The following is a 72089-nucleotide window of genomic DNA, read 5'->3' as shown; positions in this document are numbered from 1 at the left end:
AATTTATTTAAAAAGTTGCAATTTATCACAATCGATGTTGCTACCTTTATGATATTTTGATACTTTTAAACAATGTTCTTTTATTGGTGGTGGTGGATTATGGGTGTAAACGGGTCGGGTTTGGTTCAAACCCAGGTGAAACTAGATTTGGCTTCGATTTTTGGGTATGGTATCTGTTCGGACCTGGACCTAATCGGACTCATCATAAGATAAGCCATACCCAGACCCGATAAAAACTACATGAACTAGACCGGGGCCATACTTGGTAAGATAATATTTTTATATTGTTTTTACATTGAAAAATTGCGGGTCTTAATTGGAACCATAGTGACAAACATTAAAAACAGCAAAATCTCGGCAATAAAAAATAAATATAAAAAATATTTTTTATAAGAAAATATTAATAAAAATGACTTAAAAATAAAGACACATGATTTTTTTCAAAATAAATAGCTGTTTAAAACGTAAATATCGCGTTTAAATAATGATATTTATGTTTTTTCATAAATCTTGCAATATTTTGAAAATCTTGCAAGAAATTGCGGTTTAAAACTTTTAGGCAATTTCTTGCGATATTATCGCGAGAATTTTCATAAATCTTGCAATATTTGTCACTATGATGGGAACTCGGGTTGGGTTCATATAAAATTTCACAAACTATACCGGATCCATGTATTAATCGGACCTTCGGGTCTTGACTCGAGTCTTAATAAGGTCTTCTTATTTATTACCATACCTGGACCCTATAGGGTTTGGTATGGGTCAAGTCCCGATAAACCCGACCCATTGACACCCCTATGTAGGATTAGAGATCCTCCGATCTCTGGTTCAAAAAGCTAGAATCTTAAATTCAAGGTAATTAAATGTACCATAAAAGATCCATATCATAGTTATGGAAAGCGCCTTCTTAGAAAAGGAAGAGTGAGTGGAGGAAACTCACTTTCCATTTGTGAGAAATGTACTTCCTATACTATAAGAAGCTAGCACGATTTTCACTGCATTCTTATCGCTTCTCACTTGCTTTTCCTTTGTTTTTACGTTTTTCATAATAAATTTATTATTTTTTTTTTTCGCTTCTCTTCATTTCTCCGTTTCTCACACGCTTCCAAAATGAATCTTGCTTCACACTTCATACTACATTTTAACACTGGCTTCTCGCTTTCGCTTTAAGCTTCGCTTCTTGCATCCATTTTGTATTCTAAATTAGTCAGAGAAACTCACTGTTAAGAGCCTGGGATTGTATGCAAGTACTAAATTAAACTTTCGGATCTTTAGGTTGGCTAATTATCTTGCACACAATGTTGTGAGTATCGATGCCAATCAGATGATTCACATGGAATCAGACGATCGATTCAATCCCAATTCACCTTGAACCGGGCAGAATCTACTAATTTAACTTGATTCGCTTCAAGTCTGAATCGGTCAATTCTCTAATTCAGGTTCGAAACCGATATTGGCAACATTGTTTTTTCTTTTTCTTTTTTTCTTTTTTTCGACAGAGAAAGCTGGGGTTAGGCGGACCGCTAACAGTTATACCACCATACCATGAGGTTCGAACTTGCAATGTCCCAACACAAGGTGACGTGCACTAACTGCTCCTGCCGGACAAGCAGAGCCCCGATCGGTCGGTCGATATCGGCAACATTGCTTGAACCTTAAGTGGGTACAAATACCATCTTGCAAACCATGAATTAAGATCACCCCTCTTGTATTATGCTTACTTTGAGCAGTTTACTCCCTTAATAAAAATTTAATTTTTTCAAGTGTGTGTGCTCTCTTGTATTATGCTATTGTGCTTGTGCGCTTAGTGGCCTACCTGTGCATGTGATAGTGACCTTGGTGCCAGTGGATTCATCATATTTGGTAACACTTTGTTACGAGAGCAGATCAGGTGATCTCCCGATTCATTTTAAGAAAAGTGACTTGGCATCCTCACGCTTCACAAATTGCATAAAGACCGTGGGGGTCTTGTGGGATGACGCAATGGACGCTGAAGATGTCAATTCACTTACTTAAAGTGATTAGATGGATCACCTGATCTGCTCTCCTTCGTTACACTATAACATGTGTTTGCATCGTACTGAAGTTATTTCATATCAGACCAACCAGTTAACAGCTTTTGAGTAGTCTAGGTTTTTAATTCCTTCAGGGCATGTTTGGAAGAGAAAAAAACTCTGATAGGGGAAAAAATTGTCTATGAGAATTTTGGATATGAGAAGTTCTCTAAAAGAAAGCTTTTCTCTTGTTTGTGTAGCATGAGAAAAACAAAGTTAGAAAATGAGAAAAAATAAGAGGGTGGTGGTGAGATGGTGGGTGATACCAGTGGTGGGGAGTGTAAATATATATAACTTGCCCATAACTCGGCCGGGTTTTGTAAAAAAATAGTTCTTGTTTTTTGACCCGTTGATTAGGCGATCCAGGTCCGAGTCAACCGAGTCATCGGGTCAACTCGGCGAGTTTTTAACATATAAAAAAGGTAGATATGCTTTTGACAGAAATATCCTCCTGTAAGATAGATATGCGTTGGATGAAAATGTTCTCTCATTCCTCGTAAATAGATTTGCACGTTTCACTTTTGATTTTAGCTTGTGTTACAACACATGGCCGCCTTCTCGTTCCTACCTGATGAGTTGTAGAGCCTGATTCATAGTGTTTTTGCCCTTGCAGGAAGGGTCTGGGGGCTCCCTCCGGCGCGAGTTCCGTTGCGCGGTCAGCGGGTAGGGGGTCGTGGGGGGCAGCGCCCCCCGAAAGTTTTTTTTTTTTTTGGCTTATGTTTGAGACTTGGTTTCTTATGGATCAGACCCAACTTGTTTAGGTTTAGGGTTGTCGCTCTTGCCTTGTATAAATTCTTTCTTTTCTTTCTCTCTTGTAACTATTGAAAAGAGCAATAAGATTTCTCTCTAACCAACTGTGGTTTTTTTATTCTCTCTCTATTGAAAAGAGCGATTTACAATAGAAATCAGATAAGAAAATAACAATTTACAATAAAAATCAGATAAGCGAATAACGATTTATAGTAGAAATCAAATCAGAGAGTAGTGATTTACAGTAGAAATCAAATAAAAGAGTAGCGATTTACAATAGAAATCAAAGAAGAGAGTAGCGATTTACAGTAGAAATTAAATCAGAGAATAACGATTTATAGTACAAATCAAATTTCTACTGTAAATCGCTACTCTCTTATTTGATTTCTACTTTAAATCACTACTCTCTTATTTGATTTGTACTGTAAATCGCTATTTTCTGATTTGATTTCTATTGTAAATCGCTATTTTCTGATTTGATTTATACTGTAAATCGCTACTCTCTTATCTGATTTCTACTGTAAATCGCTATTTTCTAATTTGATTTCTACTGTAAATCGCTACTCTCTTATTTATTTCTACTGTAAATCGCTACTCTCTGATTTGATTTCTATTGTAAATCGCTACTTTCTTATTTGATTTCTACTGTAAATCATTAATCTCTGATTTGATTTTTACTGTAAATCGCTTCTCTCTTATCTGATTTCTACTATAAATCACTACTCTCTTATCTGATTTGTACTGTAAATCGATATTCTCTTATCTGATTTGTACTGTAAATCGATATTCTCTTATCTGATTTGTACTGTAAATGACTACTCTTTGATCTGATTTCTACTGTAAATCGCTACTCTCTGATTTGATTTCTACTATAAATCGCTACTCTCTAATCTGATTTTTACTATAAATCCTTACTTTCTGATTTGATTAATACTGTAAATCGCTACTTTTTGATCTGATTTTTACTATAAATCGATATTATCTGATTTGATTTTTATTATAACTCGCTACTCTTTGATTTGATTTTTACTATAAATCGCTACTCTCTGATTTGATTTCTACTATAAATCACTACTTTCTGATTTAATTTCTACTGTAAATCGCTACTCTCTTATCTGATTTCTCATGTAAATCACTACTTTCTTATCTGATTTCTAATGTAAATCGCTACTTTCTTATCTGATTTCTATTGTAAATCACCACTCTACTCAGTTTGCTGTTGCCATCATTATCTCTGCTGTAATTGTTATTCTTTGTCTACTCAGTTCGACATTTACACCTTCGTATTATGATGAACAATAGACAAAATACTGATTTTTCTGGTAGTTCAACTATTTCTCACGAACAGATGGCGACAAAGGGTGCTTCAGCGATAATAGACGACGACGACAACAAAGGGTGCTCTGACGACAACAGAAAATGACAAAGGGTGCTCCGACGACAGCAGACAACAATAAAGGGTGCTCCGAGGGCAACAGACGACAACAAAGGGTGCATCGTCAATCGAAGCTCCTGTTATAACAGATGGTGCATCGCCAAAGAGTGATCTAGAACGTTTAGGGTGACATATTGCGAGAAGCTCCTGTTAAAGAAGATGACTTTACTCCTTAGGGCAAAAACGATGATGATTTTGACCCTTTATGGTGAGAAGACATTTTTATCTTTTACTCAAAACATCGTTTTATGGTGCTAATGGCGGGAAAGGGTACTTAAATCTTTGCAAATGCACCAGACTCCAATTCTAAGTGATGCTGACACACACGGAGAAATGAGCCCCATGTGCTTACATACGTGGTGCTCATTCAGACCCGAGAACACGCACCTGCGTGTTTCGGGGGGGAACATATAACCTGCTTCGGTAGGATGGGGGCGTGGGTCGCTAGGAAAAGCGGTCTAGGGTCAAATTAGATGAAGCATGGTGACTTTGTGTGGGCAAGAGGGTAAGCTCACAGAGTTTTAAAATGTCAGGATAGTGATCAGGTTGCAACTTATTGGGGGCTAGGTCTCTGAACCCTGGGGCAGTTTTTAAAAAAAAGATTTACTAAACATGTAAAATACAAAACTTTTCTTGCATTTATTTGTGAAAATGCTTCTTCGGGTATATCTAAAGTAGATGATAGATAGAATAATCCTTATTTATATTTAACAATTTTGGTGCTCTTCTATCCCCAATTGCTATGATTTTCAAAGGAGGAAATACAATTGATTTCTCCTTTTAGGCATTCTTGCTTCTCCTTGTCCTTGTTCCTAACTCCTCTTTTTGCTAGTTCTTAATGTTTGGCACTGAAGTTGAGTACTTTGTGCATTCCTATGCTATCTCGGCCGTCCGATCGCTCAATCTACTTGTTGATCGAATTTAGGCCACCTACTAGATTTTTTTCCCGACGCTCCCAGTTCTGATCATCATCAACATTCTTAGCTGCATTGATTGAGTTAGTTGATCAGTAGCTTCGCTGCCTTGCTTAAGGAGTTAGTTGTTTTGTTTTAATACTTTAGCAACAACAATCCTTTAGCAAAAACACTCGCTTTTGTTGCTCGCTTCGCGCCCTAAAGGAGTTGCTTTTTTGTTAACAAAACCAATGACGGTCGCTTAGCTAATAAATTCACTTGTGATCAAGTTACAACCTAAGATCTATGACCATATTATTATTATGTTAATTCATCATATTGCATATATTTCATGAGAATTCTCAGGCACTTGTCATTATGATTCATTTTCTGGAGCTCAGGGGTACCTGAAAACGACATTTGTCGTATCCTATATTATACAACAACAACAACAACAACAACAACTACGCCTTCATCCCAAAACAATTGGGGTCGGCGATATGAACCAACAAAGAAAATCATTCTGGGTCTTCCACATAAATCCTTCTCCTCTAATCATTTCTATCCAATGCCATGTCCTCGGTGAGGTTCAAAGCCTTCATATCCTTTCCTATTATCTCCATCTAAGTCTTCCTAGGCCTACCCCGACCTCTTTTAACTAATATATTTTCCCATTTCTCCATCCTTCTAACTGGAGCATCATTAGGCCTTCACCAAATATGTCCAAACCACTGTAAACGATTCTCTCTCATCTTATTTTCAATGGGTGCAACGCCTACCTTCTTACGTATCTCCTCATTCCGAATCTTATCTTTTATTGTATTTCCACACATCCATCTAAGCATACGCATCTCAACTACACTCATTTTTTGAATATGATGTCTCTTGACAGCCCAACATTTCGTACCATATAGTAAAGCGGGCCTAATAGTCATCCTATAAAACTTTTTCTTCAACCGCAATGGCATTCTACGATCGCACAACACTCCAGTTGCACTTTTCCATTTCATCCACCCAACCTTTATCCTATGATTTACATCTCCATCAATTTCTCCATACTTTTGAATGATAGATCCCAAATATTTGAAACAATCATCCACCGGTATTTCTTGCTCACCAAACTTCACTACACTCCTATCACTACTTCGTTGCTTACTAAACCAACATTCCATATATTTTGTCTTACTCTTACTTAACTTAAAACCTCTTGCTTCCAATGTCTTTCTTCATAATTCTAACTTAGCATTAACCCCAACTCTAGACTCATCAATAAAAATAATATCATCAGCAAACAACATACACCACGACACATTTTCTTGAATTGATCGTGTAAGCTCATCCATCACTATAGCAAATAGGAAAGGGTTTAAAGCAGATCCTTGATGTAACCCAACCGTTATAGGAAAATTGGTTGTCACCCCTCCACAAGTGCGGACATTGGTTACTACTCCTTCATACATATCCTTAATTATACTAATATACTTGAGAGAAACACCTTTCTTCATCATTGTCCACCGGAGAATGTCATAGGTACTATATCGTATGCATTCTCCAAATCAATAAAAACTATATGCAAATCTTTGTTCCTCTTTCTATTTCTCTCAAAAAGTTGTCTAAGAAGATGTATAGCTTTCATAGTTGATCTTCCAGGCATAAAACCAAATTGATTCTTCTATATCATGACAACCTTCCTCAACCTAGACTCAATCACCCTCTCCCAAAGTTTCATAATATGACTCATGAGTTTTATACCACGATAGTTTGTGCAATCTTGTATATCACCCTTATTCTTATATAGAGGCATCAAAGTACTCTTCCTCCGCTCATTAGGTATTTTATTTGTCCGCAAAATCTTGTTAAAAAGATTTGTCAACCATTCTAAACCTTTCTCTTAGAAGCATTTCCAAGCCTCGATAAGTATACCATTTGGGCCAATTGTCCTTCTTGATTTCATTTTGTTCAAAGCCTCTGCAATTTTTTTCTTTTGAATCTTGCGCATGAAGTCATGATTCATTTTCTTCATCACCCTTATCCTATATTATATATTTAATATATAATATATATTTTACATATATAATATATACTTTAAATATATAATATATATATATATATATATATATATATATATTAGTATATATTTAGTCAGGTCTACATACCCACATTTTTTAGAATTGCCGTGTCATACCCATTCCCAAACCCTGGTGACATAACTTGCTGATGAAACAATAAAAAAAAGGGAGATCAGAAGAGGGGCCCAAACAGAAGATGAAGGGGCCCATCAGGTACAGTGGCACACTAAAGCTTACAATGTGATCTGGTACATCCTCACTTGCTTGAGTGTTCCAAGTACTAGTTAAAACATTTATAGGCCTCTGTTTCTTGTTGGCAAAGTCTTCATAGCTCCGGGTAAGCCCCCGGCCGATATGGACGGAAACCGTAGTATGGCAGGGTGAGCTAGCGCGGCTAGGTCTCTACCTAGACCAGGGGAAGTTTCTTTGAGCAAAAATAAAAAAAAGTCTTCATAGCTCCAAAATAGCTTACAAGAGGATAGAGATTACAAAACTCAAGGTAGATGGATAACCGACCTACCTATCACCTCCTCCTTTCCCATAATCTGTTTTTTTTTGGAAAAATACTCACAAATATCAACTATTTGTTAGAAATCTCACAACTTTATCTTGAGAATTAAAAAAAAAATGATATGATCCAAATGTCACCTATTTTTTAAAAATATCACGTTTTTCTTAATGTGATATTGATATTTTTTGAAATATGTGTATATTTTTAATGTTTTTATATTGTATATAATTTATATATATTTTAAAATGTAGACATACCAATATTTTCTTAAGAAAAATACAATTTTATGATTTATATTGAGATTTTTTTTTGCAAAAAACCCCCCCCTAATAATATAGCGCTGTCAACGGGTTGGGTTTCTTTCTGATCAGGGTTTACCTGAACATGATCAAATAATGATAAACTGGTTTTGGGTACCCGACACGGATTATGTTGGGTCAACAAAATGAATCTCAAACTCAACCTACATAATATAAAGGTATTCAAAACATATATTTTCACTAAAAATACCTGTAAAATAATCGGGTTATCCGGATCAAGTCATGTATCCTAATTAATAAAATATCAGACTGATTGGGTATAAATATGAAAAAAATTATGTTCCAAATCCAATTTGCATTTTGGGTTGACCTGAATAATTTCGGGGTCACAAATTTTCTTGTCCTAAACTTGAGTACTGGACAAGGCCTAGCATTTTGGTCTTGGGAAGGGCTGGACAATGGGCAGGCCTGGTCAAGCCAAATCCAATGACCAACTGAGTTGAGCCTAGGCCTAGTTCGGGTTGGGCATGGGTCTAATACAAAACCCACAGCCCGCCTATTAGGCCCATAAGCCTAATTCAGACCGGGTAGCGTCAGGTAGCAAGGCCACAGTGTATTCACAACATTTGTAATTCATTTTCTTGAGTTCATAGGTTTTTTATTTGAAATTAAAAAAATGCAAAGTAATAGATGGGATCCAAGATGGATTCCATTTTTTGAATCACATACTTGACTCAATTTTTGAATATATATAAAAAAACCTTCAGGTAGCCTGTTAGCCCAAGGGCTGGCCCGACCCAGCTCGTGATTTTGTTGGGTCAGGTTTAAGCCCGGTTCAGGTCAGACTTTCTTGCAAAACTAGGCCTAAACCCCAATCGTTAAGGCCGGGCGATGGGCCATTCGCGGGCCACCCAGCCCGTTGTGCAGCCCTAGTTTTGGGTTTTGTCTCTCCTTTTGGGAAGCCTCTTTCCTTTGAAAGGGGCAAGCCACTTTGAAGGAAAGTTCTTCCCCATAATTAGGGGTGTCAACGGGTCAGGTTTACCTGGACCCAACCTGGACCAAATCCTATAGGGTCAGGGTATGGTGACAAATAAGAAGACCCGATTAAGATATGGGTTCGGATCTGAAGGTCCGATTAATACATAGAACCGGGTATAATTTGTGAAATTTTATACCAGACTCGGGCCCGACCCGAGTTTCGATTAAGACCCATAAATTTTCAATGTAAAAATGATAAAAAATATTATTTTACCAAGTATGGTTTGGGTTTGGTTCATGCAGTTCTTATTGGGTCCAGATATGGTTTCTCTTATAGTAAACCTGATTAGACCTGGGTCCAAACCTGATAGCATACCCGAAAATCTTGTCCAAGTCTGATTTCACCTGGGTCCGAACTAAACCCGACCTGTTGACACCCCCTACCCATAATACAAGTATGAACCCATTTTGATAGAAAAAATGCTCTTCCGCGCTCAGTGGCGGATCCATGATTTTGCTTAAAGGGGGGCAATTTTTTTTTATAATAAATAAAAAATAAAACTAAAATATCAGTGGCAGCAATATAAATTTTTATATTTTGCTTAAAAAGGGCAATTTTTTTATAATAAAATAAAATATAAAACTAAAATATAAAGGAGGGCAATACATTTTTTTATATTTTGCTTAAAGAAGGGCAAATTTTTTTTTTAATAAAATAAAATATAAACCTTCCTTCAATCGCCGACTGCATATTGGCTGGTCTCTAGTTGGTAAAACCCTTGAGGTACATCCATCTTCGACCTTGAGATAAGGAACACCACCGGTGGGGTTTCAAACTTGTGAGGTCCCGTCAACTTGATGACATTCACAAGTCACCCCTATCAGATGAGCAAAGCCCTTGAGGGTGGTGAGGTGCACAAGCTGTTCCTAGCTACTAGATGAGTGTAGTCCTTGTGAGTTACTATTTTACCATGGTATTTTTTTTTTTTTTTTGCTTTTCCTTATTTATGTGGGTGAAACTGCTGCAAGAGATCCATAATCCACCCCAACTTGGAAGTTCTCTATATCACTGCAATAGTTACCACAATAAAGAGTCAGAAGTAACTAGCAATTGACAAAAGAAGCATGGAAGTAGTAAAAGAGAAGTTGGTGACTTGGTGTCTATGGTGAAAGTTCACTTTTTATCACTTATTACTGTATATTAACTTCCAAGGGAAAAAGAAAATGCCTGAATATTTCCACATGAAGTTAGGCATAGAGGTATGTCAAAACTCTGTAAGGATTCTAACATTGTTCACGACACTGAACAGAAAAACATTCAATTTTAGCCATCTAAGATTAGAAAAGATGTGGCAGGCCATTAAGCCTTATGAAAGAACCCTAGATTTGGCCTAAAATTGGACCTTGATAGGAAAGTTGGAAAGAATAATATGGTTAGGGCAGGAGAATGATTAGGGGTAGGTCTGGTAAACGAGTCGAACGAACCAAACAGGGCATGTTCGGGCTCAGCTTGTTTACCAGTGAAATGAGCTCGTGGCTCGGTTTGTATTCATTTTTAGTCGAGATGAGCTTGAGCTTGATTGGCTGGTCCCTGAATGAGATGAGCCGAACACAAGCTGGCTCTGTGTAAAAACATTCCATCTTATTTATACATGGAATATATATAACACTTAATATATATATATATATATATATATATATATATATATATATATATATACACACACATGGGCTCCCCCAAGCCGAGCCAAGCCATGCCGAGCTGCAAGTGGCTTGGCTAGCCAGCTATATGAACCGTTGATGAAAACGAGCCAAATCGAGCTGAGTCCCAAGCTGCTCTATTTGTTTACCAGCCCTAATTTGGGGTGCCAACGGGTCAGGTGTGACTTGATCCCGACCCGTATCAGATCCATAGGTTAACGATTTGGGCCATCCAATTAGCATATGGAGCTTGATATGGCTCATGATACTTCGTACTAGAATTGGATCTAACCTCAGCTTCAATTAAGATCCATAAAATTTTTAATGTAAAATAAAAGGTTATTTTTTACTGGGTCTTATTTGTGTTATCCTTATAGAATGCAGGCATGGATTTGCATATGGTCAGTCTGGTCGGGCCCAGTATTAGCACCTTAGAGTCGGAACTAGGTTCAGACCTAAATGGGTCGGGGTGAATGAGCAACCTGTTGAGAAGTTTTTTTTTCCTTGAATTTCTCGGCAAAGGAAAATCTCGTGATTAAAAAATTATGTTTTTGAGAAAATAAGTGTTTTTCTGCATTTTAAAAATAAACAATATATATATATATATATATATATATATATATATATATATATATATATATATATATATATATATATATATATATATATATATCATGTTAACCTCACAATAGAAACACACATTTTTAAAAATAAAAAATATTTTGAAAACATCACTTTTTTCGAGATTATAAGTTTTCTAATTTCTCATGAGATTTTTCAAAAAATACCCATATTTCATCTAATGCTCTCTTTTTAATACGTGTTCAAACAAAACTTTCAAATTGTTTAAGGGTTAATTAAGTTTTTTTTTCATGAAGGATGGAGAAGCCACCCTTGGAATCAAAGACCTAGTCCCTCTGGCTATCGTATTAATGGTTGCTGCCTCTACAGTGTAAACCCGTGCCACAAACTTTTTTTAATGGCAAGCTGGGGTTAATCAGACCCTTACCCGTTACACAACATATCATTGGGATTCGAACTTGCAACGCCCCCAACACAAGGTGACGTGCACTAGCTGCGCCTACCAGACAACCGAGCCTCGTTGGTCGTGCCACACCCCCTTGCCCCTAAGAAGTCACTAAGCTTGGACTTAGCAAGGGCTTATCCCTTGCCCTCATTAATGCATGAGGCTGATGCTCGTGGGAATCGAACTCTGACTACTCATCTAGTGGCCAAGGCCCCTTTCACTGCACCAAAGGGTGCCAATAGGTCGGGTTTGGTTCGGACCCAGGTGTAATCAGACTTGGACCCAATTTTTAGGTATGGTATCAGGTCCAAACTCGGGTCCACTATAAGAAAAATCATACCACAAGAATTACATCAACCAGACCCGGTAAAACCATATTCTTTCGTCATTTTTACATTGAAAATTTATGGGTCTTAATCGGAGCTTGGGTCGGGTCCGAGTCTTGTATAAAATTTTACAAACTATACCAGGGTCCATATGTTAATCGGACATTCAGGTCCGGACCCAGGTCTTCTTATTTATCACCCTAGCTACCCAACCCTATAGGGTTTGATTCAGGTCGGGTCCGGGTAAACCAGACCCGTTGACACCCCTGCACAAAATCCCTTGGAGCAAAGGCTAATTAAGTTAATACCTAGCAAATGGGATGGGACTGAGACTAATTCGCATGATGGGGTTACACGTGTGCGCAAACGCTCACACGAGTTGTGAACAGCCATCCCAGCAAATGAGAATATGAGGAATGTGGACTAATTATGGAGCTCCTGGGATCTAATTTCTGACCTTGATGGTGACTTGAGGTACATTGCTTTGAGCACGTAGAACGTGGGTCAATTTATTGTGGTTTGGGCTAATCTTGTCAGTATGGGTCCGAATTGTCCTGAATCGGCCTGTTCTTATCGTATCGGCAAAAAACCGATACGATATTAACCTAAATTGGCTATTTTAATAAATATAAAATTGCTTAAAATTAAATATTTAATGTTTTAATAGTTTTAACATGTGTCACATTCGGATTGATACAGATTTTTTAATTATTTTTAGCCGATTACGATTCACTTGAGAATCGGTATTCGACCGATTTACCTGAATCATTGGTCAAACGATACTATTCACTTGAGAATCGGTAACCGATTAACCTGAATCGTTGGCCAAACGATTTGATAGCCGATACGGTTTTGACAACATTGGTTGGGGGCATAGTAGGAGCTCAGCTAGTGTTTTTAGAGGTTTGAGGGACTACGATTAGACCCTGGTAAAGGCTCAGCCTACCACGGTGTCTGCTTTCACTAGTTTGAATCCTTTAGTCCAAGTTCTCTTCCTTTTCAGCTGTTGGGTAGTATATAGCAAACAATTTTTTTTTTTTTTTGGTCACCATTTTAAATGGTCAAAATATCACGATATTATCATTTGCACAAAAATTGCAACATTTACTAATATGTTGGCTATTTAACAAGACAAATCGTATTTTTATTTTTTTACAAATATATCTTTAATGTATTTATATTGGTCTATATCTTCTGATAAAAATGTTAGAGATGTGAAAATTTTCAATTTCTCACAAGAATTTGGTTGTTGCCGTTTTAAACATTTAACATTATGATCTTTAAGTGGGGGCTCCGCCTGTCAAGCAGGAGCAGTTAGTGCACGTCACCTTGTGTTGGGACTAAAAATTACTAGGTTTTAAGCTGGTTGGATCTGGGTTTGGTTTTATTTTTTTTCATCTGAATCCGAATTCGACTCTAAACCCTATTAGTCAGCCTTGGTAATTGCCTAGATCTGTCCTGAATCCAAACAGTTTACATCCCTAATTAATGAAAATAAAGTTGTTCATATTAATAAGTTCATTAATGTAAAATTAACCTTAGGTCTTCTTAATTTGCCTACCAATTAGGAACACAGCTTCGGCCTCAACGAAAAAGAATGCACGCCTGCCGGAGTACTTTGTAAAGCATTCAGACAAGTCACTTGAATATGAGAACCGGAAATATGAGAACTAATGTGTCAACTGCGATTTTCATGGATTTTTTGTTCTTTTCTCTTGAATCTATCCATACTGATATGATATACGTGCTTGGTTTTATAAAAATCCACTCTTGAATCATCCGATTTTGATGCATAAAACAAGATTTTTTAAGGCTTTAAAATCAATTGCTCAAAAATCCCATTTTTCCATAAAAAATACATGATCCAATGGTTGATTCCTAGCAAATTCACCAAGCCAAGCACATCCACTTGGTTGAATTTACAAAAAAAATGTTATACCAACCTAGTGAAAACAGGATTTCAGAAAAGAGAATTCAAGCCTAGAGGCACGTTCTTAAGATCGCTATCTTTAGAACTTCAATCACCCCACTCCGGAAATTCCGAAGATGCGAAAAAGAGTTTTGTTACGACTGAGTTCCCAGGATACAACTAGGCTTGAACCTCAAGAGAGTCACTGCTTCGCAAGAACAGATGACCTCTCCCACACATGAACTCTGCAAGCCAAACCGAGAAGAAAGAAAGGAGAAAACTGGAGAGTCAGAAATTCTGATATCCAAAAGACGAAGATAGAAGATATTTATAACCTTTTAGAGAGGCCAAAATGTTTTGCGATAAATGAGATTAAAGGCCATAAATCTGACAGTTTGAAAATAGGATGAAAGGTACCTGAACGGTCACCCACCTTTGACTGTCAATCAAAGGCCTCCAAAACCGTCCAACAGTCACAAAGCGCCTTAAACTCAATATAAATGCTATTAAAACCTTTCAAACGGCCAGATGTCTCAAAAACGAAAAATCAAAATGGATATTTGCGCAAGTGCGCCATCAAAACGCCACATTGCGCCTCAAGCGCCCTTGCGCACGCACGCGCGCGCGCGCGCGTGCGTGTGCGCGAACGGCGCGTCCGTTGCTGCACGATGCGCAGCAACGTCCGCAATCCACCTAAATACTCAAGGCTTACCAAAGTAAAGAATAGATTACAAACTCTCTATTTAAACCTCTTGAAAAGCTTTTCTCTCTTAGATATGGGACTAAACTTTTCAAAACACTTTTGGTAGTAACCATTAATAATTTAAAACTTTCCTAACAATCCCCCACTAGTTTTAAAATATATTTGGCTTGCATAGAAACCTATGCATTAGTGAGAGTGTCTGCATGACTTGAACCCCCACTATTTGAAAGAAAACCTAAATTAACCAAGGTGCTAAGTGGACTTACCTTGAACTTAGCTCCTTATATTGTTAACGGAGTTTTCAATCATACATCGGTTTCCAAAAGTTCGATTGTGTGGATTTCATGTTGGCACATTTAGAGCCTTGTGCTTTCCTGGATTCATGAGTGCTCTAGAGAATTGCCAATTCTCATAAGAAACGGCTCACATTTCTACACTCATATAGGTGAGTTTGTCTAGGTGTACTGTAACACACACCTTAGCCTTAAGGCCTACAAACTCATTAAGAGCTATTAGCTCAACCCTCATATTAGTTACAACTCATGATCACACATCAGTAATGGGCTTACATAAATATGCTCAATATCTGTCATTCACCAATTCGTTTCCCATTGAACCTATGCATGTGAGATCTCCAACGCTCTAGGTTGGGTATCCTTAGGTGATGACTTAATTGGCTTAATTCCCATTCCCCTCGATGTTTTATTGATGACATCTCTCGAAAGGCCTTTCGTAAATGGGTCTGCCAAATTTTGACATGACTTCACATATTTCAATGAAATAATATTGTCATCAATCATTTGTCTTATAAAACTGTGTCTTAGACTAATATGTCTAGACTTCCCATTGTATTTCATATTACCTGCTTTACATATAGCTGATTGGCTATCACAAAACATTGAAATAGCAGGTATAGGCTTCTCACCTAGTGGAATATCCACTAGCATATTCTTAAGCCATTCAGCTTCTCTACAAGCAGATGCCAAAGCAATAAACTCAGATTCCATTGTAGAATGAGTTATACAGGTCTGTTTCTTAGACCCCCATGCAACTGCTCCTCCTCCAAGGGTAAAAACCCAACCACTCGTAGACTTGGAATCTTCAAAGTCAGTATTCCAACTTGCATCACTATACCCTTCAATAACAGCAGGAAACTCGGTATAGTGAATTCCATAGTCTAAAGTATGCTTTAGATATCTAAGAATCCTGTTCACTGCATTCCAGTGTTGATGACCAGGATTATTAGTGTATCTACACACTTTACTCATTGCATAGGCAATGTCAGGCCTTGTGCAGTTCATTGCATACATAAGGCTACCTACAACACTGGCATATTTTAATTGTTGAACACTAGCACCATCATTAGGAGTCAATTTCATATTTGGATCATATGGGGTGCATGCTGGTGAACTATTAAGATATCCATACTTTGTAAGAATTTTCTCAATATAGTGTGATTGACATAATATGATGCCATTTTTATTTCTTATTATTTTGATTCCTAAAATAACATCTGCAACACCCAAGTCTTTCATACAAAACAAGGAAGATAAAAATCTTTTTGTTTGATTTATGCATTCACTATTGTTACCCAAAATAAGCATATCATCAACATATAAACAAATAATAATAATTGAGCCACTATCTACTTTACTGTAGACACATTTGTCCGCATCATGAATTTTAAAACCATTATGCACCAGAGAACTATCAAATTTTTCATGCCATTGCTTAGGGGCTTGCTTTAATCCATATAAGGATTTCTCAAGTTTGCAAACTTTGCGCTCTTGCCCTAGCACTACAAAACCTTCAGGTTGCTCCATATATATCTCTTCATCTAATTCTCCATTCAAAAAGGCCGTTTTCACGTCGATTTGATGGATTTGAAGCTTATATATGGCAGCCATGGCAATCAGAATTCTAATAGTAGATATTCTGGTTACAGGAGCAAAAGTATCAAAATAATCAATACCATCTTTTTGTTTAAAGCCTTTTGCAACCAAACGTGCTTTAAATTTATCGATTGTACCATCAGCTTTTAATTTCTTTTTGAAAATCCATTTGCAGCCAATAGTTTTTCAACAAACAGGTAAATCCACTAATTTCCAAACATTATTAGACATAATTGATTCTATTTCATCATTAATAGCTTCTCTCCAAAAGGCAACATCTTGAGAAGACATAGCCTCTTGAAAAGACAGAGGATCATTCTCAATTAGAAATGTATAAAAGTCAGAACCAAAATTAGTTGGTTTTCTAATGCGTTTACTGAGTCTAACTTCAGTTTCTGGTTTATCAACACATTCATTAGAATATTCAATCATGTCATTTACAGGAAGTTCATCTACTATAATCCGGCTGCCATCAAGAAGAGAATCAAATGCATTTTTATGTTCTATGAAAGATGCATCTCTAGATTCTACAATAACATCATTAACAATGTCCAAAAATCTATATGCTTTACTATGTTCAGCATACCCAACAAATGCACATTTAAATGCTTTAGGTCCAACCTTCTTCCTTTTATTTTCTGGAATTTTAACATATGCTAAACAACCCCAAACACGAAAATAACTAAGATTAGGTTTCTTACCAAAACACAATTCATAAGGTGATTTATCAGATTTGGAATAAGGAACTCGATTAAGAATATAACAGGCAGAAAGTATAGCTTCTCTCCATAAGTTGGAATGCAAACCCGTATTAAGAAGCATAGCATTCATCATTTCTATAAGTGTTCTGTTTTTCCTTTCTGCTACTCCATTCTGTTCAGGAGTTCTAGGAGCTGACGTTTGATGGATAATACCATTATCTTCACAGAATTTATCAAATTCTCCACCTAAGTATTCACCTCCTCTATCTGTTCTTAAATGTACAATCTTTGTTTTAAACCTATTTTGTACTTCAGCTAGATAAAGAAGAAATTTGGAAAATGCTTCAGATTTATGTTTCAACAAATAAACATAACAAAATTTTGAGTAATCATCTATAAAGGTAATAAAGTACCTATTGCCACCACGACTCAAAACATTATCCATCGTACACACATCAGAATGCACTAATTCAAGCAATTTATAATTCTTTTCTACACTAGGAAACGGGAGTCTAGTTAACTTAGTTTGAATGCATGTCTCACACTTATGTTTATGTTCTATTTTCACATGACACGAAAGAAGACCAAAGTTATTCATATTATGAATGCAACGAGAATTTATATGTCCTAATCTTGAATGCCAAAGAAAATAAGAGTCAACCATATAAACAGAAGTAGTAGCTTCATTTATGCTCATCTTGAACATACCACCAGTGGCAAACCTTTTTCCTACAAAGATTTTCCCTTTGGTCACAGTTACAATCCCAGACTCAATAACAATCTTAAAACCATTTCGTGACAGGAGATCTGCAGAAATTAAATTTTTTCGTACTTCTGGAGCATAGTGGACATTCTCAAGTGTTAGGACTTTCCCGGAGGTGAACTTAATTTCCACACTCCCTTTTCCCAGCACTTTAGTTGAGGAAGAGTTTCCCATAAAGAGATTGCATCCCTCCCCCACTACTTCATACGACTTGAACAAGTTCCTGTCGCTTGCCACATGAACAGTGTTTCCAGTATCCAGGTACCAGTCCTTATTTGCAGCCACCATAAAGGTTTCAGAGATTACAGCAACAAGCCTCTCCTCTGACTCATTTGGCTTAGGACCAGTCCTCTTCCATTCTCTGCATTCTCTAGCAAAATGGCCAAACTTGCCACAAACATAGCAACTAATTTTCTTTTTATCAGTTGGCTTTTTCCCTTTCACAAATTTCTTTTTGATTTTCTGGGTTTTCATGATTTTGCCACCCTTGTTACTAACAAAATTCACTTTAGGATAACCTTCTTTAGGACTCGAATTCTTTTTGTCATGAAGACGAGTCTCTTTCTCAATTCTGATGTCCTTAAGAAGGCCATCTAAAGTGATTTTCTCATTTTTATGTTTTAGGTGATTCCTATATTCTTTCCAGGAATCCGGCAGCTTCCCAATGATGACAGCAAATTGGAAGTCATCATCAAGATACATACCTTCTCCTTTGATCTTATAGGCCAGTATTTGCATCTCATGAATTTGAGCAAGTATAGGCTTATCATCAACAATAAAAAAATTAACATACTGATCTACTATAAACCTTTTGTTACCAGCATCTTCTGCATTGTACTTGATCTCGAGAGCATTCCACAACTCTCTAGCCGACTCCAATGGTGAATACAGGTCAAAGAGTGAATCAACTAAAGTGTTCAGGATATGCCCTTTGCATCTGTAGTTGTCAGTATGCCACTTCTCTCGCTCTTTCTTCTGTTCTTCTGTCTCAACTTCTCCAGCAACGACAGTGGGACAAGACTTTTTGAGGACATAGTCGATATGCAGTTCGGACAGCAAGAAAGATACATTTGATTGCCACTGCTTGAAGTTTGACCCATCAAACCGATCAAGTTTTTTAAGGTCACGGCTAAGCAGATTGATGGAGTTGGATGTCGAACCAGAGGCCATGATTGAAGTTCTAAAATTGTTATACCAACCTAGTGAAAACAGAATTTCAGAAAAGAGAATTCAAGCCTAGAGGCACGTTCTTAAGATCGCTATCTTTAGAACTTCAATCGCCCCACTCCGGAAATTCCGAAGATGCGAAAAAGAGTTTTGTTACGACTGAGTTCCCAGAATACAACTAGGCTTGAACCTCAAGAGAGTTACTGCTTCGCAAGAACAGATGACCTCTCCCACACATGAACTCTGCAAGCCAAACTGAGAAGAAAGAAAGGAGAAAACTGGAGAGTCAGAAATTCTGATATCCAAAAGACGAAGATAGAAGATATTTATAACCTTTTAGAGAGGCCAAAACGTTATGCGATAAATGAGATTAAAGGCCATAAATCTGACAGTTTGAAAATAGGATGAAAGGTACCTGAACGGTCACCCACCTTTGACTGTCAATCAAAGGCCTCCAAAACCGTCCAACAGTCACAAAGCGCCTTAAACTCAATATAAATGCTATTAAAACCTTTCAAACGGCCAGATGTCTCAAAACCGAAAAATCAAAATGGATATTTGCGCCTCATATGCACCTCGCCCTTGCGCCATCAAAACGCCACATTGCGCCTCAAGCGCCCTTGCGCGCGCGCTCGTGTGCGCGAACGGCGCGTCCGATGTGCAGCAACGTCTGCAATCCACCTAAATACTCAAGGCTTACCAAAGTAAAGAATAGATTACAAACTCTCTATTTAAACCTCTTGAAAAGCTTTTCTCTCTTAGATATGGGACTAAACTTTCAAAACACTTTTGGTAGTAACCATTAATAATTTAAAACTTTCCTAACAAAAAAGTGTTGGAAATGCCCATATTTCTAGTTCTCATATTCTAGTGACTCCTATTCGGACCACACAAAACAGCTAAATTCGCTACTGCATTCAGCATTTTTCTGTGTCAAACACAAAACACAAAAGTGATTTTTTTTTGTGTTTTGTATGGCCTGAGTAATTTGTAAAGTACTCGGGACCGATCACTGGATCGGTTCAGCGCACCTGTGGGTTTCAAACTCGTGACATCCCATGAACTTGGTGCTGTTCATTAGTCACCCTAATCAGACTCGTCCTTCGTAGCCAACTAACCAATTGTGGGCTGGGACTTTATACATCTCCATGGGATGATTCCACCAACTTAGTTTGCCTGAGTACAAAAAAAAGGTTGGTTTTAGTTTTAGGGCATCCATTGGGGTTTGGCTCAATGAGACACATTCTGAACTGAAAGTGTGGTCTAGACACTTAAAGAGTGAGAAGAATATCCCAAAAGGAATGGGCCAAATTCTGGCAAACCACAATCTTAGTCCGTGATTTGCTAAACAATAAGACATAACCGTACTGGAAACAAATTGCTCCGATGGTACATGGACAGAAAAAAAATGCTGCAATTAATTGCGTTAAGGCCAACCTATTTTGTTTTTCTGTCTGAAATAGGAATAAAGTAGCAGCAAGAGGCCCTTGTTAGAGTATAACTGTAAGGAGTGGTCCTACTGCTACTCTTCAATCCTCCCTATACATCCCTTATCCATTTTTGGAATCAAGCATTATACCACTCCCATCTCACCTAGAATCTAGCTCCAACACTATATTTACCTCCTTTTCCTTCCCTCCTCAAGTCTCTCTCTCTCTCTAAAATATGACCACAGGGCATTAGATAGGTCAGGACAGATGACAAGCAACCATTTGTGAGGTGAAAGCATTTCATCATTATGAGAGCCGCTTGTGGATTCTTCATCTGCTCTGTCATGCTTGCATTCTTCAGTGGCTCTTGTCTCATGGGTATTATTCCAAAGATCATCTCTTTCTCTTATTTTCTTCCATCTTTTTAATTCTTATTGGAAGTTTACAACTCTTGTATGTACTAAACCCCAGTTTTTTTTTGCTTCTCTCTATTGCACAGATCCTTCCAACGCACCTCTACACCAACTGCCGCAGAAGGAAACAGCAGGGCACTCAAGAAGCAGGAAGTTGGTCACATATGGTAATCAAATTTCTTGCTTGATTATGAATTTAGAATCACAGTCACCAATCTCAGTATCGGGATTTTCTCGGCAAAGGAAAATCTTATGACATTAAAAAAATGTTTTATCTAAAAAATATGAGTATATTCAAATTAGAATATATGAGAAAATATAGGAAAGACAGTAAATATACAAAAACATGGTGTTAATAACACGTTAATGCAGCAATAAAACCATGATATTTTCAAAATAGGCTACATTTAAAAAATATCGCATTTTTTTTGCGATACAAAAATGTATGGGATTTTTGAAAATCTTGCCACAAAGTCACAATATTTAAAGAAAAAACAGTGATATTTGTGACTGTAGAAACTAATTTCATATGTATGCCACTCTCTCACTGTTTCTTTGACACAGGAATGTGCACTAACAGAGACATAAGCATCTCACAGATCAGGGAGTCATCAACAGGCATCCCAGAATACATAGTCCAGATTGTGAACACCTGCATGTCTGGGTGTGCACCCTCAAACATACACCTCCGCTGTGGCTGGTTTGCCTCTGCCAAGATTGTGAACCCCAGGACATTCAAGAGAGTCTCTTATGATGATTGCCTTGTAAATGAAGGTAGACCCCTCAAGAACAGTCAGGTCATTAGGTTCACATACTCAAACTCTTTCATGTACCCTCTTCAATTCAAATATGCTAGATTCTGCTAAACAATAAAATTTTTTTCCCCTTAGGGCTTTTGGTAAAATTCGTCCATTTTCAGCCTACACACAAAAGGAAAAAGAATACCCACAAACAGTATAATTTTTCTGCTTTTTGACAGGCCTACTGTATGTAAAAACACACCTATGTTTACACTCTAACCATGAATTATCAATATTTATTTTTGTCGTTGTTATCATGAGAATGTTAATATGCTGAATATCTGAAGTCAAAAGCTGCTATTTTGCTCACTGTATGTCTCAAAAGAGTAGGAAGACCAACTCTAGACTCAGCAGACACACAGGTGGCAGAGTTGCAGATTTTGTTGGTGGATGAATTATTCTTTCAATTTTTTTTTTCTTTTTTTTTTCTTTCTTCCTTTTTCTTCTGAGTTCTAGAATTGAATTGTCGGCCAAAGCCAGCTCTTTTTGTCATGGGTGATTGGGGCAACTCAGAAACGTGTCAGTGTGGTTTGGTTGGCTAGAAGCAACACACCCTGTATAGATTCCTATTGGGAAAAAGGAAGCAATTGATATGCACCTGAATCAAAACAAAAAATTCTGAAATACCAACTTGGATGAGTCCAGTAATTTTGAGATTATTGTGCTGTTTGGCGCCTCTATTGTAGTTGTTTAATAAGTGCCACATAGAGATGCAAACGGTCAGGTTTGGTGTCCCAAAATACAATGGAGAGTCGGGTCAGTTGGGATCTGGGACAGCCAAATTTTGCAAAAATTCTTTTTCTTGGGTCCGACCCATTTGCAACCTTAATGCCATAACAGCCCCGAGGGGGGTTTGGCGTAGTGGGGTTCAGCAAAGGTTGTTATATGGGAGGCTGAGTTTCGAATCTTGCATGAATCATATTCTATTGCGTAAGCCGAAGCCCAGTATAAGCCCTCCGGGTAAGGGTCCTAGCCTCAGAGTTTTACGCTACAGGATGGCTAAATGAGAAAAGGGTCCTAGCCTCGGAGTTTTACGCCACAGGATGGCTAAATGAAAAAAAAACAAACAAATACCATACAAGTCTATGTCATAGGAATTACTCCAACATACCCCGTGTCATGTCCCCTTGTATATTATCATTGATTAAAAATTACACAAAGATCATATATCCTCGTGATATGTAGGTGTTGGACATCGCCCAATTAGGGCCCAGCAGGCTCAACCCATATTGAGGTCCGAGCCCTGCACCACTCAGTTATAATCAGGCCCAGCCCTTTAAGCCTGACGCAGTTTAATGAGTTGGGTTTGTCGGGTCCTGTGCATTTTGTAAATGAGCCCAGCCCGAATTTATTCGAGCCTGGGCTTCAGTTTGCAGGATGAGCTCGACCCGGTAGCCGAAGCCCGGTGGGCAGCCCGGCCCGATGGCCACCTTTAGTGACATAGGTTCATCTTTGAGAACAATCCATCTTACCCCTGGATTTCCATCTGGGTCAGTAGGGTATGTTTTAGTGATTTTACTTTAGTTAAGGGTGGCACAGTCACCAAGACAACCCACCCTGAGGGTGTGTTTTCAAAAGAGTAATTTTCTGAAAGCCATCTAACTTATCAGTTATTTACAAAAAGCTCATAATATTTGGGTTATAGCACTCAACCATTATCGAATGCATTTCAAATACCTGAAATGATATTTTTGTTCTTCTTTTCAGAAGAATTTATCTTATGTCATCTTATGATCTTTTGTTATACAAATCAACAATGAGGGCATTTTGGAAGATAAATTAAAAAAACAGTGAATAATTTTAGTACTATTGGACCCATTTTTTGTAAGATAAATTATAAACCCAAGTAGCAAGTTAGCAACAGGTGATTTACTGAAATGTTAGTTTCTTTTTTTAAATATCTGATAAATTTGATGGATTTTTGTAAAAGTTATTTAAGATACCCTGAGTATTTATGCAATGTGGTTGTGAATCTTGTGGCAACTTTGTCATTTCCTTCAACTAGGAAGCTCTAGTTAGAACTTAGAAAGCCTAAATTAATGAGTTCAAATATCACATATTGGGTTTAATTAAAGATAAATGGTCTGTATTCTGGATTATGTTTGCCACAGAGTTCTTTTAGAATGACCTCCATGACCAATGTCACTCCTTGAGTTAACAATGTCTAAACCTTTTTATAATTTGTAACCTTTCTATCATAAAGCAACAATCATTTGTCAATAATTATGAAGCTTTCATGGTCAGGTTGATAATTCCAAAGGGCAGTTAAACTGCCCTGACCCCTGAGTTAGCCCACGACCTGAAAATCCCCAGCTCAATTCTGGGTTCATATTGACTTCAAATATTCACAAATAATGCCAATATTTTTAAAATAATGATTTTTCAATATACCTATATTACCCAAAAAATATTTTCAAAATATTGTCTATTTGAAGAATATCACCTTGATATCATGATATAAATATGCTAGAATGACTTTTGTAGACTTTTTTTTTTTATATATTCATGCTGTTTGTATGTATATTTATATGCATTTTACTTTTTATGTATACACATATTTTCTGGAGGTTTTATGAAAAGCTAGTATTTGCAAAATGCATTGACATTTTCTCTCGCATTTTTTTTTTTTTGAGAAAGAGGTTTGTAACTATTCTTCAAAATCAACTACCAATGGGGGGCTCCACATGGTTGGTAGGAACTGTCCGTGCACGTCTCCTTGTGGTGGGACGTTGCAGGTTCAAACCCCACTGCTACGTTGAAGAATAACTGGTAGGGGCCTGCCTAACCCCAGCTTACCTTAAAAAAAAGAAAGAAAACTATTCTTCAAAATCCAAATGTGCAATGGCACTGATCACATATATGCAAACTGGGATTTTTTTCCCCATAAAGGATAGAGAAACCACCCTTGGAGTAAGAGACATGGTCGCACTAGATTCTATCCCTTGTCCCAAATTAAGGAGCCACCTGCTTCGGCTTGTGCAAGGAGGTGAAGCCTGTGGGATTTGAACGTCGACATGGACATACATCGTAAGTAGGCAGGCTGAGCCAGCCCTGTTAGGTCTTTGCGCCTGAGGCAGTTTCTCCAAATATAAAATAAATAAATAAATAAATTATTGAGAATTATGGGGTAGTAATTTGTCTCTATCAGTGAGGAGAAGAAAGCATGTTTCCTTTTTCCCTGATGTTGCAGAGAGGGTTGCACGTTAGCATTGGGTGTACAAATCGAGAGGGATTAAAAAGAGACAGACTATAAACCCTAACTTACAACCACCCTTTCAAACCAATTCAACCATGGTTTTATAGACCCTTGTGCCTAGCTAGGGCAGTTGTAACTGTATGATAAAAGTTTAAAACGGCAATATAACGGCGCTTTAATTCTCATGAAAATTTGAAATTTTTCTGTTTTTCTCAGTAGAATATTGACAAAAGTTTTAAAAATATATGTATTGAAAAGTATACATTAAAATTTTGTTTTTTTCTTAATATGGCTGATAAAAACATAACTAATGTGATAAAAATTGCAATATTTAAAAAAATGCCACGATACTTTTAAAATAACAAGATATTTTGAATGCCTTAAATGGCTGGCAAAATTTTAAGATATTTTGGATAATATCGCGATATTTGTCACATTGGTTGGACCACATTACACACGAGAGTTGTACAAAGACACGCCCTTTCTTCCTTTCTTATCAGTCACTCAAGATACTACTCCATAACTTTGAAGATTTCTAGAAGGGAATAATTACCAAAATCGACGTCAGCTCATAGTGAAGGAAAGGACTCAAGCTAAGCAATTGAGGGACAACTTTATTTGTTGATTTTGTTTCTATTTTGTCATGTCTGGTTACTAGGGAACATCTAAATTCAAACTTCCACACGATGGCTTTCAAAAATAGGTGGTATAATAATAATAATAATAATAATAATAATAATAATAATAATAATAATAATAATAATAATAATATTATTATTATTATTATTATTATTTTTATGGAGAGAAACCCTTGCCGAAGCGATGAAGGCAAGGATTTAAAGGCAGAATTTTATGACCGGAAGGGGTAGAGACCTTGTCCCCAGTCCCAGTCCACTGACATCCCTAAAAAGGAAGGAGAAAGTTTATTATAATTATGTTAGAAAAATAATCTTGCCTGTCACAAAAAAAACACTAAGTAATGCTAATCTGATATCATCGTTATGATTATAACTATTATAATGATTTTTTTTTTGGTCATGAAGGACGGAAAAAGTGTTAAGCTGTATCATACATACAATGAGCAGAGAAAACATGGATGCACATGTAGGTGGGTTCGGCTTGAGAGCCTACATCCACGGCATTGTATTATTCTCAAGTGTGTTTTTGACGAAGGCAAATAGAATAGGGAAGGAGGAGACTTAAGGAGCAAGAAATTGGGTGGTTACGGAGATGAGGATTATCATGGAGAGAGACCTCCCGAACCACCCTAATAAGGAAATCCAACATGCTCTCCTTCAAAAGTTGGTGTGCCCATGGGCTTAATTGGGTAGGACCGGTATATATATATATATATATATATATATATATATATATATAGAGAGAGAGAGAGAGAGAGAGAGAGAGAGAGAGAGAGAGAGCTTATGTGCTTGAACATTAGATGATTGCGATACATGCTTGATGTGATCTATGTACTTGATTTTATAGGGATCAGCTCTTAAAGTGTTCTGTTCCAACACATGGGTAGGTTTTTATAAGGTTTTAAAAAAATAACAGTATAAAATCTTTGTAATTTTTTGAGGCTCCAAATATCATTTTTTTCATCTAAAACACATGATCCAGGTGTGGATTTCTCGTAAATTGACCATCCCAATACATTTATGAAGTTAGAACTGCGACAAAAATAGCGAAAAAGCAGGAAAACCCATCATGTATCTCAAGCACCTACGTCTACTCTCTCTCTCTCTCTATAAATATAGTAACTAGAATATGAGAACTAGAAATATAGGCATTTTCAATACTTTTTTTGCAAATCCAACCATGTGGATGTGCTTGGAATGATGAATTTGCTAGGAATCAACCATTGGATCATATATTTTCGGTGAAAAAAATGTGAGTTTTGAATGCTTAAATATTTATGAAGATTATGAGCCATTGATTTTAAAACCTTAAAAAGATCACATCCATTATGCATCAAAATCAGACGATTCATGAGTGGGTTCTTATAGATCCAAACATGTAGATCACATTCATATGATCAGATTCAAGAGAAAAGGAAAAAAATCCAACAAAATAATGGTTCACAATTAGTTCTCATATTTCGAGTTCTCATATTCTAGTGATTATATATATATATAGGAAAACTCAAACATGTAAACCAGCAAAATATGTAAACTAGTATGAACCAAGATTTTTGTACTTTTTTTGCTAATCTAATCCTATAGAAGCATGGTCCATTTGCTTGAAATCGATTACTCGATCATCATAATCGAATCAAGAAATGTGATTTTGTATGCTTGAATATTTACAAAAATTTTGAACCATTGATTTTCAAGCCTTAAAAAATCTTTCTTATACATCATAATCGGATGATCTAAGAGTCTGTTTCTATAAAACCAATCATTTAGATCACATTTGTACGACAAAATTTTAAAAAAATATATCAAATCTTGGTACATATCAGTTTACATATTTGGTTGAAATTTATATTTGAGTTACCCTATATATATATATGAGAACTAGAAATATGAGTAAAGCATTGGATAGTGTATTTTTGATGAAAAGTATGATTTTTAAATGGTTGAATATTTATGAAAATATGAGTTGTTGATTTTAAAGCCTTAAAAAATTCTCATTTATGCATCAAATTCGGATGATTCAGGAGCAAGTTCTTATAAAACCAAGCATGTAGATCACATTGTATGGCTAGATTCAAGAGAAAAAATCTATGAAAATCGTGGTTCATAGATTAGTACTCATGTTTTCGATTCTCATATTCTAATGACACACACACACACACACACACACATATATATATATAGTTTGGCCTCTGTCAGTCCCTTTGGGGCCCGATTTGGGCTGGGTCTTAAATGAAGGCCCAAACGCACAAAGGATCACAAGGCAAGATCATTTTCCTAGAGGAAAAGGACTTCTATGTTTGCGTGGTTACAATGGAGCCCATAAAAACCATAAGGGCTCCCATGCATTTTCCAAGAAACCTCTAAGTTTCTGTTATATGCAAATACCTTTTGATTATTACATTAAACCGCCAAAATTTTCATTTATGTTAGGCCCTAAAATCTTTTTCTGCGGAGTTGAGCTTAGTGTAGTCAAATAAAATGATTAAAATACCCTTATTATTGATATTTTTATAAAATGACATAAATGGAGTTATTTCAATAAATAAAAAAACATCATTACACTTTTTCTTTCTATGTCTATCTCTTTCTTTTTTAAAGTAAATCATAAAGCCACCCAACTTAAGGTCACTCAATCCTAAGGTATGTTTGGTGTATCGTCGAACACATGTTTTATCTGTTTTGTAATAAGCCACAAAACAAATGAACATAACGAATAATACTAGGTTTAACATTTGTTTTGACTGAACCAAAAGTTGTGCTCCTTGTATTCAATGTTTTACCTTGTGTGGACAACATGGACACACATGGATAATGGGTCAGATAATTTCTTTTTTTATTGTACAACACAATTCTTCCAACCATACGAGTGTTTTAACATGTTTATTATGGATTTTAGCTCCGACAGATTGGATCTAAAATCTAAAAAGATATTTAAAATTCAAGTAATTTGAGAAAAATAAAAATTGATTTTTTTGATATTTAAATTATTTAAATATCATATTACATCTAATTATGAAAGTTTATCATAGAAATATCAAACCCTAAAATAAAATTATCTATAAAAATCAGATTATCAAACCCTATTAAATCACAAAACCTTAAAATGCAAGAAAATAAATCATAATAAATAAAAAAACTAAATTATAAGAAAAATATTCCATAAAATTAATTAAAAAGCCTTAATTCAAACCATAATCAAAGAAAATAAAAAAATCAACCCTAATCAAATACAAAAAAGCTCTAATCAATTAGCTATAAAAGATTCAATTAAAATTTTTTGGTTCAAAGCCCTAATCATAAAAAAAACTATAATCAAATCAAAGAAAACCCTAATCAAATTAACTATAAAAAGCTCTAAATTAATTTTTTTGATTAAAAGCCCTAATAAAAAATTAAATAAAAACCCTAATCAAATTAACTATAAAAGGATCTAATTTAAGAATTTTGATTCAAAGCTCTAATCAATGAAAAAACCTTAATCAATGAAAATCAAAGAAAAAACTCTTAATAAATGAAAATCAAAGAAAAAACCATAATTAATGAAAAAATTATTCAAAGTCTTAAAAGAAGAAAAGGAACAAAAAACGAAGAAAATAATGAAAAAGAAGAACAACGAACGGTGAAGAGTGAAGTACAAAGAACGAAGAAGAAAGAAGAAGAATAGAGAACAAAGAAGGGGGAGAACCAAAGGGATATGAATGAAAAATAAGGGGATGAAAGTAGAAAAGAGGGACAGAGAGAGAGAGAGAGAGAGAGAGAGAGAGAGAGAGAGAGAGAGAGAGCATCGAGGGACCCCTCTTTCCTGACCTTTTTCTTTGTTTAAAGAGTGTCCCTCGTCTTGTTCTCACCATAACAGGTAGGGGGTGTCAATAGGTCGGGTTTGGTTCAGACCCAATTGGTAACAGACTTGGATCCAATTTTTGGATATGGTATCGGGTCCAAACCCAAGTCTAATTGGGTCCACTATAGGAAAAACCTTGCTTAGACCTGATAAGAACTACAAGAATCAGACCAGGACCATACCCAGTAAAATCATAGTTTTTAGCATTTTTATATTAAAAAATTATGAGTCTTAATGGAAACTTGGGTCGGGTTCAAGTCTGGTATAAAATTTCACAAACTATACCTAGGTCCATGTGTTAATTGGACCTTCGGGTCTAAACCCGTGTCTTATTATTTATCACCATACCTAAACCCTATAGGGTTTGGTTCAGGTAGGGTCTGGGTAAACCCGACTCGTTGACACTATAACACCTGCGATTTGGTTTTAGTTTTAACTTCAAAATTTGGGTTAAAACCAATTTTTTATTCAGGTAAAATTTGAGAGTCTAAGTTGACCGAGCTTTGTTTTGTACTCAAACTAGATTCCATGAGAAGCTTAGAGGGGTCATGCTCAGTCCAGTGGGGTGTCAGGTACGGTTAGGATGAGTTAGGATTCAAACCTGGGTTTGGATCTAGTATTGTTTTGGATCTTATGTTTAGATATGGATCTTTAAATTGATTTTGGATTTGTATTTATTTGTTTAGTTCCTAAATCCAACCCACATAAGGATTGCATCTCGATTAGGTTTTTGAATTTGGATCATTTTGGATCTAGACCCAAGTGAGATCCACTCTAGGTTCTATAGACCTTATTAGGAGGGTCTTTAAAACTCTAAAAAACTCTAGAGAGGGTGGGATTCTTCTCTAGTGGACCCCATAACTAATTAGATTAATTTGTTAGTTAATTAAGATAAAGTATTAATTAATTAAATTATTTATTTATTTAATTAAGTAGTTAGTTAGAGAAACTTTTGAATAGGAGTCTTAGGAATCAACTTAGGTTTAGAATATCAAGTGGAATAGGATTCTAAGGAGGGGACACCCCCCTCCTTGGTGGAGTTTTAATAAAAAAAAGAGAAGTCGCTCTCTTATTTTCTTTCATATTCCTATTCTTCTTTTTCCTTAGAGCTTTTTCAACAACCATTGAAGCTGCTCCAAAGTGTTAGGACGGAAACGAAGGTGTTGGTACATCCGAAAACATGTTTCAAGTAGAATTCATCCTACTCGTAGCATAGATCGAATACAAACATATAAATTATGTGTCTTGCCGATTTTGCGGGTTGATCCATGGTGGATCAGATCTGAAATAGGTTTGGAAAATATTTTAAAAGTATTTTTAATTTAATATTATGATTTAAAATGGATTTACAAAATCATTTTTGGTAAATGTATGCCCAAACGATTAAACTGGAAAATTGGGTAATGCAAAATACATAGTTTCACGTTCTTACGTAATTTTAGATGGTTATATCTTTGTTTCTAGCATGATTGGGTGCATGTTTGCTTTCTTTATGTGTTTACAATATGAATCATAATCCTGAAAATTTATTTCATGTGTTTCATGGTATTTTCACATACTAGCATCTTAAACTAGTTATTCAGTGCAAAAATCATGATTTATTTTGATAGTTGAAATTCCAAAAAATGTATCATGATTATATGACATATTTTTATGACTGTAGATGATGTTTAGATACTATCCATCTGTTGATGCATTATTAAAAATAAATATTTCATATTTATGCTTGAGTTTTCTTGTTTTTATCATGATTTATATTATATTTTTTATGCTGTCTTGATTTTCTTGACTGACCTATTGTAGTAAAATAAATATAACTTTCAAATGAAATCATCACTGGCAAAACCTTTTTATGAAGACCTTCTAGAATCTAAGAGGTGTCTTAGAAAAAATTGGGCCTTATTGGTGGTACGAAAGTGAGGGTTATCACTGCTGCAACCCAAGACAAAAATTTTGTTTTTGTGTGCAAAACTATTCTTGATAATCAATTTTGTAGAAAATCTAATAAATCAATGGTTTCAAGTCTATTACTGATTTTTTGATATATTATGCACATCATATTAATAGATCTGAGAAAAATCAAATAAAATATATTTTATTTTTTATAAATATTAAGGACTCACACAAATCATGTAAAACTCAAGATTCTGCAGAAAATCTGGATCTAGAACTATCACAGACAGGGTCCCGTCCAGAAAATCTAGAAAATTCATATGATGGAGTTTTTTAGCAAATCAGATGATTCTAAAATATAACAACATACATTTCACTAAAAAAATTGAGAGAATAAAATCCCTCTAGGATTGATTCTGGTGACTGCTTCCTTAGGAAGCAAGTTTCTGGCAGGTTTTGCAAGGACAGAAAAATAATCTCGGGTCCATGAATTTTTACGAGCAAACAAAATCGTTTTTCTAAGATCTATCACTTGAATTTGAAAGTTAATAGCCTTTGATATTACTATGATTTTTTATGGAGATATATCTATTCATTTTGATGGTCTGTCAGACCCATGAACAACTTGCAAATTCTGATTTTATGCAGTTCTTGATATTTGAATAATATCTTGGCTTGTGAACTTGTTTTATTAAAATTATATGCTTGCTTGTGATATGAGATATTAATCATGTATATGTTGATATGTGATTTTTATGAATATGATGTATGTGAGCATGTTGAATATTGGTGCATGATGACATATGAGACTGTATGTTACAACATGAGATTTAAGCATGATGATTGGGCCATGTGCATAAGCATGCATGTATTATTTTTATGAAATTCATGGTTCATGCCAAATTGAAATGGGTCTCATGCATCATATAGTGTGGTATGTGTCAAATACGAGTCAGGTTCGGTGGAACCAGGGGTGATAGTGAGCACCTAGTTAAGTTGTAATAATCATGCTCATACACACACCTTTAAGTTAAACTTTTGTGTATTCCTTAAGTTGAGTATGTACCTTGAGATACTCTTAGGTGCTCTTTAAGTTGAGTACGTATATTGATTTTATTAATTAGCTATCATTAGTGCATCTTATTGACTTCGGGGGGTGTGGGTTCTTGCTTTGTGAGGCAAAGATTTGAGCTGACAATAGTGAAACTTGGGGTTGTTGATCCTAGTGTTGAGTGCACCCAGTGCTATAGTTGGACCCAATATAAATAGCAACTAATAAATCATTTATTTCAGTGGCCTACTTTGGAGAGGGTAGGTGGTACACACGTCGATTAGCATGTTTTGAGGGCACTGACACCTCTTGGTCCTCCAGTCGTCGGTGTAGGGGCTGAGGTTGTCAATTTATATTAGGTAGGCAATCGAACTCTACAAAGTAAAAATAAATTCTTTGGACCACTGTTAAGTCACTCTCTCGGTTAAAGACCATTTCAGTGGGCGTTTGGTATGACTCTTTGAATCAATGAGTTAATTAAAATACATAGCATAATAAATCTTTATCAAATTGTTGAGTGAGGATTAGGTCTTGAGTGTGTACCCTTTAAGAAAGAAAATAAAAAGAAAAATAATGCATTAGATTAAGTTCACAAGTGATTAAATGATTCATTGAATATTGGCTTAAAAATTTATGCATGTCATGTATAATTTTTAATTCATGCATATGTTGGCATATATAGATCTGTTTGATTATTATCTTAATTACTAATGATATGATACAAGTACGTTCATGATGGTAAGAATGAATTATTGTGTAATTTTGCATGATTAAATTATTATTGTTGTGATCATTAACTTTATTGAGTTTATAAGGTATGACATGCTATGATTTTTTTGCCTTGAGAAAGATGTATGCTTTGTATATTTGTGTTTTTTCTATGACTATGTATAAGATGTTTTTCTACTGGGGTTGTGGCTAATGCCCTTATATTTTAATATTTTAGGTAATAAGCTAGAGGGCGATGACATGAGGCTCAGGTGGAGTCAAGAGGGTTATATTCTTTTAAGCTGTTGGATGAACTAAATTATTTTATTTACTTTATTATTTTCCTTTAGTCTTGTAAATTTTGATATTTGAAATTTGATTTATTGCATTTTAAGTGATGGTTTGATTAAATTATTCTAATATTATAATATGTGTTGGTAACTGTCACCCGCCTAAGGCTTGAACCAAATTTAAAAAGAGTTTACATTGTGTTCTTAAAAAAAAAATCGTGTAAAGAGATTTTAAAAAAAAATCTTAAAATTTTTTATTTAAAAAATTGAGGCGTTACATACACCCCTAGTAACAAGGCACAAACACATGTTTGGAGTGTCCGCCGCATCCATAATTTGTTTCGACAAGCATGATTTAAGGTTGCAGTGTCCCAAATCATGCTCGCCATGTGGCATCAAACATGCCCTAAAGTCACACAATTGACCATTTTTGCTTCCTTAAACAAATGCTGCTTAAGGTATTATTTTTAATAAAATGATAAAGTAATAAATTTAGCTGACGATGAAGTAGATGGCACTCACTTTTTTCACATTTTTGTGTTTTGACCTAGACTGAAAAAATGACACACATGGCCAATTCATGACTCAAAATATAACAAATATGACCAATTGAGTTTTTCTTGATGATTTTTTTTCACTTAAAAAATTAGTAGCATCCTCAAATGTGCTTGTAATTTGTGTGATCATTTGGCTTTGACCATAGGACGTTACAAAGTTGGATCTAGGGATGACAGTGGACCGGGGAGGGGGACAAGGTCTCCAACCCCGCTCCGTCTCAAAATCCTACCCTCCATTCCTGCATGGGTTTTGATTTTAGCCTCCATCCTAGCCTCCATCCTTGTTTCATGCCCTCCATCCCCGGTCCAGATGGGGCGAGGCGGGGTGAGGCCCTGATTCCCCTCGATCCACAACCATCTCTAAAGAAAGACCAGGGATGGGATGGGGCAAGGCGAGGATCGAGGATGGGGATGGGGCGGGTGAGGGAAAGCGTAAGTCCATCCCCGCACAGGTTTTGATTTTAACCTTCATCCTCGCCTCCATCCCCAGTCTAAACGGGGCGAGGCAGGGCGGGGCTCTATTCCCCCCCAGTCCGCTGCTATCCCCAGTTGGATGCAAGTTTTGGACCTACAACAAGGAGTGGTGCCAGTTGGTGTTCTGCTCGTAAAGGGATCCGCTCCAACTCTTAAAGTAGGCTTAACAACTCGGCTCAGTTCATGTAAACCGGTTAGGTGATAATAAATAGAATGATAAAAAACATGCTTGATGAAATATGATAAATAGGTGTTTTAGAGTTTCTAGATTTTTTTTCACAATTCTGACTTCATAGATGTATTTGACACAATCAATTTACTAGGAATCAACACCTGAATTATGTTTTTTAAATGAAAAAGATAATATTTAGAACTTTAAAATTTTACAAAGATTTTATACAGATAATTTTTCAAACCTTATAAAAACTTACCTATGTGTCAGGATGAAATTCTTCAAGAGCTGCTCTATAAAATCAAGCACATAAATCACATCTAAATGGTCAAAATTTAAAAATAAAGCAAAAAAGCTCTAAAACCCCATTAGCATATTTTCATTGCTCGTAATATATATTTGAAATATACTTTGCATCATATAATATAGTGTAGATCGTATGATTGAAATTTTTGGTCTAGGTTTAGAGATAAAATCTTGTCATTTTTAGCTCTATAACAATGTATTTTTTGTAATCTTATTACTTCTAGCTTTAAAATAATGTCTCTTTTTATTTATACCAGCTTGAGCTTGGCTCATTTAACTCAGATTAATTATACGCTCAAACTCGGCTTGGCTCGCCACAAAAATGAGTGAAGCTTGAACACTTCGAGCTCGGTTTCTTTGGCCCTTACCTAGGAGGGCCATTACATTAATCAACTTGGACCCTCAATCTGTTACAACTATTGTAAGTAAAAGTTGTCTGAAATAGAATCCGGATCTATGACTTTTTTAGGCCAGGTCTAGATCCATTGAGACGTAGATCCATTCAGACCCGACTCTCGGCCTGAGCTCGACCTTTGACTTTGTTAAGCAAGGAACCCCATAGTGAAAAATGGAATTTTTTTTTTATTTTTTCTAGTTTTTTTTTTCATATAACCCTTCAAATGTGATTTACATATTATGTTTAGCAAAGATTGACCTTTGAATTATGTTTTTCTAAGGTATATGCCAGATTTTAGGGGTGTTGAAAGATTAAAGGTTTACAATGTATAAAGTTTCAAATCCCAATAAAACATATTTATAGATCCAAAAGCTATTATTCAAGGAGGTCGCCTCCGAGGGTAAGGGTGTCAAAGGGTCGGTTTTGGTTCCAACCCAGGTAAAACCAGACCCAATCCTGGTTTGAGATGATGGTACCGGGCCTGGACTTGAGTTTAATCGAACCCACTATAAGAGAAACCATACCCATACCCGGATCTTATAAGGATCACATGAACCAGACCCGGACCATACTTGATAAAATAATATTTTTTCATTGAAAATTTGTTAATCTTAATTGGAACTCGGATCAGGCCCGGGTCTGGTATGAAATTTCACAAACTATACCCCTGACTGCATATATTAATGGGACTCTTCAGGTCTGACCCGGATTCTAATCGGGCCTTCTTATTTATCACCAAACACTGGCACTACAGGGTTTGGTACGATTCGGATCCGGGTCAAACCCGACCCATTGTCACCCCTAAGCAAATGCTATACCCACGATAATTGGAGGCTTGAAGCAAATGAGAGTAAAAAAAATAAAGAGATCAACTCGAGACATTTTTCTCATTTTATTGAAAAATACATTTTTTAAAAATAATAGAAAGCCTCCGGCCCTGCTCTCCAACACCTCCTGTCTGTACGACCATGGCGGCTCCTTCATGTATGAGTGTCTGATGACGCACATCACGTGACACATACGTCCATCCATTCATTCATTCATCTGTCGACCATAAAAGACTTTGATAGCACGAAGATGACGAAGAGGCTGGTGATGATGGGTGGGCATGTCATGATGGGTGGTATGGTGATGATGATGATGATGATGGGGAGAGTGGAAGGCCATAACGATGCGGGGGAGGGTGGCCACTGCGAATCGAACCCAGAGTACCGGATACAGGCTGACTACAGGGTGGGGCTGATCGACGTCGATGGGCACGCCGATGATTGGAACGACGTCGATGGGTTCTCCTTCCCTCTCCTCCCTGCGTTGGATCCAGATGAGGATAAGGAGTATCCTGGAGGGTCCATCACTGTCAAGGTAGAGAGAGAGAGAGGATGGTTTTATTCCATTCGGGTTTTAGTGGGATCTGATTGATTCTGAGATTTGTTGAATTGGGTTTGGCTTTGAATATTGTTTCCCTTGCTGATAATTAAGAGAGAGAGAGAGAGCGTTTTTTATTGGGATTTGATTGATTCTGAGATTTGTTGAATTGGGTTTGCTTTTGGATATTGTTTTCCTTGCTGATAAAGGTTTTTATTTCATTCTTCTTTTAGTTGGGTTTTCCTGATTATGGGATTTGTTGAATTGGGTTTCCTTTTGGATATCATTTTCGTTGTTCATAATTGAGAGAGAGAGAGAGTTTTTTTTTTTGTTTTTCTTTGGTTTTTGAGTTAGATTTGCTTAGTTTCTGTTTTTTTTTTTTTGTTTGGGCTTGGCTTTGATTTGTCTCTTTGTTTTGATGGTCTTTTTGTTGGGTGATTTCAGGCTGTGCACGATGGTAGAGATGTTTTCTTTATGCTACAAGTCAGTGGGGATTACACATATGTGAAAGGGTGAGCCTCAACCCCTTTCTCTTTTTCTCTCTTGGTTCCCGTAATTTTTGGTTTTTGGGCCTTATTATTTGGTGCTAAAGGTATGCCTTGCAAACTATACTTAGCTGTTCCTGTGGCAAGAAGAAGACGCACAATTCCTTTTACTAAAGGGCAGAATTAAGATCACCTCATAAGTGGGGACTTCGAACGAGAACACTAGGCTGTAATGCTTGAAATATGAAAAAGGAACAGGAGGCATCATTGCCTTTGTGTTCATGCCCGCTTCTCAGATAGATATCACTCAAAATCAGTGCAAATGATGTATACAAATGAGAACTTTGATCTGCCTCTGGAGTTCATCCATTCATCAAGAAACAGCCATTAGTGCTAATAATAGTAGTTCTGCTAATGCTTTCCGGCCAATTCTCGGATAGAGCTGCTGGACTGCACTCTTGTAACCACGATGCCAAATGTTCCTGATGAAATTGAGAGTGTATACTTGTTAGTCTTGGAAATTGCAGACTGTGCAGCATATGTTTGTGAAAATGCTATAGTGAGTTCATTTGCCCGTTTATGGCATTAGCATGGTTTTCATATAGCTGTTTTTTCCTTTATTTATTCTTTTTTATTTTATTTTTCCTTATATGGACAAGTACGTTTGTGAACCTATTCATAGTGAAGGCAAAGCCCACCCTTAGTTTGCCTATTTTCCTGTCAAGCTGGAACCAAAGACTAGTTAATCTCAGTTTGCCAAGCATTCAAATTTTTATCTTCCTTCTTTTTCTGTAATTGCGTCTGAAATATGAGCGTTGATTACTTATGCTTCAACATTTGCCACGTTCACGGCACTCAGCTGTGTTTCTTTCCCAAGTTTCACATTTTCTAATTGCACTTTTACTTTGTGTGCTGTTTTGAGATTTATTTTGGATTGAAAGTTCTAAAACATCTTTAGTAAACTTTAACATCAGTGAAATCTAGCAGAACTTAAGCAGGTCACTATGAAATTGAAACTAAAAATAAAAGTTTCAAACCTAAAATGACTAATCTCCCAATTGATGTATAGAACTCCACAACTTATTACATAAGCTTTTCTCTTTTCGCTTAACAGATTTTTGCGTAGAGGAAGTGTGGTTGGAGTTACTTGTAATGCATTAACCTTGGGCCTTGGTAAAAGTAGTTGATGATCCTAATTTCTCATCCAGGAAGACTTTGACATGCAATCTTATTGTATTTTGTCTAAGAATATACTGTTTGGATGGATACTTGGAGATAAATACTTTTTAAGAATTTGTCATGTCATGGAGCAACCACAATGTTTCGTATGTTCCTACCTTTGGTTTGAATCTACTAGTGATAATTCTCTTGCCTTTTAGTTGTGTTTTGGGTTCTTGATGCTTCCTGTCAGCTTTGGTGATTGATGTAGTCTTATGAGTCCTCATATGAGCAGAAAAGGACCAAAGACAAGACTGATAAAGCATTGCACGCCTGGATTCTTGCTAAGTGGAAGAAGTTTGGTGTGTGGTTAATCCAATATAAATGAGGGATTCTAGAGGATCTAGAACAATTTGTTCACCATCTTATCTTTAATTTTATTCAATATAGAACTTCCTTTCCAATATTCATACTGAAGGCACAATTAATGAAACTATACTGAATAGCAGAAATCATAGTTTGCAAGCCCGGCAATCCGACTTGGGAGTCGTCTGAGTCAGATCAGATCGCCCAGTAACTGGGTCACCGATCCAGCCCAAACCTGTTTTAGGCGGGTTCGGGTGTGGATTGGCTAGGAATCGCCCGACTCAGGTCAAGTCAGCCATTGCAGTGCTAAATCGGGCGATTCAAGACTGACACATGGCTCGGTGAGTCGATACAGATTCCTTGAGTCGTCTCGGTTTTTGAACCGGGTTGTTTCTATACGAACCCGTTCACCGCTTTAAAAGTAGCTTTTTTAGAGAACGGTCGACAGGCCCTTCTCATTATCTCTCTCCTCTTCTCGTTCTCCAACCCTAGGGCAACAGCCGGCGAACAACGACGACCGCCGGCAGCCACTGTATGTGTGCCTCTGGCAACCAGGTTCTCTCTCTCTCTCTCTCTGAGAGGCGAGCATTGAGCCTTCTAAGAGGCGAGCCTCTCAAACAGGTGAGCATCGAGCCTCTTAGAGGTGAGCGGATGCTAACCTGTCCGTATTATTTAAAAAAAACACGGCGGATGCTAACCCGTCCGTATTATTTTAAAAAACCACTAAAAAAAATTTAGGTTCTAATCCATCCAAGTTACCGAGTCGACCCGCTGACCCACGAGTCAAGGGTCGGTTGATCCGAGCCTGAGTCACGTGTTTGCCAACTATGGTAGAAATATCACTGGCACACACCTAAACTGCAAGATTGGTGATAGATGATTGGCCTACATATCCCCTAAAGGGACAGAATTTACCACTGATCCATCACAATCTTCTGCAATCATTTAATGGTGTAATCCTAAAATTTGATATAAGGGTGAATGCATAAACCTTGAAGGAATCTTTGTAATGAATCAGAAAATAGTGAAGCTAAATTTCAGACTATAAATGCATGTTCTATGTAATAAGATGCCCATCCTGAAAGGAAAAAATATAAATGCAATGCCAATTAGAAATTCAAAAATATGAATTCTGCAGTTGTTATTCTTCCTTGCTTTCTATTTCTTGTTAATGGTGAACCATATTATGCAGTATAATTGTTATGCAACTTTTGAGGTATTGAATCAACATCCCTTATTGGTGTCATTTAATTCAAACTCTCTATCTTTCTTTCATAGTGGCAAACATCGCGAGAAATTGCCTGAAGGCTTAAAACGGCAATTTCTCGAAAGATTTATGAAAAAACATAAATACCGCAAATTAAATGCGATATTTACGTTTTAAACAGCTATTTATCGTGAAAAAACCATGTATTTTATTTCTAAATAATTTTATTAATAATTTCTTATAAAAATATTATTATATTTTTTTATTGCTGAGATTTTCCGAAAAAAATGCAAGATTTATGAAAATTTTTCAATTTCTAGCGAGTTTTTGAAAAACGAGATTTTGCCGAAAAAAACGTTTGCCACCATGCTTTCTTTCTCTTCACGCACATACATATGTGCATATCGTAATCATCATCATCATGCCTTTTTCCAACTACATGCAGTCCTATTTCTCCACTCCTTTCTATCCAGAGTTACAACTTTGGTCACTTTAAAATCCTTCGTGTATATATATATATATATATATATATATATATATATATATATATATATATATATATATATATGCTGTATGCATGTTTCGTTTGTGTATATCCAATTAGTTTTTTGTTATGAAGCATGCATTTTGATGTTTCTCCCCGTTTTTTGATGTTGATGTGGAATGACAAGGATGACACGTAACCATATTCTGCCATGGGAGGAAATCAACATTGACAACAAGATGCTCTTCTAATTCCAAAATATATATTTTGTTTCCTTTTGGATGTTGCAAGTGGGAAACTGTCATAAGTAAATGTATTACTGACTTTCAGCTGATTTTTCTTGGCATGGTCATTCTAAATTGTACTTGTTTCTGATGGCAGTGACAAAAAAAGATGCCCATCTGTTGCTCTCATGTTTCAAGTAGGAGAAAATGCTACATATCACAATGTAAGTTCATTCGTGGAAATTTTTGTTTCTTACTTTCCTAGAAAACTTTAATGCTGCTCTTCTTACATGATTTCCCCCCCTAGAGTAGCATTACTGTGTATTTTGGCTAGTGTTCTTCTTTTAGTGGGGGTTGCACCCCCTTTCATATGAAAGAGGGCCTCTTTTATGCAGGAGATGAAACAAACACCCCCTGGGAAATATGTGGCAGGGCCCATATATTAATGCCAAATCCATGTTTTCTTATGAAAACAAAGTCCCACCTCCCCTTAATGTCATGTAGAGATGGTTTCAAAATGCTTGCTTTTAACCATGATGACTTTATTTATCTGCTTTATTACTTTTCTTTTGGGATATTAATTCACAAAATGTGTCACCTCACAAGATGGGTGGCTGTGAGCACATGCCAGATACATGTACCAGCAAAACATGTCAGGGCCATGAAGTTGATATCATGCACTTCTCCATTGGAACAGCTGTGCCAGGACGGCTTTATGGTGGCAATTATCTAGATAATGGAGAAGGGACTGGAGGGGACAGGTAGAGATTATGTTTGAGTTTACCTACAGATCGCATATGGTAGCAACAATCACATATTTAGTTATTTGGGTACCACTAAAACTTGTTATTCTCCCCAAATTGATAGGTTTGGTCATTTGGTTGATCTATATTCATGGAATCCGCATTGTCGGTATCTTGATGGAAAGGGCCCTTCTGGTAAGTTCAACTGATGTGCTTCTAATCATTTCACTTGCTTAATTTTATTTTGTCCACCTAATCGTATCTGCCATTCCTAAATATCATCAATGGGATGAATGGATTTCTAGGGTTTGACTAATTATGTTCACTACTTTCTAATATCTTTTGAAACTATGGAATAAGAAGGTTGCTATTTGATTTCTTGAGAGACAGAAGCTTTTGGTTTCAGCCGAAATGCAACATGTCCCCTTGCGCTCCTATAAACATCAATTAATTTGTGTTTGGGAGATGGAGCTATGGACTATTTTTGTCTGAGAGCCTATAGAATAACATGTAGAGGGTCTGTTCTGGGAGAGTCTCCATTCATCTAAAGCATCCTTGAGACACTTTGACAAGTGTCTGCTCATTTTGTCTTGCAATTTATTGCTCGTAATATATTAATGGTAGTTTTTTTTATTCTAGGAAATGATTCTAGTGCGCAGAATGACTGGAAAGGAGCATGGTGGCATGGCAGTTTTACCAACTCTGGTAGGCATTAGTTGTGAGCTTGTTATTTTCTGGTGATTCTCTCTCAGATATGTCATGGCTTGTAGGAGATGCTATTATCATTCAAGTTAAGTTTATCAACGTACTAAAAGTTATGGAATATTATCCTTGACAATCTTCTTATATTCAACATTCTGAAGGAGAAAAAAATTTCTGGGGTATGCACTTTCAATTCTGTTTCTATTTCAACAGTTGCCAACTTTGAAAATCCCCATTTCTTTTGCATGCAACTTGATCAGTTATGACTGCTCAAATAATCGCACAGATTTGTATTTTTCTGTAATCATAATAGCTTTGTGGAACACATTGCCTCCTGCATCATCAGCATCACATTTAATGTTCTTCATCACTTTTAATCTGTATTGAACCCATCCATATATTTATACATTCAAATTGATATAAAAGCTTATATGAGCTGTCCCTCTTTCATTTGAAATAAAACTGATTCCCGTGGTCTTGATTATATTTTTCTGTCTTTCTTAACCATTTATCTTGCTGACTTTCATGCTTGGTCAAGCTGATCTAAGAGATTTTTCATTCGGCTATCAGAACCAATAAAATCATGTTTTCATGTGGTCTCATTTTATCATTTTATTAAGTTTGTCTGAATGTGTTTGTTTTATGTAACGCATTTTTTATTTCGTATCATCTTGAGATATATTAGTTAAAAGAGGTCGGGGTAGGCCTAGGAAGACTTGGATGGAGATGATAGGAAAAGATATGAATGCTTTGAACCTCACCGAGGACATGGCATTGGATAGAAATGATTGGAGGAAAAGGATTCATGTGGAAGACCCCAAATGAATTTCTTTTTTGGTTCATATCGCTGACCCCAATGGTTTTGGGATGAAGGCGTAGTTGTTGTTGTTGTCTATTTTAGCACTTGTAGTAGCTTCAGCATAATTTGATAAAATGAGTCCTGGCCTTGAAGTCGGTCATGACTGAGAGGCAGAAGTTGAAATGCGTAATCCATCCACTTGTAATTTACTTGATGCACCTATATCTACTTTTTCTTCAGTGTAAAGAAAGATAGGTTCGTCAAAACAAGATTTAGAAGCAAAGATTAAAATGATAGACCTGGGCTGGGGACTCAGATAATGGCCCTTGCCCAGTTATAGCAATAGTGACATGTACCAATATTAATCCTGAGGTGGTGCTAGTTGCACTCAAATGATACATCCAGCATCTCTATTCTGGCTTCGGCCAGACTTGATTAAGCTAGAATCTCAGTTTTCATACTTGGCTGCTAATTCAAGATCACCTGAAACCATAAGTTTAATCCTGATTCTTTCTCGTCCACCAGAGTTGAGCAATAATTCACTTCATCGTTGTCATGCGTGTGTCTGAACCTCCAGTTTATTCACTTACAATATATGCGTATCTGTCTAGGTTTTGTGGAGGAAGACAGCCCATATTCAACAAATGGCCAGAAAGGCACCTACTATTTTGAATTCTCAAGGCCCTTAAGGACAATGGATCATTTTCAACAGGCAAGTGTGTGTGTGTGTGTGTGTGTGTGTGTGTGTGTGTGTGAAGTGTGATGCTTTTGCTTATCATGTGTTATCACAACTGGAAACTGCAGGACGTTCAATTTGCAGTGGGTCAAACTTCAAAGTTAGCAGTTGCATTCTGGTATCCGGTGGACGGGAAACCGTGGAGTGGGTCCCAGCACTATTCTGCCAATTGTGATTGGGTGCCACTTGATATCGCCCTACCATCCGCCGACACTGCTACAAAATTGTCCTCCAGACATTCTAGTTCAGGAGATGCAGTGAGCACCTTCTCTCTTCTCTTGTCAGTGTTGGCCTTCTGCATCTCTGTTTTTGCTGTATGTTGGGTTAGGAAGTCTAAGTCTGTGGCCTTCACACCCATTGACCATCTTTAGTCTCTCTCTCTCTTGTAATTTAATTATTTTGGACTGGACAATGAATCTCAGAGGCACTTGTGGAAGGTAATCGAACGCTCGTGGATTACCAATTTACCTTCTCTTGCCAAACCCTTGTATTTGAAATGAAATCCGAATGAGGATTTTCTCTGCCTGGCCGGTGAATACCATCTGCTAATCCTTCATCATTCATTTAATGCTGGATAGATTTTCAGAAAAAATAAAGTATTTTAATACACCTTCCTGAAAAGGTGGCCAGGCACTCTGCTAGTGTAAGGGGACCAAGAATCGCAGCTGCATAAGCATCACCTACACCTATCCATGCCATCAATCATCCTAATCATAATCACAAATATCTCTGGCATTTTCGAAATCATGTAGTTTTAAAAGGCTGGTATTATACTGAAAAGACATGATATTTTCAAAATATATCGTCATAAAACATGATACTTTCAAAACAAGGTGATAATATGGAAATATATTTTATAGTTTTATGTATACTGATGCTTTCCCGAGAAAAACTGGATTGTTCAGAATATCTTGATTTTTTCTCACCAATATTTTAAAATTAATCGACTTTGTTCATCTTGGAAAAAAATCGTTAGCATACACTGCAAAATTGTTTTGATTTATCCTCATCAACGTCCCACTCGTCCCAGAGATAAAATGTAGTAGAATCTTGCATTAAATGGAAGAATAATTTCTGTACATTAAGGTCTCCATCAAAATGATACAACTGATAAAAAATTCCTCAATTTCAATGGGTAATTGAATTGTATGGTACAGAAACAATCAGACAAACATGAAATGCCATATCAGTCAGATCACACACACGAAACAATAGTTCCTGCATACCACCATGTTCTTCTTTTGTTTTCCCTCAACACTATGATACAGACAAAGCGCGGATCATCCTGCAAGCCTGGATTCTATTGACACAATTGCTGTGCAATATGGACGCCATTGAGCCAATTGAAAAACAGTAGTTATTTTGATAGGCATGAGAAATGTCGCTGTTTTATAGGGAAACCCCATGTACTTAGCTGGCACACAGCGTAACTAGGCCGAAGCAGCTCTGATTAAGTGCCACTGTTGATACTCCTGAAGAAAAATCCTGCAGAAATGAAGCGTAAAACGCTTAAGCATAAGGAGAAGCGAGTAATAAACAATGGAAGCAGGAAGCAGGAAGCAGAAGTGATGAAGAAAAAAAGGTAGATGAAAACTCTTTTAAATGCATTTTTAAGTATTTTTCAAGAAAACACATCATAATGAAATATAATTTTCGAAAAGAAAATATAATTCTTCTAATGCAAGTGCATTTCCAATATCAAGAAACATTTTACTTCAAAATGAAAAAGAAAGTCTTTCCCTGAAACAAACATCGTATAAAGTTCTAAAAGCGTGAAAGAATGTGGTTTAAGGCTTCGAAGGTTTTTAGAAGCTTTTAGTAACTACAAACTAAAATGACGAAGTATGCAAAAACATTGCAGTCGTAAACTAGAAAATGGACTTACAAGTCCAAAATTGAGGATCAAAAGAGAAAATCTTTTTCTGCTCATCTGTTGGATTCATTAACCATCCACAGAACATCCATGCCGCACCAACAACTGATGAGACAGAGAGCATTGCAAGAAAGCCAAAATGAGAGACATCATTTGCTATTATCACCAAACCCAACATCATAAGCTCTGCAAGGCTTTGCATGGAGACCTCAGTAGTCCCAATCAAATTAGCTTTTGAAGCTGGTATTCCTGTTTGAAGTATTTGGGCCCCCACTACATCATATGACATGTGGCCCAATCTTGAAAGCACCTGCCACAGGAAAATAAAAATTATAAAAAGTCTGAGTAGTGCTTAAAACGTGATTTGATTCAGACAATGGACTCAAGTTGAAAAGGAGCATCACTCAAGGTTCATTGGAAAACAAAATCAACGCATGACAACACTAAGATGTTTGACTTGGATTCCAAATCATAACATATCATCATGAAGTCCTATCTCAACTACGTGGGGTCAACTATATATATACATATATATATATAGAGAGAGAGAAGGGGATGATCCTACCCCCTTTTTTTATTAGGTCCTAAAAAAAAGGTAATTTCAAGTATTTTTTGCCCGATCTGAACCGTTAGGTGTGTTTACCATTGCTTATTTACTAAGAAACAAGTTATATTTCAAATTCATTTGATATAAAAATGTAAATATTTTATCATCAAATTTTAGTATAATATCAACCATTGATTTTTTTTTTTACTTCTTTAAAATACACATCTGAGCATAAAAAAACTTAATCAAATACATGTACTCTATTGAGTAAACATTGATAAACACATTTAATGGTTTAGTTCAAGCAAAAAATACTTGAAAGTACAATTTTTGGAGGGTCCTAGAAGGACCTAACAAAAAAAGGGGTAGGACCATTCCCCTTCTCTCTCTCTCATATATATATATATATATATATATACACACACACACACACACACGAAAAAATATTTGGTACTAATGAAGGTAAGGAACTAATGAGCTAGAAATCATATGAGCAAGTTGTATCAACTCAATCTAACCACATAGATGTGTTTAGCATGGATTGTTTGCTAAGGATCAAGCCTTGGATCTTGCATTTCTGATGTAAAAACATGATCTTTTGAGTTATGAAATTTTGGCACATTGTGGGCAGTTGATTTTTGAACCCCTTTAAAAACCTAATTATGTGTCATAATCACATGATTCAAAACAAGTTTCCCACTAAACAAACCATGTAGATCACATCTATAACATTTGATTTAGAAAAACTTCAATTTTTTTGATGAAAAGAGTAATTTCTACTCATTAGTTCCTTACCTTCATTAGTAGCTAATATTTCCCATATATATATATATATGCATCAATTGATTGAAATGACAAAATATCTTTAAAACCAATGACATTTTTTAAAATAGATGATTACCTTTTGGAATAAAGTGAGTCTTTTGTTTTGGAGGGAAACAAAAAGTCAAATATATTTTCTAAAAACTAAAATAGTACATTTTACAAATTTGAATTTAAAAAGTGACTTTTTTGTATTAAAAAGTAACCGTGATTTAAAATTTTTCATTGATTTTAAGGGCGTTCTGGTCATTTCAACCAGTTGAATGCAGTTAATGTTCATCTAACTAGTTTAATCTTAGATACACACACACATGGCTTGAGTCATTAATAATTTGAACCAAGTCAAACAACTCAGAATTAGCCCCATGTCCAGAAAACTTATCACCATAGGCTGAATGCGATCATCTAACTTAAATAAAATTATTGGGTAATAGAGTTATATGTTCTTACTATCAAAGAGAGGAAGAAAAGCAGGGGAGTTGGATGGGAAAGAGAACCGCTCCAGTACACTGCAACAGCAACAGTAAGAAGCGCAGCCTGGAAAAGCAGACCTGCTGCACCTGCCTGACCTCAGAAGTAATAGTACATCAACTTCAGAATCGCCAAATGGAAAACTATAGCAATTTATTGAAAGAAAAAGGAACAAATAAATAAAAAAATAAAGAAGACAGGAGAGTGAGGGGAGGTGGTCTGGGGAAACCTTTAGAATGCCAAGCCGCTTGACCAGGCCAGCACATAAAAAAGTTGCAGCAACACCCATGAATGAACATAAGCCACTGAATCCACCAATAACAGATGGATTCAAACCTGTGGAAAGTCATAGAGCAATAGAATAGAGAAATCAGAAATCTATGCCGCGGATATGTTTATCTTTGCCATGAACTAAAAGACAACACCATAACAGTGAAAAGCCTAACAAGAAGAAGATGACAAGTGTGTTATCCGCGGTTTAAGGGTTTTTTATTTAAGGAAAAAAAATCCATCTTCAATCGTGCAAACAGGCAACTTTCAATCAATTACCATCATGAAGATCCAAAATGTCAGCCACACAACCTATAAAGAATGACTAAAGATGCATTCTTCAAAAGTTAATAGCATACCACGTTGCGTTAAGAAGGATGTCATTAGGCCTCCAGGTGTAAGAACAACATTGAAACAAAGCAGAACATATGCTAGACTTGCAGGAAGAACAGGCAGCTTCATGTAGTCCAACCAACCATGCTTGATTGCATCCAGACCTTTGCCCGCTAGAAATTTAAACTACAGTGTCAGGATTCTTTTAATGAAGATTTAGCTAGTTATATTGTAATGGATGCAGCATGTCAACATTTGGTTACGGAAACAACACTATTTCAGAAGAAAGAAACAATAACAGCAGTTTTACCTAAATCTCCCTCATTTATTGATGTGCCATTTTTGCAGGTTTTTTCACATGTTATTGGGAACCTAGGGCGATCAAGAACTCCTCTCGAAAGCTTGTTAGTTAACCATACCAGAAGAACCTGAATTAGAAACCAGTTACAGATTATAGACAACAACCAAATCCAAAAATGAAAGAAAAAAGGCAACGAAGAGAGAGAGAGAGAGAGAGAGAGAGAGAGAGAGAGAGAGAGAGAGAGAGAGAGAGAGAGAGAGAGAGAGAGAGAGAGAGAGCAGCACCAGGACAGGAAGCGTGCCTATCATTAAACCACATGCCAGTTTTAAGCAGGTAACTGTATCATATTTGGATAGAAGAACACCAAAAAGTGACGCCCCAGCAATCTGTGCATGAAACAAAAGAATATGAATCATTAAAAACAGAAGAAGCTGGAACCAAAACAAGTCACTGTCTTTCCATGTCTAGCAGCAATCATCACCATAAAAAGTCATTCACCACTCACCAGTATGCACAACCCTACTATCAAGAATGATGAGGTATTTTGGGTGTTTATCATATTCTATATCGTCAAATACATGTATGTACAAGGGCATTTTTGTAACTTAGGATTACATATCCAAGCAACTTAACTGCATGAATTTTCGCAAAATAGTTTTCATCATTTAAAAATAATTGATCAAAATTAACAAACATGCCAGCCATTTCAATGGGCAACCAAGGTCAGTAGATCTCGATGACAATGTGCATTAAGTTTATGTATTTCAAGACTCTTCTTTTTCTTCTTTTTCCCTTTTTTTTTTCTTGATGCAAAGAAACACCACGGCAGCAAATTCCAAAGTTACAGAAATATCTCAGAGACCAAACAAAGACTAACAAAAAGCTGTGAAAACCATCATAGTAATTATGACAAACAAAACAAAAAAGGAAAGGAGCCCGGAAAACTCACCTCACAAAGAAGATCAACTCTATTAAGCATTGCATTAGCTTGGGCCAGTGCAATCGGCCTATTTGAACCAGCCAACTGTGAATAAGAAAAACAATGTGTCACACACATGTTTTGGAAAAAATGGTCAGTTTGAGATCAAGGTCGAAATGGAGAAGATTATTTACCAGAACTACCCAATCACGTTCAATGGCTATCCCAGATGTGAGGCCCATAAGCCTCTCAACAGCTCCAGCTATTACAAGTACAATAAACCAAGGTTGGAGAAGTATGGATGTTGCAGAAGCAGCATGGCGACATGTGTTGAGTGCATGAATTATCATAGCTGCTGATACTAACTGAGCGGCTGTCTGACAGCAATACAAGTATTAAGATTTTCCAAAAAGTATAGTGAAACTGAAGACCTCCACCTTTACCATATCCAACTTCCAATAGCAAAAACAGACATAAAATCCACATGCATACCTGTACCAGGCTCAGGTAGCTAAATGCCTGGACTCGAGGAAAGGTATCCATAAACTTCCCAACCAATGGGCCTCCAGAGAAAATTGCAAACTGTGTTTGTTAAGCAATTAATGGCCTAACCTTTGTATAGCTAAAACAAGCATCATGTAAATGAAAAGAGCAGCACAAGATACCTTGGTGAAGAAACCCACTACAGCAACTGGCAAAAGGCTTGGATATAGAAGTGCAACAGCTGCAGGCCAAGCAAAATTCCATATTTGCTCCACAAAATTCCCAGCTAGGAAGCTCGCATATAAAGCTGACAGCAGATCTCAAACACATTAGAAGAATATTAAGAAACAACAGCTGATGTAGCATTCTAACTTCTAGACTAACAACACATAACTGCAGCATGTGTGATTGACAGAGGCATGGAACTTGGTTCATGTGCGCAAGTGATCCAGCCCATTGCCTAAGAACCCAAACTCATGACATGGCCATGTGAAAAAGTAACCACAAGGAGAACACTGTATCAACACCATGATACTACTTGAATTTGCATATACTTTTGATTGTTGTTTATGAGAATGTGCACAATATCTTCAAATTCTTGAAGTACTAAATTGAGCTGAAAATAACCTCTCAACATAGGAAAAACCGAAGCAAAAGAAAGGGAGAAAAAAAGGGAAAAAGCCTCACAACAATGTTGGATCAATCTCATCCCTCACACTTAGCCATAGTGTCACTCACCTTCCAAACAGGATATTTATCACTCACTATCAAGATTGTGAAAATGAACCTAACCAGATAACCCATGCATTTCTAAGTTTACTCCCTAATTTTCTCCAAGGCAAACAAGTAAATACCACTTTCCGGTGTTCAATAGGAACTTGAAAACAATAAAGTACATCTTAGAAAAGAAAACCGAGTGTCCAATAAGCAATATAAATAGCCAGGCTCTATCATAAGCAATAGTAATACAGAAAGTTCATCAAGAAACCAAAAAGGGAATCAGGAAATACTGCCCAACTCTGATGACATATGAACATAAAAAAGTGAAATAGACGTACCATACAACCCTGCAGGGTGAGCTGGAGCTGCAGCTAGAGAATGTTGTTCTTCTACACTAAGAACCTGGTAAAAAAATACAAAAGTGATTATCGAAAACATGGTTTTAATCAGGTGCAAGAACGAAATAACGCAGTATGCCTCAACATCTGTTCAACTCGTCGTGACACTCAAGTTTTAGAAACAAAGATAATTTCTGCATTACCGTTAATGTAGACAGAAGGCCATCAGCAGATGCATCTTGTTCATGCAATTTCAAGGGTTCAGCCTCGAAAACCTCCGCATCTAGCTGTACAACAGGAATGGAGCATCCAGAAGGCATGGACGGGAGTTCCTCGGAGACCGAGCACTCCGTGGCTAGCTGGTCACATTTGGTATTTATGTTTTTTACGTGAGGCCTTGCTGCAAGCCTGTCCAACCTTCACAAAACTTGAAGTCAGTGATGTGAGGCAGCTAAACAAATGGCTTTGTTTCAAGGGAAACATAATCAAGTATGAATCATGCGCCAACTGCAACATTCGTAACAAAATATCAACAATCAATAAACAATGACAGAATATATACCATTGATGGGTATCGCCTTTGCTGACTCTACCCGTCTTTTAACAAAATTAAGAATGTGACAAATAAGGGAGAACATGCTTAACATGCTTTTATTCTCAGAATTGTGCATATAATTCATGCGAACGGAAACTAAACTAATGGTGAAGACATCGGTGTTTCCCAGTGATGCAAAGCAAAACGATCCGATTTAGAAGCCTCAGAGTTGCATAGAGTGCCAAGATTCAAAATACCAACAACCCAAAAATCCCACGAACCACCAAGAAAGAAAAAAAGAACCTGCAAAAAATTGAATTCACATTCCAATTCAAAGTGTTTCACAGGGATGTAAATGGTTAGGACAACGCAAGCAAAGATTCTCACCAACTTTTAGATGGTTTTGTATAATTCTTGCAATTCTAGTCATCACCAACTACCAAGATTCAAACTACCAACAACCCAAAAGTCACAAAACACCCGCTAAAAGAAAAATCTATACCAAAATGAATCCCGATTCCAATTGACACCAAAAAAAAGGGGAATGGAAAGAGGAAAAGGAAAAAAAAAGGAGAATACCTGTGACAATTGAAGCTGGAGAACGGCGGAGGGCGGAGGCGAAGGCGGGAGGACGGCGGCGGAAGCAGGAGGGAGATGGAGGGAAGGGAGCAGAATGGTGGGGGAGGGAAGAGCTGAGAGGCGATAACCAGCCCCATGGGTGCTTCAAGAATCTGGGCTTCGAGGAGACGTTGGGTTCCTGACTATTCATGCGGCCCTAGACACAGGCGATTGGCGTCCCCAGGGGAGGCTTTTCTATCCTAAGGGTAGTCAGAAAAGCTTTCTGCAGAGTCTAGGACTACTGTTTTGGGGATGGTGCAGGGTTGAGGAAGAGGGAGAGGAGGAGGAGGAAGCGGGGTTGTTGGTAAGGATGAGGCCTTATCCTCCTTAGAAGGAGCGACTCCATAGGGGAACTCCCCTGTGAGGGTGCATATCCCGTATTTAAATAACTGCCCTGTTTGGGAAATGCCACTTGGAGTTATGGAAACTGCGGAAACGCCACCGTCAGGTAGGCGCACGTCACAACGACACGCCATTTGAGGCCATGTCATTTAGACACGATTCTGACACGCTGACACGTGCAAACACTATTGTAATATTTTTAAATATTATTTTTTTAATAAAATTTGAGTAAAAATGCATTTTTAAATATTGAAACATAAAAATAGGTTTTTATTGATCAAAATATTTAAAAAAATCTGTATCGTCGTAACTTATTTTTTGAAAATAAATTTAGAGCACGCATGTCGAACTCGAGTCACGTGCCGGGTTGTACAAAGTATCTTTGTGACATAGCAGGTTGGGCTGATGGATCGGATATGTGATCTGAATCTACTTTTAAAACCTGAATGAATTCGGATCTAAATTAAAATCCCATCTAATTACAATTCTCACGTGTAAAGAGTTTAGTTTTTGTTCACTGCATCCAGTATTTTTTTTTTCATGCAGACCGCATCCAGTATTACCAAATATATTTTAGATCTGGATTAAACCTTACCATATCAGAGATTTAACCCGTATCTGGTTTATTTGCTGCCCTACTCTATGAGGTGCACAACGAGTCAGGTTAGTCCGAGCTTGGCTCGATCTAAGCCCGACATTTGTATGCCTGCTATTCTAAAAGAGTAGGGCCTGTACATAAGGCACATGCTCGGTCGTACAAACGAGCAGAGTTCCATCATCTGTCTTGGCTCGTTTGAGGTCGCCTAAGCTCGAACTCGATTAAGCTCGCCCGAATATTGGTCCGTCTTGTGGATCTAAATTGGTTCAGCAGTAGCCCCTAAAAAAACCTTGAGTAGGGACTCGAGAATAGATAGATAGGTTAAGTCAGGATTAGACTTCCTCTCCTTTCTCCTTTGTGTCTTTGACGGACCCTACTCTTCACCTTCATAGCTTTACTCAGGTTAGGGGTAGGCGGGCCGGCGGCCAGATGGTCCAAGCCGACCTGGCCTGCCATGGGTTGGGTTTGGGTCAAAGTTTTAAGCTTGGGCCGGTTGGTTACTGGAATGAAACCCGACCTTTTATATACGTGGGCCGGGTTCAGATCAGCCTGAGTTATTTATTGATTTTTTAATAATATAAAAACTAAAAAAAATAATTAATTACACAATAACTTTGTAATTATTATTATTTAACTAATTAGTTGCATTAATTTTATGAAAACTAAAAAGGTAATTAGTTGGGTACATGAAAACTTGTTAATTATTTACTATTTGCCTAATTAGTTGCACTAATTTTAGGAGAAAGAGAAATATAATTTACGAGATTGGGTTTGTAATTTTAATTAAAATAACTGCAATCATTTTTCAATATTTTTGTTTTGTTTTTTTCTTTTTTGTAGGTTATGCTATCTGCATAATGGATTGAAGCAATATTGCATAGGACTAGAGTTCAAGATTGTGGTTTATGTTATTTTGAAAAAATTGGTGTTTATTTATTAGTTCAAATGCTATGCCATGGACGAAATATTGCTAAAAGAAGAAAACAGTGTTGTTTCAAAAGTAAATGATATGCACAGATACAATATTACAGATATGATGCATAAATCTGTGTTAAAATCTGTATATTATTACAAGATATGCATATGTATTGATAAAATAATTTGTTCACTTGGTGTCATGCAAGTATGTACATGCAGTTGCAACCAGTTTCAATGTTTTCATGTACAGTGACAAAAGTTAAAATTTTCATTTTCTTGGCCATAAAAATCTCAAAATCTTCTCTTTTGAGGTTTTATTAGTAAAATCTTGGACGTTATGAGTAAGCATAAGAAGAAGGAATTAGTAAAATATATTCTTTAATTTCATCGATAAAGCAGAAAATTAAATGACAGCTTCCAAAATACAAAACTCTCGTTTTGTGAACGACCATAAAAAACAAACAAATAAAAAAACCAAAAGTTTTATTCTGTTGATAAATTGGATATATCATGATAATAATAGAATTGTCTTGAAATTTTCAATTACTAATAGAATCATGATAAGATTCGATTATCAAGATTTTGTAGACTTTATGGCAATTTTTTCAATTGCAAAACGTAGATATGATTACTCAATTAACGAGCCTAAGTGCACATCATCCTCTATAAAGTTGCAATGGCCTCCCAATCTATACTTGACTAATGCCATTCACAAATAATTCAAGCCCACATGGATCTTGATACTAAGTAACAAAAATTATGTTAAAAAATTTTATGGTTAGTGGAAACTTGTTACTTAACTACAGCTAGTTAATCATGTATTTTCATTGGTCATGAAAGTATAACACTTGAAAGTCAAGTCAGGTTCATAGATGGCAATGAGGATACCATACACTAATACATTTGAATCTATAAATATATTTTTATTACAGACTGAACTTATCTAAATACATTTTTTCGATAAATGACCATACTGTAAAGAAAAAATGATGTGTTTCCTAAAAAACCTTATAATTTTTTAAAATCCGCCCGATGTCTAAAATCACAACGTTTTGGTTATAAAAGGACCTTTTCACCCATCACATATGTGAATTTTCTCTTATATGCGAACTTCCCTCTCAAATATCCAAATATGTGAATTTTCTCTCAAATAAGCGAATCGCCTCCCACACATTTGTCAATGTCCTCCTGTCTGCTTTCACATTTGCGAATGTCCTCATACATTTGCGAACGTCCTCCAACCTGTGTCTCTTATGCGATTTTTAGTAAAAGGAGTTTGTTGAAAAAATTGACACTTCAAAAGCACGATGGGCCTTTAGAGACACTTCAAAAGTGCCACTAAAGCCTTTAGCAATGCTTCATAAGAGTATATTTTGGAGAAAACCACACAATATAGTACGACATTCACATATTTTGGGAGGAGATTCGCCTATTCTCATATTTTGAGAGAAAATTTGCATATTTGGAAGAAAGATCTTAAATAAATGAGAAAATTTGCATATTTGAATATTTGAGAGGGAGGTTCATGTATCTAGAGAAAATTTGCATGTGCGAATGGTGAAAAAGGTCTGTTTACAATTGTAATGTTGCAATTTTGGACATCGGGCAAGTTTTCAAAAATTTTAGGGTTTTTCAAAAAAGTACATTTTTGTCATTCAAAACAATTAATTTTCTTTTTTTTTTCAAGCATATATCTTATTAGCATTCTCTTCTTGTAATAATGGCTATTAATTATTAAAGCATCTATTTAATGATGTTGTAGGGCAAAATTTCATCATAGATTTGGTTATATACCTAGGCATGATGCACTTTTCTTTTCTTGTTTCTTTTCTTAAATGTAAAAATTTTAAATTTGCTATTTTGTAGATAATCGAAAAATGACTCCAGAATAGAGATATAATAAAAAAAGGGAAGTGGTCAATTGGACAACAAAGTTATGATGTCTCAAACTCTCATGTCTCAATACAACAAAAATGTGATTGATTTTGGTTCATCAAAACTTGAGTCTTCTAAAGATGTTCAAAATGAAGATAGTCAGAAAGAAAGTGTTGAAATTGAATAGCAAGAACTTGAAGAAGTTAAGTGAAAGAGATCAAAAATATCTTATGCTTAGGATGACTTTGATGAAATTACAATCATTGGTGTGAAGAAGGTTAAATGTAAACATTGTCCAGTTGCCTTAAAGCGTTCCAAGGGTGTTGCACGACTACAATGATTAGGCATTTGGAAAGATGCAAATGAAAATTTACCCAAGCAAAAAAAAAGATTTTCAGCTTTAGTGATGCTCATTCGATTATCTAAACAATATTGTACTTTCAAATATGAAGCTTAATATAGAGATAGTGAGGAAGGTAATGGCAAGAATGATTATCGCCCATGAGTACCCATTTAGAATTGTAAAACATAAGTAGTTCAACATGTTCTGTATAACTTTGAATCCAAAATTTGAATCAATATCATGTATGACTATCAAGAGGGATTGCATGAAGTTGCATGGGAAAGAAAAAAAGAAGATGAAAGAATTGTTCAATGATGTTGACAAAGTTGGTCTCACCACTGATATTTGGACTTCTAATCAATTTGTTTTCTATTTGTGTTTGATTGCGCACTATATTGATAAATAATGAATACTACAAAAGGATATTATTAATTTTTGTGAGATATGTTCACGTCATACTGAGAAAGCATTGTCTAATACCATTGCAAAGTGTCTTGCAAATAGGAAAATTAAGAAAAAGATTACAATTGACAATGTTTTAAGAACTATGTTCTTATTAGGACATTAAAAGATAGCTTGGAGAGAAGTGACTTAGACATATGTGATAAAAAAATTATGTGCAATGTTGTGTGCATATTTTGAATTTAATGATAAAAGACAAGATTGAAGAGATTACAGGGGCACTTCACAAGGTCAGAGAAAGCATCAAATATATTAAGGTTTAACCATCAAAGATTTATAATTTCATAGCTGCAGCAGAGGAACTAAATGTTTCAACTTCAAAAAAGTTAGTTTTTAATGTCCCTACTAGATGAAATTCGACATACTTAATACTGGAGATTGGGTTGATATACAAAGATGTCTTTTCGTGATATACGATTGATGATGCATCTTTTGATTGGTTGCTTGAATATGGAGTTTGGGACAGAATTCAAGCTATATACATTTTTCTAGAAGTGTTATATAATATTTTTTAACTTTTTTAGGGACCCAATATGAGACTTCAAACTTATTTTCCTTGAGATTTTGGAAGGTGAATGCGGTATTGAATAAAAAGGCTAATGAGGAATTTGGCTTTATGAAAACAATGGCAAGAAGATTATGAGAAAAGGTTGAGAAATATTGGGGAAATTGCAATTTGTTGATAGCCCGTGCTTCAATTTTGGGTCTTAGGATAAATAGCACTTTGGTAAATTTTGTCTTTCCTATAACCTATTCGAACGAGGAAGAATCAAACATCATGTTCAATTAGTGAAAACTACATTGCAAGAGCTATATGATGATTATGTTGCTCATCATGAGTCAGTATAAGGCAACAACTAATTTTAATATTAGTGCTTCAAGCATAAGGACAACAATAAGGTTAGCAATAGTGGTGGGGATTCCAAAGCGAGCATTAACTTTAGTAGTGGGAGTGATGACTTCTTTATTTTTTAAGTAAAATAAGCAATATTTCTTTCCAAGATACAAAATTTGATCTTGCTACTTACTTGGAAGATGAAATAGTCAAGTATAACCTAGATGAACATTTTTGCATGGTGGAAGAACAAAGAATCAAAATATTGCATTCTTTTGTAGCTGGCCTGTGACATATTTAGCATACGTGTCATCACAATTACTTCGGAGTCGGCTTTTAATACGGGAGGTCGATTGCTTGATGACATTCGTAGTTCACTATTACCAAAGACAATAGAAGCTTTAATTTGTACTTGTTATTGAATACAAGCTCGTTAAGTTGCTATGTCACATGGGTGCGGGTGCGGGGATGCAACACTTTAAAAAAACTATATATATATATATATATATATATATATATATATAAACAATTTAGATTACATAGTTTTTACATGTAAAACCTATGTAATATAGACATTTTTAAGAAAACAAGCCCACCAAACTGAGTTTTCCTTAAAATGGGTAATTTTTTTTTTCAAAAATGAGCTTGTTTAGCCGAGATTGAGAGAGACTGAGGTATGCAGTAAGGGAGAAAAGATTGACTACAGAAAGAGAGGCACATAATATGAAAATGAAAAGAGAGAGAGAGAGAGAGGTAGCTGAGAGATTGAGATGAGTGGAGAGAGAGAGAGAGATTGAAAGAGAGAACAAGAGAGAATAACGTACCTTGAAGATGGAGATTGAGTTCATGCTCGTCGGACGATAGCAGGCATCGGGGTGTCAATGGTCAACAACGTGAAAACTCGAAAGACAGGAAAGAGGGCAAAACAATTTTGCCCTAATCCTTAGGCTCAAGCCATTTTATTGGGCAATATATTTTTTTTAAGTCTAAAATTTGGATGAATATGACCCTGGGTGCATTGACCGCACCCAGGGTCGGGTTAACCGCACTGAGTGCCGCACCCGCATCGTGTTGCGTTGACGCGGGTGTGGCACCTGGTTGATCGAATCCCTGTGACCTATGTCACAGGGATTCAGCTAGATAGGTGTCGCACCAGCGTCGACGCGATGCGGGTGCGGCACCCGGTGCGGTCAACCCAACCCTGGGTGCGGTCAACTCACCCTGGGTCATTTTGGTCCATTTTTTGGATTTAAAAAAAAATTGCCTTATGAAACCTCGTGGAAGCGTGGAAGGAGACGACATGGAGCCCTTGACTCGGTGACTGCCATGGAGCCCTTACCTTCATCCTCTTCTTTGGCGTTTTACCTTACTGGTTGGATGCCACCGTCGATCGCCGGTCCAGATAGACTCGACCTCGCCAAGGACCCCCCGAACCCCCCGTGGATGCCGCCGTCGAGGAGCCACCATCATTGGATGGGGTGATTCACTATTCCCAACGTGGTGCCATTGGTTGGAGCTACCCAGGAGATTATCATGCCCTCTCAACTTCCTTTTCTGAGAGCCAATGAGAGGCAAAGTAGCCCCTTAATTAGATGAGTCATTATTGAATATTATGTGGATACTCTCAATATTATTGGCAACAAGGTTGGGCCTATCAATGCTCTCTTTTTTGATAATGTGTGAGACTGCCCTTTATTGCCCTCTCCCTATCACCAATGGTTTCAAGGCATTTAAATGGCCTCTCACGCATGATTGGTTGGATCTTCACATGGCCTCACTATTACCATTGTTGATTCAGACCCATAATGTGTAACGGTTCTAGACCCTCTTTATGAAGTTCATCCGGACCCAGAACCAGAAGTGGGCCCAGACCCAGTACTTGAAGTAGGCTCGGACCCAGTACCTAAAGTGGATCCTGACCCGGTTTCTCAAATTGGACATGACAGGCCAGATTTGGCCAACTCTTTTGGGTCGACCGGAGCCAACCTGCCCCATGACTTGGATGCTCACCACCAGCTTCTTCAAGGTGGCATTGAAGGGGTGCCTCCTCCCTGTACGTTTGATTCATGCCGGGGGGAACCCCCGAACCCCCCCTTCTCTCTCTCTCTCTCTCTCTCTCTCTCTCTCTCTATATATATATATATATATATATATATATATATATATATATATATATATATATATATTGCCGCACCCCCGCACCCAAGGTTTTTGAAAGTGCCGCACCCCCGCACCCGCACCCATGTGACATAGTTAAGTTGTTATAAATATAAGAATAAATCAAGAAACCAAATATCTTTATGTTAATTTGTGTAGAATAATTTTTTATTATGATTGATTTAATTAACTTTTTTTGTTTAATAGGTTGGTGATGATGAACAACCTGGACCAAATTTCCTTGAGCAGTAGAAGCTAATTAGTCTCTCATTCATACATGGTATACAACCCATTATGCATTTGCTTTAATTATTTTAAATTTTTTATGTTGGTTTAAATGAATGAGACTTCTTGTAGGCCACCATACTATATATGACTCAAAGTTGTTTCTCATTTTCTTTATTTCTTCTAGCAGGATTGCAATTTTGGCTATGTTTTGGGAGGATCAAGGATGGGATCATGGGAGCACCCCATTTCAATTTTGATAAATTGAGCTCTTATTGGTATCTTGTTAGAAGTTAGAACTATGCAACTAGTTTAGTTTTGTGAATCAAGGTTTTGTACAAAATTGATTACATTCATTGTGGACTGTACAACTTTTGTATACAATGTACAGAAAGGTGAGAGTTAGATTGAACTGTACAGTTTTTTGGCATAGAAAAGTGAGGAACTGAGGATCTTAGATACTTCCTACGAATAGGCAATTCCAGTTTTTTGTTTATGCAGGTGGGGATTTGTTACTTTTTTGGTATATAAATGTGCATAAGTTAAAGGTGGTATACAACTTTGATAATTTTTTATCGCACAATGATATACAATGATTTACATACATTTCATTTTGGATGAGCAGAATCATCCCATTGTGTTGGTTGATAGTTATGGAGATTAATTTTTTGGAATATGAATGTGCACCTTTATTGGTTGATGGGATTTTGGTCATACAAAGGTTATGGCGTTTTCTTTGTAAAACAATGTTTACCTGTCATCTGTGAGCAAACATGGTTACATGAACATAGGTAAGGCTGAAGTTGGCCATGCTTGTGACATTTTGGTCAGGCTCGTTAAAATCCAATCAGCCGAGTCAAGCAGGCTTGATCTTGGCCCGTTAAAGTCCAACGAGCTGAGCAGAGCCAGGCTCAAGCTCGGCTAAGACCAGTTTCGTACAATGGTCTCTCAGCTCGGCTTCAATCTCGAGCGGAGTTTGATCAATGCAATTTCATGTTGAGCCAAGCTTTTGAAACTCAAGCTCGGCTCGTGTGCACCTCGAGGTGCAAATGGATCAGATTCGGGCTGGATCACAAGCTGGCCAACATCCTATCTTCATTTATGAGTAGCTTTAAAATGGTGGTGAACTTAGAAAAACATAAAACCATCCTCCTTGGAATCTCTACATCGATTAAGAGTATCAAAGACATTTTTGGGGTGGAGTATATGCTGCTTTTCAATTTATTTGATTAGTCAACTCTCTGTTGTTGGTCAAGATCCTTCTTACTCTAATCATAAAGGGCTTGGCTTTCATTGCTTTCCTTATTAACAAGATTTGTCCCAAATCACCCACATGGGCTTCGCTCATTGGTAGGGGTGGCTTGTGAATGTCAAGTTGATGGGACATCACAAGTTTGAAACTCACGGGCGGCATCCCTTTTCACAAGGTTGAAGCTAGGTGTACTCTTTAGTGGGCAGGGGGGGCCTTAAGGGTTTTACCAACTAGAGGCCAGCCAATGTGTGGTCAGTGAATTTGGGAGTAGGGGGAGGGTGCCAGATCTCCAACATGTAGCTTGTCTTTGGACACTTTGTGGTTTGGTGAAAGGTGAAACATCAATTGGATCACTCGATCTAGAACCAAAGAAGAAAATATTCTAATAAGCCTAAAACTGCTTTTATACCACGTGTACCTCTACCTACGCCTTGGAAGCCCCTACCTATGCCTTCATTGTTGTTGGTTCAACTTTCATATAACTTAAAATGCCGGGAATATCAAAGATTGCTGGCTGAGAGTCTTGGACAACTTATTGCTTCATCAACTTCTTAATCTACTATTGCTGATTTGCATACTCTTGATGTAAGTGATGCAACACTTATTGAAATAAAATAGAATTCCTTAAGCATCTTCTCAAACAAAATAAGATCGAGAGGTCTAGATCTTAACCAACTGCATAACAAATGACTTGATCCACTAGATCATCAACTGAATCCACTGATTGTTTCATTTGTCCTCTATATGTATCTAGTATTGGTATAGTGTGAAACTTGAACAACTTATAAGAAAAGAAGATCCTTTTGTTGGTTGACTAGGTATGTATGATTCATAATCCATATAGATTTTTTTTAGATATGTACTGATCAACAATGGAAGGTATTATTTGTGGCTATTATCTATTATATCAACAAGTGCCCTTAGATTATAAAAAAAAAAGGCATACAAGTTACAACAAACAATTCGAATCAATCTAAAGAAAAGAAGAAGAAAAATGAATAATAATAATACCCCCCCCCCCCCCCCCCCCAAAAAAAAAATCCTAAAACCTTTGTTTTTGACAGCAAGAGCCACAAAGATTGAGGAATAAAGCACTTATGAAAGTTAAGACATCCAAAATACCTCTTCCCGTTCAGTATGAATCCATTAGATCCTGACATCACAAAGAAAGAAAGAGAGGTTATCTAAATCTGAAAAGAAGAAAAAGACAAGAGAGAGAGAGAGAGAGAGACCATGGTTCATGGTCCCATGGATTGTGGGGTCGGTCTTCCAATGAACTAACAACACTCTTCTACTGGCTAGAGCAGAGAGTAGACGCAGTTGGGTGATCCTTTTTTTATCATCCTCTCTAAATCTTTCATACTCTAGTCTCGACTCTCGACTATCCAAAGGTGTTATTTATTAAAGGTCTGAAGGACTCAGGAGAAGAAGCCACGAGCCAAGACACTAAAGGTCTAAACTGTAAGGATACACTTTGCACGAGACCGGATTTGCAGCGGGATGAAGACTTCGCAGTTACGCTCGAAATTTCCAGGGAGTCTAAACTTTCAACTCATTCACAAATCAAATGCTTTTCAGTGTAACTATGAATATCTGTATTTCTTGTATTTTCTCATACATTGTTAATCACATCCTTTCAATGCATTTTATACTTAGTGAAGAGTTCTTGTTTGGGGACATAACCCTTAAGAGAAATCCCTTCATCCCTCAAGAGACACTTCTCTTGAATTTCAATATTGTGACTGTTGAAAAATCCCTAACAGTCACTTATGGTCACACGACCTTATATCTCCCACTTGGCCATAAGAGACTTCCAATGTTTATATGCTTGTTCTCAACAAGAACCTTGCATACATACTTTCCTGAGTAATATTTACTCCCATTGTGTTTATATGTGTGTTCTCAACCAGAACCTTGCATACACACTTCCTTAGTAATCTTTACTCTCATTGTGTTTATATGTTTGTTCTCAACCAGAACCTTGCATACACACTTCCTGAGTAATCTTCACTCTCATTGTGTTTATATGCTTATTCTCAACTAGAACCTTGCATACACATTTCTTGAGTAATCTTTACTCATTTACCACTTAGATATATCTGAGTCCCATCTTACTTATATGTCTAGTGAAAATATCCTCAGTGACTACCTTGGTTAGCAGGTTTGCTACCATGTCACTTGAAGAAATATAGTCCACTGCTATTTTATTTTTTATAAGCATATCATGAATATATTGATATTTAACTTCAATATGCTTACTTTTAGAGCTATCAATTCTTGTCTGTATTGGTCTTATAACAGCTTTATTGTCACAATATAGTTGAACTGGATCTTTTAAAATGTCAAATTTTAACTCATTTAAGAAATGGATTATCTACACACCAAATGTGGCTGCCATATTACAGGAAATATACTCAGCTTTCTGGGTATGTTGTGCCACACACCCTTGTTTCTTGTATGACCATACAATTGCCCCACCTCCTAACATAAATACATAACCAGAAGTGAACTTTGCTTTAAAGTCAGCATCTGAGTAGCCTACAAGTTTTAAACTATCTGACTGATAGTATAGCTTAAGTTCCTTAGTTTCTTTTAGATATCGAAAAATTCTTTTCACAACTTTTAAGTGAGAGAGCTCAAGATTACTTTGATATCTACTTACTAGACTTACAGTAAAGCTTGAGTCAGGTTTAGTACAAAACATTGTATACATCAGGCTTCCAATTGCCTAAGCATAGAGAATATTCAACTTTTCTTATTCATCTTTTGGACAATCATTTTTACTTAGCTTTTGGCTTTTAACTATAAGAGTACCCTTTGCCTTGATACTTTTCATTCTAAATTTCTTTATAATGTGGTCAAGATACTTTCATTGACTTAGACATAGCAATCTCGATTTTCTATCTCTCTTGATCTTAATTTCAAGGATATATGAAGCTTCACCCATATCCTTCATTTCAAATCGAGAACTTAACCATGATTTAGTCATATTTATCGTCTATGTCATTTTTTATAATTAATATATCATCAATATAAAGGGATAACATAATAAACTTACTCCTTCTATTCTTGACATATACACAGTGATCCAGACTATTTGCCTCATAACCCAATTTGGTTATAGCATTATGAAAAGTCAAATACCACTGTCTTGGTGACTGCTGAAATCCATACAAGGATTTATTTAACTTGTATATTTTATCCTCCTGACCTTTAATTTCAAAACCTTTTGGTTGCTGCATGAAAATAATTTTATTTAATTCACCATTTAAGAAGGTTGTTTTCACATCCATTTGATATAGGTCAAGATCAAAATAAGCTACCAATGCCAAAATAATACGAATAGATGCCAGTTTGGCTATAGGAGAGTAAGTTTCTTCATAATTAATCCATTCTCATTGAGTATAGCCTTTTGCTACTAATCTTGCTTTGAATCTATCAATAGATCTATCTGCCGTGACTTTTTTCTTGAGAACCCACTTGCTAGCAAATACCTTATATCCATTAGGCAAGGTAGCTAGTTTTCAAACTTCATTCTTTTCTATGGAGTCCAACTCATCTTTCATTGCTTCATTCCAAAGTTCAGACTTATTAGAAGCAATTGCATCTTCAAAACTCAAGTTATCAAGAGTTTCATCCAAATCTATGGAATAACATAATTCCTTACTCAAGAATGTATAATAATCATTCAAATAGGTTGTAGAAGTTCTTATTCTTTTCTATCCAGTTACTGGTTGTGAATTTTGCTCTTTATTCACAACTGGATCATTATGCTCTAACTCTTAACTTGGTACCCCAGGATCATTTATGATATCAAGAAAGACATCATCATCTTCAAGATAAAAAATATTTTTTTGAGTTTCAAGAATTCTACCTCTCTACTCTCTATAAATCTCTTTTCAAGATTATAAAGACGATATCCTTTTGATCCTTTCGGATATCCCATGAATATGCATTTGATAATCTTGTTATCTAACTTATCTCTCATTTGACTAGGCACCAACACATGAGCAGGTGACCCCCACTTTCGCAAATGACTTAAGTCTGACTTCTTACCAATTCATAATTCATGGGGAGTAAGCTTTACAACCTTGGAAGAAACCTTATTTAGAATATACATGGCAGTGCAAATTGCTTCTCCTTAGATTTTTTTTGAAAGATTTGCATGTACCAACATGGATCTTGTCATATCTATTAAGGTTTTATTCCTTCGTTCTGCTACACCATTTTGTTGTAGTGTATAAGGCATAATTGTATGAGTTATATTATTATCAATACAAAAGTTTTTAAACTCATCAGAGTTATATTCACCTCCTCTATCAGATTTAATAACCTAGATTTTTCTTCCTAGTAATCCTTCAACTTCATGTTTGTATGCCTTAAACTTTTCTAGAGCTTCAGATTTCTTAGAAATTAGGTATATATATCTATACCTAGAGTAATCATCTATGAATGTGATGAAATATGATTTCTTTTCATGTATTTCTACGGATAAAGGTCCACAAATATCTGTGTGTACCAAAACTAACAAATCACATGACCTACTTTCCTTAGATAAATATTTTCTTATCATTTTTCCTTATATGCATGGTTTACATTTTTCAAATTCTATATTTTCAAGAGAATGTAATGATCCCATAAGAATTATTCTTTTTATTTTATTGACATTTACATGCCTTAACCTTAAATGTCACAAATATGCATCAACATTAAATGCACAATCAATATAACAAAAAATATTCATTGTTTTACTTGTAGAAGGAGTTACATTAAGACAAAAAAGACCATGGTCAACATCATAGCTATCCTTGACCTTTACTTTTTTATTTTTTTCAATAATGACCTTGTCACCCAAAAGCAGATTTTGAAGCTCTTTTTAGCAAAGTATCCCACTGCTAAAAGATTCCTTCTCATGAAAGGTACATAAAGTATATTTGTTAGTAGGAGACTGGTTACTTCTACTTGAAGCCTGTATGTCCCTATCCCGACCACATCACTATAGGTGTTATTTTTCATATACACTTTATGATCTTCAAGCTTCAACTCTTTTATTTCCACAAGTTTTTCTTTTGACTTAGACACACGTCTTGTCGCCCCTGAATCAATCCACCATCCTAGGAGATCACTATCTGCAATCAATGATTTAGATACAGTGTACACTAATTCTCGTTCTTTATTTACCTGCTTTCCTGGATTCTCTTTCTTGGTTCTATTTGGACAAATATTCTTAAAATGACCATTTTTTTTACAAGAGAAACATGATCCTCTGATTGCAATGTTGGAGTTCTTGGTTTGCACTGGACAATTCTTGTTGAATTTATTCTTCTTAAATTTCTTGAATAATGTGCCTTTAGGCTTGAACTTGTGAAAGTTTGCCGGAAAAGACTCTTGAGTATTCATAACTTCTCCATTTTTGTCTTTTGACATGTGCTCTTGCTCAAGAGCTAGTTGCAAAGGGAGCTCTGTTAGAGTAAGGTATTTTTGGTTTAATCTCATGGTAATCGATAGCATCTTCCACATTGAAGGAAGGCTATTTAATATGGTGGAGATTTGCATGCGCTCGGGAATATCATTTTCTACTAAGGCTAAGTACTTAGCCATTATCAGCATTCGATTCACAAGATCAACCACGTTGTTTGACTCTTTTATCTTGCAAGAGTTGTATTGCTCTAGACAAAGTTGAATGTGGGTTTATGAAATCATATCATACTCATTTTTAACTTTTTCCATCATTCTCTTTGCAGTATCAAAGTTCTCAAACACTCGGATGAGGTTATCTTACATAAACATTAGAAGAGTTACTCGAACAAGTTGATCATCTTCAATAAACTTGTTATGAGCTTTCTTCTCTTTTTCAATCGATTTATCAATTAGTAAAGATTCTAATTTATTTAATACGTATAGGGTCATGTCATGTGTCAATAGATATTCCATTTTTCTTCTCCATATTGCAAAATTCGTTTCATTTAATTTTTCCATTTTGGATAACTCAACCATAACAATTCGATTTGCTACATTCTTAATTATAAATAAATAATAGAATTAATAAAGGTTTTTCAACTAATATTTGTAAATATAACTAGTTTTGATATTTTAAAACTAGTTTACCATGCAACACAGTCTTTAAGTATGCAAGAAACTCATAAAAATTGCTAAATTTAAGTACGTTTTGACAAAAATAAGTAGCAGGTGGTTTTCTGAAACTTGGAACAACTTTTCTGTAATTTCAAAAAGTAATTTTAGAGGTTCTATGTAAACAAAAGTCACAAAAACCAATTTTTGTAACTTTTTGTGTTAATCAGAAAGTTCATACACTTTTGTGCAATATCAAAAAAGTTTAGAGACCCTATTATGCAAAAACTCAATAAAACTGGACACTTTTTGAAATTTATGAGAAACAGAAAAGATAAATGACTTTTCTATAATTTTTAGAAAGTCAAAACCCTCTCTGAGTAAAAACAAAAAGACTTCAAAAGAAATTGAGTTAAACAGAAAAGAAAGAAGCCACTTTTCTGCAATATCAGAAAAGTCGGTACACTTCCAATCCCATTTATTCAAATTTTCACAAAATTATGGGTCTAAAATAAAAAAAATTAAGTAAAAAGGGATTATACAATAAAACGAAAGGGAGAAAACCTGATTTAGGGTTCCCCTATTTCGTTTTACCGTGTCCTGATAGAGAAGAGAAACCCACCACCGGAGTGGCATCGGGTGGTGTCGGTTTATCTGACAACACCCACACCTTCTTGTCCCTTCTTTTTTGTTTTTTTTTCTTTGATGTCTTTGCAGACGAAAAAAGGGGGGTTTCGGTCAATGTTCCAGCGAGTGCTCATGGCACCCGGCTCTCAACCGGTGGTAGGATTCCGCTCGAGACCGGGTGACCAGCGGTCATCGCATGCCACTGCAGGCAGCCTGTCCAGCGGTCATCGTACGCCGCTGTAGACGACCTGTCCAACGATCATTGTACGCCGCTGCAAACGGCTTGTCCGGCGACACCTCTTTTCAACTGCGACCCTTAGAAATACTGATGACCAATCAACCCTCCCACCGTAAGGTGAGCAATTTTTTTTTTAATTCAACTGATGCCCCTTTGGTCATCTTTCGTCTGATTTGATCCCTTTAGAAAAGAGAGAGAGGAAAGAGGGAATCAAACCCTCTTCCTCTTCCCCATTTTTTTTCTCGGCATTGCGACCACCGACAACACGGATGGTCTGACGAGTGGTTCAGACAGACCGGGCCACCACCGATGTTTTTGTCTAAATCAGAAAAGTAAAAACTGACCACTCATTTTATTTTTTATTTTGTTTATGCACTTTTTTTGGCGACGAGTCACTGCCTTTTACCAGCATTCAATTTCCGCATTAACGCGCCTGCACGCACAAGAGACTTTGGGCGGCACCGTTAGAGGTATTTAGCGAACCTGACTCTGATACCACAGATTTACAACGGGGTGAAGACTTCGCAGTTATGCTTAAAATCGCCAGGGAGTTTGAACTCTCAACTCATTCACAAATCAAATGTTTTTCACTGTAACCATGCATATCTGTATGACTTCTTGTATTTTCTCATAGATTGTTAATCACATCCTTTCAATGCATTTTATACTTAGTGAAGAGTTCTAGTTTTGTGACATAACCCTAGGGAGAAATCCCTTCATCCCTCAAGTGATACTTCTCTTAAATTTCAATATTGTGACTGTTGGAAAATCCCCAACAGTCACTTATGGCCACACAACCTTATATAAATTTCCAAGGCACGAACATACCAAAACCAGATCCATCATTTCATTTTTTTCCTTTTTGAAATTAAATTATTTTTTAAAATTAAATTAAATTTTTTTAACATTCATTATGAGATTTTTATCAGTTTGTCATGATAGTGCTTTTTACAAAAAAGTAAAATTAAAAAAGATAATTTGAACTTACAAAATTACCTACCAACAATGTGATGCAATATATAAAAGGGCATAAAAAAATGTTTAAATGAGGTTATTATTGTAATTATAAAAACATATTTTATTACTTAAAAATTATGATTGTTTTTACTAGTCATTTCAAATCATTCATGTATAAAAAACTTCTTGTTTAGGGCAATGTTATCAGTATTGGTGCGTATTGGCATAAATTAATATGCTTCACCCCTGAATAGGGTATTTTTTAGTGTGTAAAAATTTCTAAAATTAATTTTTAATATTATTTTAATAGTTTTAACACGTATCACATTATGATTGATACTTAATATTTTTATTATTTTTTTAGCTATACAGAATGATTCACTTGAGTATCAGTATCTGTCGATACAACTGAATCAGTGGCCAAACGATTTAAGGAGATACTGATACTGACGAACAAATTGTCCTTATCCTTAGATGGCCTAACAAGCCAATTTGAACCACTCCTAAAATATCAACAGGAAATGACCATTATGTCCTTATAAAATGATGCACTTTTTAAAATACCTAGCAATTTGACAAAATCATCCGCACATCCAAAACTGTTGATGTCCTACTATTGTAGGACATTTTTATCCTTTGCATATACAAACCTGTTGAGATTCGTGTGATATATAAGAAGTTTGCAATCTTTTAATAAAAAAGAGATTCTTCAAAAATCTGCAAATATAATATGATATTCGCATATAAAGTATGACATCCGCAAATATAACCAGTGAACCTCACTTAAGTAAATACTCTTCAAAGAGCTTCGCAAATGTGTGTGACATTCATAAATAATTGTTGTGAATGTCTCAATTTTTTTTACTCTGATGGCAAATACAGTACAACCTTCATGAATATAACTTGTGAACCTCCTTTAAATAAATACTCCTCGAGAAGCTCCACAAATATCTGTTGACATTTTATAAATATCTATTGTAAATGTCCCTAATGTTCGTACTCTGATGAAACCTCTATAAATATAGTATGACCTTAGCAAATATAACCTATAAACCTACTTGAACTAAATACTCCTCGAGAAGGTTCATCAATCTCTGCTTACATTCACAAATACCTATTGTGAATGTCCCTGACTTCCAATAAATTCATACATATCAATCATAGTATAAAGAAGGTAATATATTTACAAAATATTTAATGTTTTTGTATGAATAAAAGTATACAACAATTCAATTTAGAAAGTTTTGCATTTCTTCAATAACTACATGAATAAAGTTTTGCCTTTTTTTTTAAGAAGACATTGTCATGATTGGCTCTGCTTTTTTCTCCTATGAATTCACTATCATTATTGCCTCCACATTTTTTTTCATCTATTTGCATTGCCTTCTTCTTCAGTTCATCATAGAATTTGACCATCGATGTCCTTATATATTCTACATCTTCTTAAAAAAGTTATTATAAAAAAACTAGTTAGCTTATATTTCAAACACCCAACAAAACTATATATGATAGTGTACCTGCGTGAAAGTGAGTTCTTTCTCCTTGCCCAAGTACTTCATGTACATTAGTACAAACACACAATGATCATAATGTAACAATTACATTGTAAAAAATGTCTACATGTACATATTGAGTTAACAATCATATAAAAAATAATTACATTATTTTGTTGTGAAATCCCTTGCATAGGACAAATTTATCAATCAGAGCAAACATCATAATCAAAATGCTCTGCAAAATAATAAACATGAAACTCGACATTAATCCTACCTAATATAAGAGCAAATTGAAGATATTATTGAACAAGTTAACAATCTGTAATAGATCGTAGATGTCCTTATCTGCATGTGTTGTGGTTCTAGTAGATATATACACCATGAACTTCCTTGTTTTCGTGTTCATCTCCCAAAGAACCCAGTGTTGATTGCCTAAGTTGAGAAGAATTAAGATATATAATATGAACTTCCTTATTTTCATGTTCATCTCCCAAAAAACCCAGTGTTGATTGCTTCAGTTGAGAAGAATTAAGATATACAACATAAGCACACATCATATGTAGTGTAAATATAAATGTAAGTGTGCAATATAATAGAAAACCACTACACTATGACAGATCCTTGTCACATTCTATAAAAGGATATCACAAGTTATAGTTCTCCAAGAAAGAACGAGCTTCAAATTGTCATTCGAGAATTTTAATCATTTATTGTGAACAATAGCGTTAAACAATTAGTATATGTAAGTTAGGAGAAAAATAAGACCCGCTATCGAGACTCACTGAGAACTACGTATTAAGGTAAATGGTCTTTGGTAATTCTGTTCTTGTTGCCTCACCCCTATATGGATGCGTTCAATTCTAGTAACAAATCTTTTTAAATGATACATAACCAATATTTGTGATACATTCATATTAGATTTAAATCATATGTGCCTTGGTTATCCTTTAATTTGCTTGCATATATGCATTATTCCTACATTTTTAAAATTTATGATTAACCATAAAAATAACGCCTACATCTCAAACATAGATTGCACAATCCAACAACTTGTACATAGTTATGTCATCCCTTCTGAAAGGTTGGATGGTATCCACATTATTGCAGTGAACGTCAATATCATTCGTTTGTTAATGTAGATACATATTTTCTACACATATCCTCTGATCATGTACAATGTTAATTGTTGGTGCAAATTGTTCATTGCCTACACATATGGCATCTATATCCCTAATTGGTTTGAGCAATTGCATGCCCTCCGCATGCATGTGATGAACATCAATATTGCCAATTGTTTTATGCCCTACTCTCTCAACAGATATTGACTTAGATAAATACATTGTTTCTTGTATGTCACTTCCAACTGTTTCTTGTTTGTTTGCATCATTGCCATCTAAAATGAGTATCAATCTTTGTTGGCTTCTTATGTCTGCAAACTGAAAGCTCACATACTCTTCAACATATATGGTTTTATGAGACATTAAAGCCATAAATTTTATAAAGCTATTGTATTTAGACATCATTATAGATCTCCAATAAAAATCACCATTGATACGATAATGTACTTAAACCCTTTTATGCCATCATTAACTACATACGCAAACCACATAACATATCATGCATTAAATAAAAATAACATATAAGACAAGGTCGTTCATATGACTTTCATACATTCAATTAACATAACTATATACACCAACTATGGTTGTTGTCTCACATTGAAAATCAGTCACTTCAACCTTAACCTTATTACCTCAATCAAATGCTTCTGCACAATCAACTCTAACCCCATTACCCCAAAACAAAACAATCAAATACTAAATAAAAGACACGCAAACAAATATAAATCATCTATGATAACAACTAAACATAATTACTATAAGGCCAA

The 72089-nt window shown here is 36.0% G+C and overlaps 2 protein-coding genes across 3 annotated transcripts; one reads left to right on the top strand and one right to left on the bottom strand.

The window, feature by feature from the left end:
• The first annotated feature begins 36191 nt into the window (after positions 1 to 36191).
• Positions 36192 to 44115, top strand: LOC149839170 (uncharacterized). 2 transcript variants are annotated; one of them, XM_090002338.1, is made up of 9 exons: positions 36192 to 36667; positions 37115 to 37182; positions 40752 to 40818; positions 41201 to 41355; positions 41462 to 41532; positions 41977 to 42042; positions 43450 to 43550; positions 43643 to 43831; positions 43997 to 44115. In XM_090002338.1, the coding sequence occupies exons 1-9, from the start codon at positions 36383 to 36385 to the stop codon at positions 44072 to 44074; spliced, it is 1080 nt and encodes a 359-aa protein (XP_089858464.1). In that variant the 5' UTR covers positions 36192 to 36382; the 3' UTR covers positions 44075 to 44115. The 2 variants fall into 2 exon arrangements, with proteins under 2 accessions (XP_089858464.1, XP_089858463.1); XM_090002337.1 differs by having other exon boundaries at positions 43643 to 44115.
• Positions 44116 to 44603: 488 nt separating this feature from the next.
• On the bottom strand, positions 44604 to 52165 carry IREG3 (iron-regulated protein 3). The gene is made up of 14 exons (XM_090002335.1): positions 51766 to 52165; positions 50855 to 51068; positions 50652 to 50715; positions 49776 to 49900; positions 49603 to 49692; positions 49305 to 49487; positions 49141 to 49215; positions 48476 to 48577; positions 48201 to 48318; positions 47917 to 48063; positions 47517 to 47623; positions 47267 to 47380; positions 45460 to 45757; positions 44604 to 45059 (listed from the first exon to the last, which is right to left on the bottom strand). Coding segments are annotated over exons 1-14 (1776 nt in total). The 5' UTR covers positions 51903 to 52165; the 3' UTR covers positions 44604 to 45057.
• Between the last annotated feature and the right edge of the window lie 19924 nt (positions 52166 to 72089).

Source organism: Nuphar pumila, chromosome 4 (assembly GCF_984573655.1).
Source record: "Nuphar pumila chromosome 4, dmNupPumi1.hap1.1, whole genome shotgun sequence".
Taxonomy (NCBI): domain Eukaryota; kingdom Viridiplantae; phylum Streptophyta; class Magnoliopsida; order Nymphaeales; family Nymphaeaceae; genus Nuphar; species Nuphar pumila.
Note: the sequence above shows the minus strand (reverse complement) of the source record. Positions and strands in the feature narration are given on the sequence as shown.

Coding starts and splice junctions, on each gene's coding strand:
- LOC149839170 (XM_090002337.1), top strand. CDS start 36,383: ATGACGAAGAGGCTGGTGATGATGGGTGGGCATGTCATGATGGGTGGT. Junction 37,183..40,751: donor GATTACACATATGTGAAAGG/GTGAGCCTCAAC, acceptor TTCTGATGGCAG/TGACAAAAAAAGATGCCCAT. Junction 43,551..43,642: donor CAATGGATCATTTTCAACAG/GCAAGTGTGTGT, acceptor TGGAAACTGCAG/GACGTTCAATTTGCAGTGGG.
- IREG3 (XM_090002335.1), bottom strand. CDS start 51,902: ATGGGGCTGGTTATCGCCTCTCAGCTCTTCCCTCCCCCACCATTCTGC. Junction 48,578..49,140: donor GAGTTGATCTTCTTTGTGAG/GTGAGTTTTCCG, acceptor TTTCATGCACAG/ATTGCTGGGGCGTCACTTTT. Junction 47,624..47,916: donor ATCCTTCTTAACGCAACGTG/GTATGCTATTAA, acceptor GACTTTCCACAG/GTTTGAATCCATCTGTTATT.